The 60,948-nt window shown below is 43.3% G+C and overlaps 2 protein-coding genes across 3 annotated transcripts; both read right to left on the bottom strand.

Annotated features, from left to right (window-relative positions):
* Positions 1-6,488: 6,488 nt before the first annotated feature.
* nrd1b (nardilysin b (N-arginine dibasic convertase)) lies at positions 6,489-24,650 on the bottom strand. Of its 2 annotated transcripts, none has more exons than XM_039607215.1 (31): positions 24,510-24,650; positions 23,531-23,734; positions 22,854-23,109; positions 22,646-22,727; positions 21,515-21,668; positions 20,413-20,486; positions 20,188-20,283; positions 19,340-19,462; positions 19,023-19,080; positions 18,634-18,707; positions 18,123-18,192; positions 17,517-17,594; positions 17,282-17,402; positions 17,103-17,161; positions 16,250-16,310; positions 15,865-15,969; positions 15,645-15,768; positions 14,617-14,703; positions 14,154-14,273; positions 13,521-13,572; positions 12,994-13,144; positions 12,210-12,337; positions 11,687-11,849; positions 9,771-9,802; positions 9,504-9,642; positions 8,985-9,032; positions 8,440-8,492; positions 8,001-8,084; positions 7,718-7,925; positions 7,201-7,290; positions 6,489-7,078 (listed from the first exon to the last, which is right to left on the bottom strand). In XM_039607215.1, exons 2-31 carry the CDS (start codon positions 23,719-23,721, stop codon positions 6,872-6,874), a joined length of 3,288 nt encoding a protein of 1,095 aa, XP_039463149.1. In that variant the 5' UTR covers positions 23,722-23,734; positions 24,510-24,650; the 3' UTR covers positions 6,489-6,871. The 2 variants fall into 2 exon arrangements, with proteins under 2 accessions (XP_039463149.1, XP_039463150.1); XM_039607216.1 differs by having other exon boundaries at positions 16,256-16,310.
* A 1,143-nt stretch (positions 24,651-25,793) lies between these two features.
* Positions 25,794-41,717, bottom strand: rab3b (RAB3B, member RAS oncogene family). The gene is made up of 5 exons (XM_031743565.2): positions 41,490-41,717; positions 38,671-38,895; positions 33,214-33,332; positions 33,013-33,137; positions 25,794-30,083 (listed from the first exon to the last, which is right to left on the bottom strand). Exons 2-5 carry the CDS (start codon positions 38,893-38,895, stop codon positions 29,899-29,901), a joined length of 654 nt encoding a protein of 217 aa, XP_031599425.1. The 5' UTR covers positions 41,490-41,717; the 3' UTR covers positions 25,794-29,898.
* Between the last annotated feature and the right edge of the window lie 19,231 nt (positions 41,718-60,948).

The following is a 60,948-nucleotide window of genomic DNA, read 5'->3' as shown; positions in this document are numbered from 1 at the left end:
GTAAGAACAAATGATCCATCAATAAAGGATAATGTTGGATCGGTGTTTCAATATTTATATCTTTTATTAGATGTTCATGTGGTTTGGTTATTTGCCTTTTGGTTGAAAGTACACTGAGAGAGGACTTTTTGTTAGTGATCTTAATAGTATTTTTTTCATATTAATGTAATTTTTCATCTAATTGAATACAATCTATTTGTGTATGATTGTCAGTCCAAAGAGGGAGAGAGGAAAGAGGGGAACGTGAGGAGAAAGTACAAGGTCAGGAAGAACCAGGTAAGAAAACAGACAGGGAATAGTGACAGGCAAAACAGAAACTGTTAAACTGCTTGAGAGAGTTGACCACCAAAAAGTGATAGACAGATTTACCAACCATCAGGTGAGGCGAAATAGGTTAAAATAAAAGAAAAAATCTGCAGAGCCATAGTAGTATCTGCAGTAAAGATCTTTTCATACATTGTATACATTGTACCATAGGGAAAGTTGCCTCCATTTTTATATATTTTTTATCAATATTTTGTACATTTGTACATTTCAAGGACTCTATTTTTGGAGTGTATTTTTTATGTATCTGTATTGTATTATACATACACATTAAAAGTGTGCTCAGCACCCCCAAAGCTCTGATCCTAGAATCGCCCCTGCTCTAGATCAAACAACACATTTGTTTTGCGTTCAAACACAGAAGCTTGGTATGTTGTAATATTTTAAGGATTGCTTGGTTCCACTCCAGGCATTACTGCCTGAATGACTGTCATGGATTTAGGTGTTCCAAATGCAAGTGCAGAAGAAAGTCTTTAACATTGTCCCGACTACCCTTAAATGCATTGGCAGTGGATGTGGATTAGAGATGTAATGGCCTTAAAAGTGCAGGCGACCATCCTCACTGGCACAATCTGTGACAGAGGACTCATCTCTCCTGGTGGTCCACAAGCAAACAATCATATTCTTTAGAAAACCAACTTATTTGCTTTCTTAAAACATTTTCTCTGCATTTGCTATAGAACAGACCTCAATTTAGACAATCTCAGGCTCCCTCCCCACTGGAAAGGTGACACTCAATGTCCCACTTATCAGTCTGGATAGCCCTGACCACCGACACACAATAATGTCATGAAAACATATTTTTTTTAAAAGGCCTATGCAAACATGGCCAATAATTTTTCATTCTGATGATCTGCAAATTTCCCTGTTCAAAAACTTGCAGACTTCACTATATACAGTGTAGACAGTGTGGACCCTCTAAACTAAGTTTGTGGGATATAATCTTTTAAGAAATGCAGACCAATCTGTTGTTGTATTTACTTACACAGCATGTTTTATAGAATTGACTGGCGTGAACAGCAACAACATAGAGCAGTCATATCTCAAGTCTAATAACAGAAGAGAGGAAAAGATCAGTAAAGAAACAACTTCCCAAACCAAAACACAAATGAAACAATAAGTAAAACAGGCTGATCTAAAGTATGATTAAAGTTCAGCCTGATTAATATAAATGTCACTGACAATTACTTATATATTGGAAAACCAAAATACTATAATCAATAACATGTTATACTCATACGACCAAACATTTTAGTGCATAATCACCTGTGATAACTGCCATTTAAAATCCTAATTGAAGTAGCTCATATGCATGTGTGTTAATTACCTCGGCCATGGTAACGAACTGAAAACAATGACTGCACTTCAAGCTGTCCTACTTACATTCAGATGTATTTGGTGTTTAATCTCTGCCCCTGTGTTTTCTATTTGTGCATGTGTATCTATGCCTGTGGTGCTTACATCACTGCTGCAATACCTGTGCACAGGATTTAGTGAGCTCCATTGTCAGAAACAGAGAAAATCTGTCATAGCGTACCCATCCTTCAGCCCTGTTTAAAACATCTGTCTCTCTTACCGTTTACTACCAAAAGCAGATCACCCACAGAACTTTACCATAGCACTGGTGTACTATTGTGATTATGAAATCATGCTATTTTAACTACTTGGTTATCTGACCCTTAAAATAAGGTAAAAAAAAATTTAAAAGTATAGTTTTTGTTTTTCTTCCTAAAGATGCTTTTATTTCTTATTATTGCAATTCCTTATTCGCTTGTCTACAACATCACTGGTCATGTAGAATTGAACTCATTTTTCTTTAAAGAATTTTTAACTGCTGTCTTGCAAACTTCAAAGGAAAGACGAAATACTTGTGGAACAGTCACTCAGGGATCATTGTGTTGTGTTCATCCATGTGTCCAGTTTTTCTATTGCTTTTTATTTTTTGGTTCATGCATAAGGTGTGTTGTTCAGTTTTGTTTTACTAAATGTTTGAGCTCATACACGTGTTTTAAACAGGTCGTATGTACATTTAACTCAGTGCTTGAACTCACTGGGTATTTATGTATTATCATCTGTCTTTTCTTCATCCAACCTAAATACACGGCTCGCCTTTTTCCTATGACCAGTCCTGTATTTCCATTTGGGTCCTTTTTTCTGAAACGCCATCTACGCTTGCTGATCTTTTGACTTTGTAGTGAAGTACATTCTGGGGTAGGATTTTACGTGATGTCCACGAATGCACCACTAACATCCACACCTTCCCAGCGGGCTTATAAGAAACAGCTGCGCTTCACTACCAGACGGAGGCATTTGGCAGTCTTATCCATCCAAGGTGGCTGAGAGCATTAGGCAGCTAAGCACTGCAGATCTCTCGAAAGCTACTCATTTTAGTATTGCCCTTTAGAGAGTGGTAAGTGAGACTCTTGCGTTTATCATAATGTAGCATATAGTAGGGTGGACCTTGACGACTGTTTCCCTCTTTTGTTGCAGGATTGTGCTATACTGCTGCTGTCTTGTCTTATGCTGTTTTGTTTGTTATGTGATGCTTTTATAATGAACAGTAATTTGGGGTGTATTTGTTTTATGTAGATCTCCTTTACTAACGTGTTTAATGTTTTATTGCTTTAGTGGAGGTGCGGCCGGTTGTTGAGGGGCTAGGCACGTGAGGTGGAATCCCCTCCCCCGATGCATGCGAGTGTACACACCGGGCATAGGTAGATCGCACCATTTAGAGTTCAGTGTGAGTGACAGTGAGGTCTGCAGTGAAATTACACGGGTGAGTAATTGGTGGCACCCTTGGGCACTGCTCTCTGTAGGTTGCCTCAAGTGGCCGGTCTCCACGGTAGGTAGGTAGGTAGGTCGATCGATCGATCTCTCTCTAGGATAGCATTGTGGTAGGGAGTCCGGTCATTTTAATCATCGGTTGTTAATAAAGTGTTTTAATGAACTATCTTGCCGTCTCAACCCTGCTACCTTAGGTGCCTTTCTGATTTTACAATTCTATGCTTTTTAATAAATTTTGATTTGTAAAATTCATCTGTCTCACCTCTGCTGTTAATGAGTCTGTGGGCTTTGGTAGCCAGTGTTACACTTACAATCTTTCCTGGGGTGTAACTGCCTCCCCCAGGTGGCGTTGTCAACATCTTAGTTACCGTCCCCGGTTATCCCTCATTCGCGCCACCACAACTTCAAGTAGCTGTATTCCTCAAAGTATACTTAGTAATCTAACTTACACTACTCTCAAACACGATGTCAGTCTTAGTTTTTCTTTTTGTGTGACTTTTTTTCAAATGTAATTTTCTCATAAAATCAATTAAACAAACACAAATATATACACGCAAGTAGCGTGCCAGCACAGCAGTTAAACATACTGCATTCAGACATTCTCAGAGATGCTAATATGAAAGTGCTGGTAAACCTGCACTGGTCAGCTTGCCTGTTTATTAGACCAGACATGTTCAGAGCTGCCGTCCCTTCTCCATCATTGCCAGCTTTCCTGCTAATGTACTAAATGAGTTATATAACAACTTTTCCACCCCCCCATGTTGTCTACATCACACATGTTGGTCGAGGTAATAAGCAAGCAGAAACTCATTTGCAGTGTTGCCAACTCCTCAGTAAGGAAAATCGCTATTGGCTGTCCTAAAAGTCGCTAGAAGTCGCTAAATGACGTCATCACCTAATTTGCATAATTGGTCATGCTAATATAATTGTAACCTATGTTGTTGGAGAGAGAAATAACATTGTGGAAGAGACATAAAGTGAGTAAAAAACGTCCTAAATGCATTTAGAGTTTATTTAGAACTACAAATTAAATTTTTTTTAGCAATTATTGGTTTTTTTAATGTCACAATTCCAACCCTGCTCCTTTACCCGGGCTTGGACCGGCAAAAGTGATCCGAAATAGGCACTCTGGTGGAGTTACTTTGTGTGTGTGTGTTTATAAGTAGTTTTAAACCTTGTGATCCACAAAACAGCATAAGAGTAAAAGAGTAAAAGAAGAACTGACTGTGTTACAGCACCCGCTGCTTGTTGAGAGTAAAAGCGATACGCGCTTTCACGTCTTTTTTTAGCGACTTTTTTAAGAAAAAAAGTCGCTAGGGGGTCTGAAAACTCGCTAAATATAGCGACAAAGTCGCTAAGTTGGCAACACTGCTCATTTGTTACAATTAAAAATCACTGAAGCTTGTTTATATGCTAGTGCTAGCTGTCTCCACACAAAGGGCAAATCATAACTGATCTCAGAGCAGTGAAAGCAGAGCCAGCAGCTGACATGCTGATTTCCCATCAGTAGTTTATCCACAATGAGCATGTGCAAATCACCACAAAAAACAAACAAACAAAAAACTGCTGGTCTGTCAGCTTGCTCAGTTTTAGCAAACTGTCTAAAATGCTTTTAGTAGTTCAGTTAAGGCTCTCTGTTGTTTCACAGATAGTTGATTCTGTTCATCTGGACGTAGCGTTTTCAGTGGGAGAAACGTTTCGTCATCATCCAAGTGACCTCTTCACTCTCAGCTGACTGCAGGTTTCCCCAACCTTATAAACAGTACAAAATGAGCACATTGATCATTTGATCTCTTCTACAGTCATTGGTGTAGATCAACAATGGATAATATGGAGTGCAGGAGAGAGTACGACCATGTAGCGTTTAAAGCGTGGAAGTGCTTATATTACTTTAAGTTTTTGTCCTTTAAAAGTGACAGAAACATTAGCGTCCGCTGTACACTCTGCTTGGGAAGAAAACTTCTTGTTACAACGAAAAATTAAACTTCAAATCTGAGCAAGCACTGAGGAACCTTGCCACGGGAATGTGAAATTGACAGAGAAACCCTCAGATCCTCCCATTGACATGACCGCTGCGGCAACGGGCAAACCTCCGCCTGCTCCACTCCTGCTAAACAGGTGAAAACAGATTTAAGAGCGACAGGACTCAGTGCCGCTGAATCTTTGATTTTATTTATTTTGCAAGTGTTTTACTTGCATCTATTTGAAAGAGTGAGTGTAAACACAAAACATTATTTTAATTTATGCTGGAATACGCAGAAAATAAGTTTAAATGTTAAAGAATTTCTTCAAGTCAAAGACAGCTGCAGCTAATTTAATTTTTGCTTAATGCAATGTGCATAAAATTAAAAGATCATAAAACAAAACACTCATAAAACAATTTTTAAAAAGAGACTTTCCATTTGATTCGATTATATATAATGGATTTTGCATAAATATTTGCTTATACGTATTCAGGTTGTTTATCATGTTTTTAAAAAGTAATAAACACGCAAAAAAAATATAACTAGTAATGAATACTTCAAATCAAAAAGATGGAGGATTTACAGGAAAAACATGAAACTCAATAAAACATAATCTTAAAACATACTTTTAAATTTAAAATGAAAACAAAAACAGCTTTTCAAAATGTTTTTATTAAATTTTTAAAGAGAGATAAATAATCGGCTAAGAAAATCAAATTAAGAATAGGATTAATAATCTTTTCAGACATTGAAAATGGTGATTCCACCCCTCGTTTTAAATTCTATTACTTTTCCCAGGCTGGATGAGCTATTGAGAATGCATCAAGACGAAGCTATTGAATTAGCTTCTCATTTAGTTTCTGTGATTCTTTTGGTCCTTGGAAAAAACGCAATGCAAATTCGTGTCTGACTGGTTAGAAAAGTGTTTGTGCTGCTCAAGGACATTTAGTCCACTGCATTGGAATGGAGCTGTGACCCTCTGAGGTGGTTAGGCTGAGTCCATTGTCTAATTATATTAATAGTAAACTTAAGTAATGAGATTGTTGCATATGTGTGCCTTTTTAAAAAGGTTATCAGACTAACTAAATAACTAATACTAATAACAAGTATAACAACTAATAATAAAAAGGCGAGAAAGAAGAAACAGTTCTCCTGTGTGTCCTTTCATGTTATCCAGGCATGTGTTAAGCTTAACACTGCATGTACTCCCACTCATTTAAGCTCATATTCTAGCTAAGAGTTATTTTTATTAGTGGTTATTCCAATTTCTAAACTGCAGGATTCCAAAAATCTGAGGATTTATTATAGTTTTTAATAGTCAGTGATATTAATGGAGGTCAATGATTGCCTTTTTTGTCTGCTTTATTTCTGATTTTTTTCCAAATGAAAACAAGAAGTTGGAGATGAAATATGAAATGTCTTTAAATGTTTTATTACTGAAGGACAAACTGAAGCATGGAGTGAGCATAACAGGAAGAACACGTGTGTGTTTACAAGTAAAATAATGACTTTATTGATACCACAGCCCTGAGTCATCACGCTGCATTCATGTCTTGTGGGAAAAATCATTATTTCACAGTTGAAAGCTACAAGGAGGGGAATTTCATCGGACCCATGAAGGTGCCATGATTGTAGTTTTTCTGGACTCTTTGTCCAAAACTGACCTGAAATCTGATTCTCAGAGCATATTAGTTCCCACAAGAAGTGAATGTAGCACTGTTGTAACCAATCACAGAGAGGAAGAGGACACAGCAGAAACATGACCAATCAGTAGGTGTTTCACTTGTAGGGGGTGGAGCCTAGTTGATGATTTTGTGGTAGGGGTGGAGGGGGAGGGAGGAGGTGAAAGCTCTGATGTCGGTGATGAGCGTGGCGTCTTGAAGAGATGGCGACGAGGTCGGCACAAATGTCAGCTCGCTCACTTCACCATAGGCCGAGGACGAGGTAGCAGAATCTGGGCTGCAGGCGGCGCTCTGATCACCTTCCTCCCCACCGAAGCCGACCACCTGAGTGCAGACAGGAACAGGAAGGAAAATAAAGAGTGTGACTTTAACAACTCAACTTTACTGAAACAGCTCGTTCCTTACAAACGCAGCTCAGAGAGAAATACTGCTTCCTGTTTACTCACATGCACGCTGAGCTTCCTGCTGCTGCTGTTTCTGTGCTCCAGGAACCAGGAGACCAGCTCCTGTTGGGTGAACGTCTTCAGAACCTCAATCTGCAACGCAAACCACAGTCGGTCATCAACTGGGACCAGGACCAGCAACACAGCCTCTTAGCATCAAATTCCCGGGACAAACTCGCAATAGATCCATCCATCCATTTTCTTTACCACTTATCCAGTTCAGAATTTCAGGGAAGGAGGAGCCCATCCCAGCTGTAAGAGTGAGTGGTCGGTAGACCATTCACCAGCACTGGCATGGTCACTGGCTGGTTTGGTTAAACCTGAGCCTGCCTGTAGAACATGCTGAGAGAACACTTCATAGCATGACTTCTGGTAAGATTCACATTCATCCATCTCAACTTAGCTGGGATAGGCTCCACCTCCACTGCAACCCTGAATTACATAAACAGAAAAGAGACTAGGTGGATGGATGGGTGGATGTTGGTAAAGTAACATGCAAATGTAGTAACATGAGTGTCACCTCCTTGTTGAGCCGGTCAAAGACGTACTGCTGTGTGACCACCTCGAACCAGTTGCGGTCCACCTCCTCCCCCAGGTGTGCGTCCTCGCACTCCTTCAGCTTGATGAGCGCCGTCACCTGAGTCCCAAAGGCCTCGTCGCTCAGACCCGACAAACGCTCACCAAAACTCACCAGGAACTCCTCGATCTTTGCCTCGACGAACTCGGAGCTGTGAGGAAGACGAAAAGAAGCTTTAAACTGGCTCACCTGAAAACCTCAGCTAAATTCACACAGGTATCCTCACCTGAATTTTGTGGCTTGAGTTTCCACGGTGACGGAGAATCCAAGCACACCCGACGTGTTCCTGCAGGTGGGGTACACCTGGTACCTGGAAGTCAGAAAGTCAGAGGTCAGCAAGTTAAAAACTCAGTGATGATGTGGTGAGTTTGGTGTTTTAGCGCCCCCTGCTGTTTCTTTGAATGTAAAAGCAGCTCAGACTCCAGTCTGTGTGACACAGATATGAACAAGTGATCGTTTGTTATTAAAGGTTTCTGATTTTATTCAGCTGACATTAAGGTGGGATCTCCTTTCAAGTTGGCTCAGGGTGGAGAGTTGTTCACTGATGGAGATTCTCATTATCAGTGACTGTGTTGCTATGGAAACCTGTTTTATGAAACCTGCTTTTTCAACATGATGATGCTGTGGGTTGAATCAGCGTGACAGTTAACCAGAGGAACACTCACCCCAGTGTCTCCTTCGTCCTCAGGAAGTCGAAGCAGGGCTCCTCCATGTGCATCTGTGAACACACACACATAAACTTCAAACAGGAAGCTGTAACAAGGTCACTTCCTGTAGTTTCAGTCAGAATACGTACCAGTGAACAGGCTTTAGCTTGATAAAATGAATGTGTATGAGGTGTGATCTATAAGCTTCATGACTTCACCCAGATTTAAAAACCCCACTTGTTTAAACCTGGACGATCTTTCCTTGAAGGCAGTCTCCTCTGAACCTTTTAAATATCTTCCTGTTAGTCCTGTGCTGACTGCCCCTTCCTCACCAGAGCAGAGGCTCGTGTTTGCTCTGTGAACGTGTTTGAGGTCAAATCACAGGGTGAGTGGTCAGAGCAGGTGCACAGGGAGACGACCTTAGAGGGGTGATCGTCCATCTTTACATCGGGTACAGGTTCTCATGGGCGGAGTCACAGAACTTTGTGAACCTGAACGATCTGGATTTATTCAGTTTGCTTCTAAATGTTAAACTTGTGTTCAGTGTTTGAGGCGACACTCACCACCATCAGCTCCATGAGAGCGTGCTCTCTGAGCTTCTTCAGCCCGGACTGCAACACACACACACACACACACACACACACACACACACACACACACACACACACACACACACACACACACACACACACACACACACACACACACACACACACACACACACACACACACACACACACACACAGAATTAAAGCCCAGCAGGAAGCAGCTGGTTGTGATTGAAGGTGATACTATCAGGAAACCGCTGCTGGCTTCATGCCCCAAATTAAAATAGAGGATGCTGTAAAGCAACTCGTGGCGCTGTGATGTCCCCGATACTCGCACTAAGGCATTTTACTGAAATAGAAACCACAAAAATATAAAAAGTAGAATTATATCTGTTGTCTTGAGCTCTTCTATCAAAACCAGGATGAACATCATGAAATTTACAGTTTTGTTCATTCTGGACGAGCTTGAGAGTGCCCCCTATTGGACAAAGCAGGAATCAGCAGTTCTGTGGTGTTGTGTTTTTTGTTTTTTACCTGGTAGTAGACGGTGACCTCAGAGTTGGCGTCTCCTTTGTTGAGAGATTTCACTTTGCAGAGATGATGTTTCAGCGGCAGCTCCACCACCCGGAACAGCACGGGGACCTCTGCAGGCAGCGGCCGGAACTGCAGCTTCCTGCACACAGGTTGGTGTGACATCAGAGCAGAAAGCTGAACTCTTCCCTGAATCTGTAAAACCTCGCTGACGTCCTTCAGAGGACTGAAGATGTCTCTGTGAGCTGATGAACAGCAGCAGATACTCACTCAGTGAAGTAGCGCAGAAACTCTTTGGACTCCTGTGGGAGGAAATTACATCATCAGTGAGATCAGACCTTCAGCCTGGACTAAATATTCTTCTACTTGATTCTGATTTCCACATCGGTGTCATTTCAAAACACCTCGATCTTTGTAACCTGTTGCGGTTGAAGACACAATCAGGACTTAGAGAAGCAGAGAATCTAGAGTTTAAAAAAATTAAACTTCCTAGAGAAAACAGCATTTTCTGTACTTCCTGTTTCTTCTTCTTGTATAGCAGCGCTGCTGTGGAGGTTTTATCTGTTATGATGCATATTGTTCAGGAGGAACTCGGTCCCAGGATACACACTGACAGACTTTACCTTTAACCTCTGCTCTGTGTGCATGTGTGTCTATGTGAACCATGTTTATACATACTTGTGAGGACCAAAAATTGGAATGCTACTATACTTGTGGGGACCAACAGCCCTTTTGAGGACAAAATGCCCTTCCCCATGAGTTTGAAGGCATTTTTGAGACTCCAAATGTGGTTTTAGTGTCAGAGTTACAGTTAGATTATGGTTAAATTTAGGTTTAGGCTGAGGATTAGTCATTCATTTTTCATGGTTAGGGTAAGCGGCTAGTAGGGGTGCAACGGATCACGGTTTATCCGAAATCCGAACCGATCCCACTCCACGGTTCGGTACGCACGTGATCCGAAGATTCGAAAAAGAAAAAAAAGTATGTGTATGGTGCGCGTCGTCAGTCTGTCAAGCGGTAGCGCTAGCGGTCCAAGTAGCGGAGCAGAGGAGTTTGCGGCATTTAAGCAGCCCTTTGCTGCCCAGTCCGACCGGGCTAAAGCTAAAAGCTAATGGGGTGTTTAGCTGCAGACGGGAGGCCGTCGTCTGTTGTGCAAAACAAGGTTTAAACTGTGATGAACGTGCTTGAGCCACGCTATGATATGTCGTTGCGCGTCCACTTCAGTGACAAGATCGTTCCAAGCATGTATGAGCAGGAGAAGTTTAAAGTTATGGCTGAACTGTCCCAGGCATCTTCTGTTGCTCCAACTACAAATGGGTGGAGCTCCAGGGCAACGGAAAGCCACGTGACCGTGACCGCCCGTTATATCACAGCGGAGAGGTAGATACAAAGCCCTGCACTGCCCTATAGATTACATTAGATTAGATGAAACTTTATTTATTTCTCGGGTGGGTTCCTCCGGGAAATTCAGTTTCCAGTAGCACAGCACCCACAGAAGTTGCAGAATGTGAGCAGAAATATACAATGTTTACACATATATAAATACAGAGTATACAAAAGGGATAAATAGAATAAATAGGAATAAGGATACAAGGGAACGGCACATTTCAAGTATTGTGAGTCTATTGCACCGTTGGATATTAACAAAAACTATTGCACAGTGAAAAGGCACTACAGCTTACTTGTTCCCCCTCCTCTGTCCCGTTTCCCTCCAGCGAGTAGTTAAACAGTTTGATGGCATGTGGGACAAAGGACTTTTTAAGTCTGCTGGTCCTTGACTTTGGGAGAAGCAACCTGTCACTGAACAGACTCCTCTGGTTGTTTATGGCCATGTGCAGATGATGCAGAGGCTGCCCAGCATGGTCCATAATGTCCATATTGCACCTTAATTTGTTTTTATATAGGTGCGTGGAATGAGTCTTCAGTTGAATGTTTTTAATAGGCAAAAATACTTAAATAAGTAAAGCGGCGAGTAGAATTTTTGTCTTTTTTTTTCTATTTTTGCTGATCCGAAAATTGATCCGATCCGTGACTTTAAAACCGTGATCCGATCCGAACCGTGAGATTTTTGATCCGTTGCACCCCTAGCGGCTAGGGAAAGTATTATGTCAATTAGATGTCCTCACTATATGAAAACAAGTCTGTGTGTGTGTGTGTGTGTGTGTGTGTGTGTGTGTGTGTCTTACCGCACTAGTGAAGTTTCCCTGCACCAGCCCCTCAGCATAAAGCTCCGCCTTCAGCCCTCTGACGAAGGTCATGAGGTCGTCGACAGTGAGACCTTTTGAGACTGCGCGATACTTCTGGATGACGGACCAGCGGCAGTGCTCAAGGATCAGCAGACGGATGTCTCTGCAGAGGAAACACCACACTGATCACATCCACCTACAGCTCCGCTGTAGACAGAGTCTCTCTCCTCAGAGGAAACGCTCAGTTTGGGAGCCAATACTGATCAAACCCTCAGAAATGTAGCCCGCATACTGACATCAGTGAGCATGCTCAGACTGAGCACGAGGCAGAGAACATGAACACAGCTTGACGGAAATCATTGGGAATCGTTTATTTGATGGTAAAGTTTCTGATTAGCTTATTAAAATGTGACACGATTTACTGTTAAAACAGAACAGAACTGGTTCAGGAGCAGCTGTGCCTCAGAAGGTTCAACCCCCGGCTCCTCTAGATACTGAACTGAAAAGGCCTGCGTGGACGTACTTGCCCAGCCTGTCCGGCTTGATGAGGATATTGAAATAGGTCTTCTTCAGCTGCTCTGAGAACATGGTGAAGACGCTCGGCTCGGTGCTGAAGTCTGCCAGCTGATCCACGATCAGCTGCAGCAGCAGCTGGAAGGCAAACAAAGCAGCTGAAATGATGTTTAACACTCCGACTCGCAGATATCAAACCAACTTCATTATTGTGTGCTTTCATCTTTTAACTAACAGTCAAGTAACATCGAACTACTCTCAGCAAAATTCAAACCTTCACAACAAAAAAGCTGATGAGACCTGCATAGAGCACTCACCCATGTGTTTTGTAGAGACTTTTATCTTTTGGAGATTATTTTTTCTCCGTGTTATTGTAGGTCTCTATACTACAATATAGAACGTGTTGAGGCGACTGTTGTTGTGATTAGGCGCTGTATAAATAAAATTGAGTTGAATTATCAGAGAGACCAGCACTCACAGTTCCTGAAGTTTGTGAGAATTCAGTGACACAAAGGATTTATTTTATGGGGCAACCCTTCAGTAGTTTATCACATGTGACTGGTGATGATTGAAGTTTAAGTTAATTTAGATAATGATTTAGTATAAATGCCTAAATAAGTACCTGCTCATCTGCAGGACACTTCCTGCAATCTTTGGTTTTCAGAATAAAGAAGATAAAAGCAGAGACGGAGACTGTCAGAGCTGCAAGTGCTGACTCTGCAGCTTCATGCAGAGCAGGAATAACCTTCATACCAAATGTGTGTGTGTGTCTGAGTGTCTGTGTGTGTCCTCACAGGCAGTTTGTGGTTGAAGCCTTTCAGCCGGATCATCAGTCCGTGCTCTCCGGCCACCAGTTTGTACTCCAGCTGAGCCACGTCGGCCTCGTAGGCCGGCTCTGCCAGGTTATGAGCCAGGATGTTCACAAAGAGGTCAAAGAGAACCAGGCTGAGGAGGAGGAGAGAGAGTTACCTTCATCATCGTGATCATCGTTGTGATCATCTCTCAGAATGTGAATGAACTGCTAGTTTAATATCTGAATTCTTTACGTGTCCATTTGAACCACGTCAGACCGAGCACAACTCTCACTCTGAGCTGTGATCGCCACGCTCTGCTAACCTCTTCGTTCATAACTCAGTGACTGCATCGACAGATTTAGAGACTTTAGTGAGGCTCAGCCCACTCGCCTTCTGTGCCGCTCAAATTTAACAAATGCTGACTATGTAGCACAGGAAGTTATGTTTGTTTCAGTCACTGATTCCAGGTAACACTGTGCTGCACTGCAGGCGGGGCTAATATGTTCAGGTGTGTCGGTGGCTCTTACTTCTCCGGGCTCTTCTGGATCATCGGGGAGATCAGGTGGAAGCGAATGTAGGCTGAAATAAAAACACATCAGTGATTTTTTTATACAAACAGATTCTGATTCAGCTGACTGTTTCCAGCTGTTATCGTCTTGCTGATTCGTGTTCTGTGTAGCTGTAGGTATAAATACAGTTTTTAATTGAGTTGACATCACACCACATCACTCTTATTTGGATAAAGTGTAATGTCATCAAGTGTCCACAAGATGCAGCTGTTCCACCTGCTTCCCATCAGGCACATCCTGATAAAACCGAGCTTTAATGCCTGAGCTGGTTTCAGGTGGATAGTTTAAACTGGTCTGTCTGATTAAACCAGTATAAATCTTATTTATGGATTAAAATTGGACTGAAACACTGACTGAACGTTTTTACTCTGCAGGTCGTCATCTTTGTGCTCAGTGCCTGAAGATGCTGCAGACTCAGCAGAGGTCAGACTAGCACATTAACTCTCCTCTAACTCTGCTGCACTCGCTCACTGTCAGACACAGACTGTAAATAAAGTTGGAAGCATTTGGTTCTGAATTGTTGGTTGGTCCAAACTTTGGTCTCCCTTTTCTGGTTCAGCTCCATCAGCAGACCTGGCCGGCCCAGCTCACCTTTGGGGATCTTGAACTTGTTGTCCTTCTTGTACCACAGACAGCCGCGCTCGCTGTTCACAATCCTCACAGGATACTCTGTGTCCGGACAGTCTGACGTTTTCAAGGTGAAATCCGTTGCTGCAGAAATGACAAAAAACCCAGAAGATCGAGTTTATTGGTTGTCAGTAATGTTGCTGTGATGACCGAAACACTGAAACGTACTGAAGTACAGCTGAAAGCATCAAACAGAAGTCACAGCGTGATGTTACAGGATGTAGAAATGCTTTTTTTTGTTATTTAAATTCTTAAATCCTGACTGATTTCAGATCTAAACTCCTGACTCCTTCAGCCGAAGGCTGGAAACTTGTTCCCGGCTCTGCTGTAAGAGTCTGAGAAGAAGAACCTTTCAGCCTTCAGCTGATCCTGAATCAGCTTGACGTGCTCTTCATCATCTGAAGCTGCCAAATGTGTTCACACTGACCAATGAATTTGTTCTCAGCAGGCAGGTGGAGTTCAGGGTTGAGTTCGAAGTCTCCGGCCCATCGCTCCGCCCACTCCTCTGGGATATCTGATGAGACAAAACAAACACACCCACATTTAGCGACAGACAGGAAGCAGTCACATGGTCAGACCGTCACCGCTGAGGACACCCTGAAACTTTAAACTCTGCGCTAACTTCACACCACTTAATTCTGATTGGCTTGTCCGGTCACTTCCTGTTTTGCCACCTTGTGAAGAGTTTGCAGTAACTGCGATGATGAAGAAATTTGTGAACAAAGAAGCAGGTTTGACGGCAGATTTGTCCTGTCATCTTTATTATGATGAAGAAACAGGAGTGCTGGATGCAGTTTGCATGTTCCTCCTCTCACAGCCCAAAAAACAAGCATGTTTGGTTCAGCTGTACATGAAAACATGAACAGCTGATTTGCATTTAGTCTAAATTACAATGGATCTGGCTTTTTTTAAACTTTCATTATTTTAAAAGCTATCAGGATGCTGTACATTTATTATTATTATTATCATTATTATTGAAAGCAGACATTTTAAATTTGAGACATTCACACAAACAGGTAGGACTCAAAGTTGCCTCCACAGCTTTACTGTGTTTCAAAGCAGACAATTACTCCATAAATGATTTCAAATCGCACCTATCAGTAATGCCGACAGAATACATTTTGCAGCTTCATGCACACAAACGTTTGTTGTTATTTTGTTGGACTGTTTGCTGACAAACTAAACAGTAGTTTTACCCCAGACCTGCAGGTTTACGGCTGTCAGTGTTTTCATTCTGAGTCGCACGGTAACCTCCATGTTCTCCAAGGTGAAGTTTGATGTTACTATAGTAATGTATCAAAATGGTCTGTGTGAGTTAAGTGATGAAAATAATAAGAGCTTCATGCCCTGCCACCATGATGACCTGCCCCTGCCTCAGGGTCAGGGTTAGCTTTTAGCTACGCGCTGCTTGGCGCAGACTAACAGAGTAACTGTGCTGTGGTTAAAGCGTCGTACCCTCCATGCTGTAGCAGGTACCGAACCATTTCTCTTTGAGGGGGCAGCATCCTTCGTTTTCAGGCGACAGCAGCAGCAGGTTCGCTCTGTCAGGTGTCAGCAGGGACAGAGCGGCGTTGATCACCTGACAACACAAACAGTTCACTGAGAGCGTAAACTCTGCACAGGACAGATTACTGCACTGATTCTGGATCAAGATCTGGATCACGATGGTGCTCACCTGGGGGTCATATTCGAACATGAGCTGGTCTCCGGTCAGGAAGTCCTGTTTGGGAAACAGCTGCATGTTCTCGCAGATGTTCTCCACAAACTCGATGGGATCCGTCTGCCCGACACAATCAGAAGTTAGCATTTCACAGAGAAAGACAGTAAAGAGTGAAGCTCTGCTCTGTGTTTGGAACATATCAAATTCAACGTTCTCACAGAAAAACACAGGAAACATCATGAGGAGCTACACAATGCTTGACTCTATTGTTTCTGTCCTACTCTGTCTCTGCTGTCCCTCATGAAGGTTCTCCTCCTCCTCTGAGTGTCTACCTTCAGCATCTGCTCTCCTCCCTGAGCTCACATCACTTCAGCCTGACTGTGTGTCTGTGGTGCAATACCTCTACCTGTTCCTGGTAGTGGAACTCGTTGGCTTCGATCTTCTGAATTTCCTCATAGATCCTGAAAAATAAAGAAAGCAAAAACAGAGGATTTCATTCAGACAAGGAACAAGAAATAAAAGCAGATAAAATAAAATAATCTCAAAGCTCAGTGACTTTGTCCCAGATTAATGCTTAAAAAGATTTTTTTCTTGGACGTCATTCTTGGCTCAACAAGTGTCTGGCTCCTCCCACCAGAACACCAAACAAACACAATGTTTTAATCAATAATTGTCTGAGTCCCATATCTCCTCCTTACATAACGTCTGACTTCAATGTGTGATAAGAACTCGTCCCTTTACTGATGTTCTGTTTAAGCATCTTTTACAGAAGAAAACTAACAATAAATCGATCCTATTATGCCGCTCTTCATTACAGATGGGATGTTCTGATTGGATGTAGCGCTGGATGTAACGCTGAACGTGCCTGAGTGGACGGTGTGTGGTGGCGTGATCACACAGAAATCCATTGTCAACAAAGACACATCTGCTTTTCAGCAGGATGGTGTGATGGAGACATCTGCTGAACCTTCACTTTTCAACCAAATGTGACTGATTTTAGCTTCTACGTCTCAGCCAATCAGATGTCAGTTAGAGCTCTAATCAACAGGAAGCTGCTCAGAGGGAAAACAGGAAGTCACAGCTGGAATTGGGCTAAATTCACACCTTTGGAACAGCTTGCAAAGATTATGATCTTTCAACCACATATGGACCTAAATGGATTTGTTTTTAAACGGTGACGACCAGATTTGACCTAGAAAACATCGTTTATGGACATCTGCAGCTCAGATGGGAATTAAGTTTGTAAGCCTGACCTCTGCTGGGGGCCCAGAGTCTGCAGCATCTTCAGATACTGGAACACAAAGTGGACGACCTGCAGAGAGAACAGCAGCACAGTGAGGCCCCAAACCTAAAGCTTCAACATCAGCAAACACTATGATATATTCAGATATGAATACCCGACATGTATGTATGTGTGTGTGTGTGTGTGTACCTGGTAGAAGTTCTGGTAGCCCTGATCAGTGAGAGTAATGGAGATGGAGAAGATGGAGTAGGTGGTGTTCTGGTCGAAGCCAGTCTCGCTATTTCCTCCAAACAGAGCCAGAGCCCAGCATCTGCACACATGCACACACACACACACACACACACACACACACACACTTGTAAACACACAACACACAAACAGGGCAGTGTCTTCCTGTGTTCACACATCTGTTTTCATGACTCACTTCTTCCTGAGCAGTGACAGGATGCTGCCGGTCCCTTCATGTCCGATGAGCCAGGAAATGTAATGAAGAGGCTTCACTCTGACACGGGAACACAAACAAACATGTTCACACACTCAGCTGTGAACGAATTGCCTGACCGAGCCGCATGTCACACACACAACATCAGACCGGACGTTCAATACTCTTCAACCCGCAGCTCCATCATGCAAGCTTTGCGTGATGGTGGTGTGAGGATAAAGCAGTTAACAGTTCAGTGATGTCAAAGTGAGTGAGTGGTCATCGTGTTTTCTGCTACACGCTGAATATTTCCCGATTAAGAACACGTCTGAATTGGTCTATTTCCTGCTGCACAAGGAAAACTTTCAGATTCCTTCAGGAGAGTAAACAGCTTCAAACTGAGGATTTGTCTGACTGATGGTGACTGTGACATTAGACTACAGCCGCGTGCAATAGCCAGGCTGCGCGTTACGATCAAAACAGTGATCAGTGATTGCTGCGCAATGAAATCTGAGTGCGAGCTGACTGAGACTCCTGCTCTTCATCCTGTGATACATCCCAGCCAGCTACGCTGAACGGTCAAGGGTTAAAGGTCAGAAAGTTACTCACCTGTAATGCTTCCCCTGCGGTGGGACGGCCCAGCTGATGGTCAGAGCGTGAACCTTCCTCACAGGCACCACTGCAACACACAAGCAGTCTTCATCAATCTCGATTTCTCACTGAACATCATCAACATCAGTTTCAGGATGTCTCCATGGCTTCACTTCCTGTAACTCTGCTGTCAGGTGATGGAAGACTGGCCAGTCAGAGAGGGGAAGTGTTGTTATTGGCCCGAGAAATTGACATTACTGTTACAGGTTGATTCTGATAAACTGTATTGATCAGGCAGTGGGTCTCCTCCTGACTGTGAGGTATTTAGGACAATTTTCAGATTTCTGCCTCTTTCAGCTTTACTAAAGACGACCTGTCGCTGAGCCACAGGTGATAAACCAGGTGCTACAGCAGGGACAGGAAACACACCTGGAAGCAGCAGGTGCTCATACTCCATATTCATAACCAAAGGATTGCTGCTAATAATAACAACAACATGACATAATAATCAATAATCAGTATGAGTCACCTCTGTAGAGTCTGTTAAAGGCCGGCGTGTCAAACGGCTGCTGCAGGCGAGAGAAGTCAGGTCGAGGTTCACCGCTGGAAACAAACACAGGCACGTTGACGTCATTTTCATTACTGATTGATCTGATCAGCACTCTCTCCACTAATCAATATCAATAAATATCAAACCTCTTCACTTTGAACAGATCAGGTAAGAAGCTGAACAACAGGTGTCACTGATGAAAGAATTTATTCATTTAAAGATTCTGATGATCACTGTTTATTAATTCTACACAGAACAAAGTTCAGGGTTTCTACGGCAACATGTAATTGGATGCAGACATGTGACATCACTTTAATGTGTGTGTGTGTGTGTGTGTGTGTGTGTGTGTGTGTGTGTGTGTGTCTTACTTGTTGGGCACCCTGATGAAGATCTCCCTCACCCACTCCTCCAGTGTGTCCAGAGTCTCTGAAGAACACAAACACTGTGATCCACCTGTTACAGAGCTCGTTTCTATCCACAGTTTCAGTTTAAAGCTGAACTTTACTCTATAAATAAACAGCGTTCAGTCCAGTCTGTTGGCACTTTGTGTTTTTGCTGCTTTCTGTGACACATTAGGAATAAACAGGTGCAAGGCTGAACACAGCTCATCAGCATGACAAGTCCTGCCCACAGACTCGGAGTAAAAACACGTGACAGACCGGCATGGCGGCGGTTCTACTGTTACCTTTGGACTGAACGGCGAGCGTCATGTACTGAGCTGAGTAATATCTCCTCCAGAAGTCCCTGAGCCGCTCGTAGGTGTTGATCTGCTTCTCTCGAGGCTCGTGCTTTAATGTCTGAGCATTACCTGACGGGAACAAAACGACACCTGCTAAACACAAAAATCTGTCCACAACCAACAAGTGTGTAGGTCTGCCTGGGCAGGAAACACAATACAGCAAGAGGTGCAGCGAAAGAACTGAAAACAGACCTCGCAGATTACAGGCTATGAGCCCAAGCCCACTGATTTAGACATCTGTTAAATACGTGTTACTGATTCACTAACACAAGAAGCTTGGAACAAAACTGGGAGGCATGTTTGATAAATCAGATGGTAATTCTGTGTCCACTTATTTTTTCACAGAATTTCACACAACTTTGTGAATGACATGCAGGGTTTTGCAAAATAAAAAAAAACAAAACAAACAAAAACAACAAAATCAAAGAGAGAGAAAAGTCTGCAAAATTTGGCTCCTAAAACATTTTTGCAAAAGGAACATTGTAATCTCTGAGATCTTCTTTGGGAACATGTCAAAGAAAACAGAGCAGGCATCATTCAGCAGAAGCACTGATCAGCTCAAATCAATACAAAACAACCTGAAGTTCAGAAAACTTGAGAAATTCAACTGAAAAATGCATCAAACTCATCAGTCAGAGAGAAAACCTCGTCGAGGACAAGATGAATCACTAATCGTCACGGCACCTTCATGAAAAGATCGGATTGAACCATCAAACAAAGCCAGTGGAGTCAGCCTGTGTGTGTGTGTGTGTGTGTGTGTGTGTGTGTGTGTGTGTGTGTGTGTGTGTTCTCACCCCAGCAGAACTTGCCCATCGGGTGTCCCGGTTTGGCCAGACTCCCAAACAGCATCTCCTTCCGGTGGGAGTCGGATGGCCTCGCCAGCTGAAACTCTGAGTATCAGGGGACAGGAAGTGACATCACAGAAGGAGATATAGATAGAGGGAGCAGAAGACGGCGAGAGCCTCTGGCCGCGCCGTAACGTGCGGCAGATTTTAATATTTAAACATGTTTGGACTCACCGCTGTCGACTGCCTCCACCTCTCTGTCGACGGCGTCCTCGATCATCAGAGGACAGATGAAGAACTGAGCCCACCTGAAACGCAGACAGAACATCAGGGCTACAGCTGGTGTGTCAGGTGTGCTGAGACTGAGAAAGGCAACAATATGTGTAGTTTAAATATTGTGTCCAACAGTTTGTCTGGCAGGAGAGATCAATGTGTTATAGGACAGTTTAAGCTCATGACACTAACTGTGTGTGATTTTTAAAACGACCAGGCGGCCGGAGAGTAACAGTTAAGCTGCTTTTCCCCCTTTTTTGTAAACGGCGACCCTCTTCCTTATTTTAAATGTTAACATTTGTCCCTGAATGTTGAGGAAATGTCTTCCAAACAGAGGACATGGGTCGATTCTTCACTGTCCCTATCAATAAAGGCCAAAAATAAAATATTTTAAAAAAGGTAATGTTTTTTTGTTTATGTGAAAATCTAAATTAAGGCGTAAAATCTTAAAGTAAGCAAATAATTCTTGAAAACAGCTTGATCGAGAAAGCATAATGCTCATTTTAGGTAAAGATTTTCCTTCCTTGTAACAAGTCCAATTTTCTTAAGCATAAATTTTAGATAGTTTCGTCTTGTTAAAGGCATACAACAGTTAAATTCATTTGCTAGTTTTAAGGATTCTAACCAAGCAACTGCTGCTGGCAGATTTTTCTTCTGAAAACAATTCAATTTCGTCAGATTTAAAAGTATTTGGCTTATTTCAAGTAGAGCTGTTTTTGGCAGTGTACACACAGAGACAGAGGACTGTGGGAACTTTTTAACAGTTTCTGATATTTCTGAACCACAAATTCAAAAATCTACATGTCGGGAAACAGTGGGTATAACAGCCTCTCCATCCTCCAGAGGGCTCGTGTCCTCAGCCGTCCGTCTGTCCGCTGCTCTAAAAACAGCCTCAGAACAATGTGACCTCACAGCGTCTGCAGTGAACAGCTGACCTCCCATCAGAGGTCCAGATGGCCCAAACAGCTTCCGTCCGCTCGCAGCGAGGGCGCCGCCTTCACACGCCTGAAAGCTCACAGCGGATCCCACGAACAGCAGGTAACAGGAAACCCGAGGAGCTCACCTGTCGAGCGCGTCTCTGAAGTGCTTCCTCTGCACATCGAACTGGAAGATGGTCCGCTCGCAGTCTGTGGAGGCGTTGTCACTGCCGCCGTGCTTCTTCAGGAAGGCGTCGAAGCCGTTCTCCGCCGGGTATTTCTCACTGCCCATGAACACCACTAAGGGGGAGGAGGAAGAAGCACAGAGCGGTCAGATCATGTCTCTGCTGGCCAATCACAAGTTGCCAACATCTCGCAATCAAAGCTCCTGGGTTTAAACTAATCATCTGTAGGTCCAGCAGGTTAACGTGTTAACGTTCAGATGTTTGTGTGGTCACGTGAGGCTCCTCATTGTGACGTCTGGATTATTTCACGTGGGAAATACCACTCAAAAAGTCAGTGCCGCAGCAGGAAGTCTTTAGCTTTTTAAAAATTTCTCAAAGGGAAAATCATTTTCTTATAGTGAGGACTTCCTGATGAGTTTTTGGAGGCTCGGATCGAAGTCACACAGGCTGAGCTGACCACGTTTACAGCTTCTTTTTCCAGCAGTGCTCATACAAGTGAAAAAGGGGTGTTTCTAATATTTTGGCAGCATTTTAATATTAAAGTTTCTCCAGTGATTTCAGTAAATTCATGTTATTTACTCTTAACTTACAGCAGGCACTGCTAACAGAGGCGAGTTTGCATTTGCATTTGTTCAAATATTTCAGCGTCTGTAATAAAGTCTCTTCGTGCTGCGTCATCAGGATTCTCCTGAGGCAGTGAGGCGGGGTTTAGTGATGCTGTTTGAGGGCAGCTGGAGCTGCACGATTCAACAATGAAAACACGTGGAGGAAAGTGAGGACTTTGCGATCACTTCTGAAAACGATTCCAGCTGTCGGCTGGACTCCTCCTTGTCCCATTGGCTGTGAGGGCCAACGCAGCTGTATTCATGTGAGTGAGGCGAGGTGTAACATTGCTTCGTGTTTGGTGTGAGCGCATCGTGAAAGTGGGTAGATTTGGGTGGGTAGGTTTGATGCTGGAAACAGACACCTGATGATGACTGTTCATTGACTTTCACATCACATCTCATTAATAAAGCTTTATTCTAATTAAAACCATGGGTGATCTCTTGTAAGACAAGCACAGGTGATGTTTGCGATGACGTTCACACTCACTGTGCTCCAGGAAGTGTGCGAGGCCGGGCAGCTCATCAGGGTCACTGAAACTTCCCACGCCGATGCACAGAGCTGCTGCAGCCTGAAAACACACAAGGGTCACTGCTGGTGGATCTGTCACAGAGAGCTGACGCAGTTAAACTGTTTTTGTTCAGAGACACTCAGAGGAAGTGGATGAGCCTTCATCACCCATCCTCCACACACCCACCTGCTTCTCAGAGCTCTTCTTCTTCTGAACTGGGTTCTCCTCTTCCAGCTCTTCAAAGTCGCTGTCCTGCTCTTCCTCTGATCTGTCCCCTTCTTCCTCCTCTGAGCCCTCACCTGAGTCCCCTTCATCTTCTTCCCCACCCTCCTCTTCCTGCTCTTCCTCCTGCTCTGCGGACTCTCCGTCGCCTCCCTCCCCATCTGCCCCACTGAAGTCGGAAATGAGGAGTGCTCGGAGGCCGTTGCTCAGCTCGATGTATCTGCGGGAAAGCAGAGGAGTTCATACAGTGAAGGCTCAAGTAACGTCACACCTGGATTTCAGGTAACAACTTTAAACACTGGATGACCTTCCTGTCAGAGAGGCGTCAGACTAAACTGAGAGGAACAAAGTGCAAAGCCTGAAAGAAATGCAGAAACAAACACTAATTTTCTCAAACGAAAAATAAAATGAACCTTCAGGAGGACCTTAGACAAATAACAGCCTGGTGGGCCAGAACAAAGTATTTCTAACAGTTCACTGGCTGGAAAACTTTTGTTTCAACCAATCACAGGTAGGAGTTCACTTGTGAAGCAAACACCTGAAATGGAGGTCTGTGGGGTTAAACTGCCAGTTGGACTCAGCAGTTTTCTGGTTGCATTTGAACCCTCATCGTGGGTTGAATAAATGCTTGTGTCACTCACCTGTATCTCTTTGGGTCGCTGGGTGATTTGACGATCTCTGGGTCTCCCTGGTCATCTACAGTGGCTCCCTCCTCTCCGTCTCCAGCAGCCACCTGAGCCCTGGCGTCCTCTGGGGGCGGAGGCTCACCTTGGTCTGGCACAGATGCTGCAGCAGCACCAGCACCACTCATCGACTTGCTGGTCTGAGGCATTGTGGAGAGTCCTCTGCAGTGAGACACACACATTAACAAGTTATCAATGAGTAATTCACTGGAAATAAATGTATCAGCACTGACTGTGATAATCGGTATAAACTGGACACTTTTCTTTAGGACAGCGTGGGAGAAACATGAATCCAGACTGTGCAGATTTTATTTAATCAAAACTAAACTCCCAATTTACAGAAAGAATCAGCATCAAGTAGCCAATAATAAAATACTATATACAGATTAAATGAATGCCGAATTGAAGAACAACGTCTCCTGCTTTGAAAAGTACCTCGGGTTTTATTTCAGCAAGTAATGGTTTTCGGTAAAAGGTAAATATCAGATTTTACGAGGGGATTTTGGTGACTCTGCATCGTCTCTCGCGAGAACAACGTTAAACGTTAACAAGGATTTAAACTGAGCGGAAGCTCATGTGAAATCCAGTCTATTTAACTGCTAGCTTCCCCGTTAGGAAACTAACGGAGGCGCTAACGGGTTGACCGATGCAGCGAACTTCATATAACCGCCGACGGCAACTCCACAAACACACCGAGCTCCGTGAGCTTCAGGTGGAGGCTCCGCCGGCTCGTTTCACAGCTATTAAATTCAGCATACTTTAATCCCACTGGTTAGCGGACTGCTAGCTACTCCAGATACTCGGAAGTAGCGTCAGCCAACCGCCCCGGCCGGGCAGGTGGAGGCTGTGTGTCCGTCAGCTGGAAGCAGCTTCACCTGGACTCCGACATGTGACGATGTGAGCCGTTTTTACCTGCCAGGAGAAATAAAACACTCACCTTCGTCTCTGAAGCCGCCGAAGTTTAAGCAAAGTAGCCCGGTACTACCCAGCTGGTCAAAACAAGGCCTCTGATTGGCTGAGGTCACGTCAATCACAGAAGACTGGCTGTTTAATTGGTCGCCACTAATCGAGCTGTAAAGCTTGTGTGAGAAACATGCTGGGGAGGGGGGGCACAGGTAGTAATGTAATAATTAATAAATAAGACATAGAGGCCTCTTGTTTGTCACAGTCTCGGTTATTGTTGTCATTATAATAAAGAAACGTTCGTTTTCTTAAGTAAAAAGTTGCATCGTTTGGGCTGATTTTATTTTTATTTTATTGTATTTTTTAACCCTGTGAAAATCCACAGTTAAGCTGTTACAGCAGCCAAAATAACAAATAAGAAAAAACTTTGTGTTCAGTGTTATTTTATTTATATAGCACCAAATCACAACAACAGTTGCCTCAAGGTGCTTTATATTGCAAGGTAAAGATCCTACCTGTTTACATTTATAATAATAATAATAATAATAATAATAATAATAATAATAATAATAATAATGATGATAATAATAATGCAGATAATAACTACCACGTGTCTGTGCTTATTACTGCTGCTTCACAGCAAGAAGGTCATGGGTTCAAATCCATGATGTTTCTGAGGTTGTTCTGTGTGGAGGTTACATGTTTGTCCGGTGTTTAGTGTTTAGTTTCGTCCCCATAGTATGAAGTTGATGATTAATAATTAGGCTTGAATGGTTTTCTGTCTCTCTGTTAGCCCTGCCACAGGTTGGCGAGCTGTCCAGCGTATACCCTGCCTCTCCCCCTATGTCAGCTTGAATACACTGCTTCTCCAGCAGAACTCACTGACTGATAGAACATGTCCATCATTTTGCTGCACACAGTGAAGGATCTTGGCTTCTCTAGGAAACAGAGCCTGCTTGTCTCCTTCTTATGTCATCCCTCCAGTTCAGCCTGTTGTTGATGTGGACGCTCTCCAACACACCCACATCCTGATCTTCGTTCTGAAGTTGACCACCATGTTTCTGCTTTTATTCACATTCTGTACCGTCCTCCTGCACACCACTGATATCCAACCTCTGCAGAACCACCAGAGTTCTTCTGTAGGTGTTGTGACCCATCAGAGGACTATGAGGTGAACGGTACAGCAGACCCCTGTGGAGCAAATCGCACTGAGGTCCGACACAACTTTCAGAACTGTTTGCAGATTTATGTAATTTTTAAAAGATTCTCTGGTGACGACTGCGTACCTATGTATTCTACCAAGGAAAAGCGACACGCATTCTGATTAAAGATTGTGATTTTTATTATACTAAATCTGATCTATAATATACAAACATTCACAATATTTTGTACAATCACTTTGTGCTTCTCCCTGAACAGGAGCAAACCGTAAGACAACAAGTTTACAGGAACTCTCTAAGAATTAGTCCATGGTTACACTGCAGAAAAATAAACTCAACACCAGGATCAGATCTACCTCTATCATTTACAAAGTCACTTAGAAAATAATCATATGAAGACGATGTCCATGTTATTGTAAGTTCTTATCCATATGAAGACACACGGCAGGGAGTTACACACACCAACGTGCGCTGTGGTTGCTATACAACAGTTTGGCAGGATATAAGTTTATCAGAATATTTAAGAACAAATGTTTCTTCAAGTCTTCCATGAACACACGCACTGGAGCTCAAAATATCACAAGAACCCGTACAACTGAACACGCGATAAATATCATGATACTCAACACTAACACACACGCACACACACGCTCATGTAGGAAACACTGCAAACACGGCGGCTGTGCGACTACACCTGCTAAAGGGGGCGAGAGACGTGCTCTCCTCACTCATCAGTTCCACTCACGTGTGTGTGCGACTAAAAATCAGCCTCCGTGTGGCCTTGGCGGCACGGTCGCCGGTGCAAAAGCTGATTGCCACCATGAAGCAGGGCTGCAGCGCTCAGTGTGGCCCGGGCCAGGGTCTCTGATCCTGATCTCCTCTCCTGTCTTTGTTCTTCTGTGATTTCGGGAAAAAAGCAGACATGGAAGTCTGTTCACGCCATAGAAAGCAAAACTACAGCGAGCACGCACTCCAGCACTGGCCAGAGGCGAGACCCTGGATGCTTTTTACTCTTCTACGACTCGTGAACTCTGACTCAGCTTCCAGCAAAATGCAATTCAAACAGATTTACTTCACACCTGAAGGTTGATGATTAGTGTGAATGCACACATGACTCTTGTCTCACGCTCTCATTCTCCATCTCAGATTGTTTCATAATAACACCAAAAAGAGCTCCAAGCGTGTCTCCGTTTGTCTGGAACAGAATTTGTATGTGAACTGAGCCCTTATGAGGACGCTCACACCACCAAAGGGAGTGGATGATCATTCAGCAGTGACGGCTGTCAGTTAACCTCAGAAACAAACCTCCTGCATGTCGGTTACTTTGGAGTTCCTGTTGCTTTTTGCAGCTTCCATTAATTTGAGTCCGTTGGCTTGATCCTAAACCAGAAAAGCTGTGTGTTACTGGAAGGTTTGACTGCTGCAGCTCTGGGTTGTGTCGTCAGGTCTCAGTGGCTTTAAATAACTCCAGTCTTCATAACTCGTGCTCTGTTTCTCTGTAATTAAAGCTCAGAGGTCAGAGAGGTGAATCTAGAGCTTCGGTCCCACAGGAAGGACAGCGTTTCAGTTTAAAGCATCTCTCTTTCGGGGTCATCACTGATTCTCTGCTGTGTATTTAAAGAATCTCACGGCTCTGTGAAGGCAGAAACTCTGCATCTCACTTCTGAGCACAGCCTTACATTACAGCAAAAGGTACCTCAACTCAGGCTCCAGCAGCCACACCCACACTGGGCTTTAGAAATAAGCTTTAGATTCCTTGGAAGTCTTGGACCCCATAGGTCCATTCAGAAATCCTTCCACACCTTCACAACACAATGGCAACAGCTGACACAGCGGCAGACATTTTGGGGCTTCCTGTCAATGAGAAGAAACACTGACTGAAGGCTGGAACAGTGAAGATCTGAAGGACTGCTTCATCAGACAGAAACAGGAAGGTTGAATAAGCTATGAAGGACACGCAAAGAGAGCTGAAAGTCAAGCAGCATCACGTTAAGTCCTGCAGAACATCAGACTGAGAGCAGCTGCTGGAGGCTGCAGATTAGAGAGGACAGAGATAACAAACAGGGATTGTTTGTGCTCCTGCACACGCTCACATCAGACTTATATTGGTTCTGTTTGTTGTTAATAATCTTCCCGATGGAGACAATCTGAGTCAGAGTTCAGAGTTTGCTTTAGTGGATGGTTTGCACATGCTCAAAGAGCATCTGTGTATCTCAGTTTGGTTTCCACAGAGTGAACAGAGAAAATACCTTCACCTCTGGGATTTAGCATCACTGAAACCAAGACTGAAATCATCATACAAACATCCATAAAATCACAATGTAGTTTCATCTTCGTTTCACACCTGGTTACAGGTGTGATCAATACTCACTGCTGTTCATCCGATATGACTCTTGAAATGTATGAGTTGTTTCAGTTATACTTTGTTGTAACACCATTTTAAGTGTTTTCCTTCTCATTGAACTTTCTGTAATTATCTTAAGACCCCATTAAACCACCAGGGGGTGCTGTCACTTCACCTATGACCCGGCTCCTCTGACCCGAGCGACTGGACTGCAGCCCTGTCAGAGTTGTGCGTTGGTGGTGCAGCCTTAAAGCGTCTGTCTGAGTAAGGCCAGTAAGAGTTTGTGGGCTATAGGCATGTTATATCAGAGGAACTACCGCTAGCTGTAGAGAAGCAGCATGAGTGATGACTCAGAGGAGGACTGTAAACACATGAGCAGCTGTGGCGTTGTGCTACACTTTGAGAGGAGAGGCAGTGCTGTGCTGACCTGTGACCCTGCTGACATCACACTCCAACTAAATGTGCATTTGGCGTGTTTGAGACACTAAACTTCACCTGCAGTGTTACTCAGTTAGAGGCCTGCTGCCTCACTGCACATGTGTCATTACAGCATGGAGCAAGCAGGTGTCATTCATCGCGTCTAATCTCAGGCAGAGTAAGAAGATTCACCCTCTGTGTCCCGGTCAACATCACAGTGCTGCAATCAAAGAGAGCATCTTCAGAGTAACAAAGAGAAGTCGGACGGCGTCTTTGTGATGAATGAAAATGAAGCACACTTCTTAAGGGGTGGCCACACAGGAAGTGATTCACTCATCTTGCATCATTTTAATGGCAGCTAGATTATGGCTGTTCCTGGCTGTGGTTGCTTAGGTAACCCTCTAATGTATTTACCACCCCCTCATATGTCAGTCAGAGGTGTCCTTCTCTCTCACTGGTAGTTGCTTTAATCGCTCACCTTTAAGTTAAGGAAAGTTTAACTCAAGAGCCACCCACTTTGTATCACCAGTGGTTATTTCTCTGTGAAGAAGTCTGCACTACAGAGTGGCACGCAGCGGCTTACAGAAATAAGCCTTTTACTAGTGTTAACAGTCATCTGCAGTTTGGTCTCTGCAGCAGCTGGATCGGATTGGTCCTCATGTCCCTCTGACCTGCAGTGGTTTCCTCCTGGATGTTTCACATCTGTGCAGCATTCTGGATCAGCTTCTGTTGGATTTGGCTTTCATGTTTGCAAGAAGTTGAGTCTGTGGTTGCCAGCTGTGCAGCTTTTTAGACATTAATTGTTTCCACCTTGAAGTCACACCAGCACAGAAAATGCGCAGATCTAATCATCCTGTTGGAAACACCTTCAGTGCATTTGTTTCTTGGTTGAAACAGTCCACTCTCCACCCCTGACTCACAAATTCACCCCACTTACTAAAAGAAAGTCTTCCTCACAGTCCTGACCTCTGACTCCTCATTCCACAGTAAAAGGCTCTACCTCACACACACGAATGTCAGCATTTCAACGAACACAACTATGAAATAAACCGCGCACGCTCATCATCAGATGCTAAATATCCATGCGACAGCTAAGAGAACCAACCGGAAGTACCTGATGTCACTTTTTCAGCCTGTCTGTAACTGTGTCACTTTCTAGTGTAATCAAGCCTTTGTTCTTTTTTTGTTTCTGCATAAGAGAAAAATCCTTGAAAACAGTCACTAGTCACAGTGATATCACCACCAGCAGCACAATAACCTTTTCAAGCACGCCAAACCCGCATTAGCATGGAGTACGCTGACAGCTAAAGGGCCTCCCACGGACACTTGGGATGGTAAAAGTGGTTATATAGATGTTAGTTAGCAGGGCCTGGAGAAGGCGTAGTAATGGATGGCCGCTTACAAACATGAAGCAGAGCGAGTGTGCAGAGGAATGTTACAATAGATAATCTATATATTTTTTTTCTTTTTCTTATTTTGAGAGCTTGGGGGATGACGGACGATCAGCAGCACTTCTGAGGTAGCTGGGCAGGTTTGTCGGTCAGTCTGGTGGTCTTGGAACCAGGAGCTGCCGGCGCCTCTACGTCCACACGCTCCGACATCTTCACACAGATGATGTCCACCAAGCGCTCAAACACCTGCCGCACATTGATGTTCTCTTTGGCGCTTGCCTCGTAGTACTCGAAGCCTGCAGGAGGAGGTAGAAAAGTTTTACTTAAAAACCACTGCAGTAACAGCAACATTTAGAGACGTCGGACTCAGTGGATCACATTAGACTAGTGATAAAGAAAATGCTCCTTTATGCTGATGATGCCATGTTGTATAGCTCATAAACAAAGTGCTTTTAAACTCATTGGAAATGTCACGGTCCTGGTGCTTTACATTTCTGAATTCTCTGAATTTTCTGTTGGATTTTTTTAATATAGCATTTTGAAGTTAGTTTGTGGTAATGAAGATGTGTTTTCATGGATATTTGTTTTCATTTTTAGGTCGTACTCAGTTTCAGTTCACACTTTCAGTAGTGTTTCATTCCTTCAGGGTTTCTGGTCTGTTGGGCTTTACTTCCTGTCTGTTGATTGTCTTGAATATGTTTAACTGTGGCTTATTTCCCCCCGTCTAGTGTGTATAAACAGTCCTGTCTCCCTCTGTGTTCTTGTCAGATTAGGTTTTTATCTGTGCTTTGTGTTGTGCTGCCCTGCATCTCCATGGGCTTTCTTTGGATTGCAAAATTTGGGATATTCAAACAAATAAAGGCTTTCTTTTAACTACCTGCCTTGGTTTCCTGGATTTGGACCCTTTCCAACACCTCCACCTTCCAGTTTATGCAGGAAAACAACTTACTCGTGGGGTTCTTTCTTTAATTTAATGAATGAAACATAAAATGTCCTTTATGCTGATGACATTGTATTGTATTGCTCAGATGGGGTGGCTGTAGCTCAGCAGGTAAAGCAGGTCATCTACTAATCAGAAGGCTGGTGGCTTGATCGCTGACTGCTCCAGTCTGCATATTGGGCAAGAAACTAACCTCAACTTGCTCTCTGACGCATCAACCTGAGTTTGACTGTTCGATAGAGAGCATTTAAGCACATACAACATGTTGTATGAAAGGCTTTGAGTGCTCTGCAAGAGTAGAAAAGTGCTATATAAGAAAGATAATTTAGATATGTTTTTACTAGGTTCATTCTTGAATATTAATGGAAGAGGAAAGACAAAAAACCCTGAGAATGAGATGGAGGTGCTTACTGGAAAAGAACCAGAAGAGTTTTCTTCTTTTAAGTGGCTGAGTATTTTCACTTTTAGCTTTAGAACTTTCTGTTAGCTAAAACAAAACCTTGGTTTTCAATAGTAAGATAGATGCTGTTTATATTGAACTGTAAGGAAAAGTCAGTTTGCTTTATGAAAACTGTTGCCATTCAGCTACGTGTCAATGTCTGCTCTAGTTTTAAAAATGAAAGGGAATAAACTCCATATTTGATACCAGAGAGATCCTTAACATAATAAAGCTTAAAGTTTGGAGAGCAGACATTGGTTCATGTAAGAGCTGTCAGACAGACACTACTCATTTCTTTTCGAGTAGGTTTTGCCTGTGTCATGGAAATGATTTTCTGTTTTTTTATCAGACTGTGTGAGAAGCAGACACTTGAACAGATGCTCATTTAGCTGATGTGGAGAATCTGATTCACTCTCTTCCTCAGGCTACATGAAAGGTGAGTTAAACAGTTAATAGAGCTGCAGCAAGGCTCAGGCTCAGCTCTATTATCTGCATTAGGACAGAAAGCATGAGGAATGAAGCATCTCATCCCATATTTGTGTGTTTAATGTGTTTCAGGCTTTCGGCACAGCTCTCTGATGGACTGACCTCAGAGCAGCTTTGAATACACGTGACCTGAACAGCAGGCCCTGAATAACACCTGAGCTCGTCTAAAAACATTGGGAGTGAAGTCTGATGTCAGTAAAGTACAGATATGATAATGTTTATTTCTATTTTTCTGCATGTTCATTATTGATCATACGTAAAATTAGGCCGATCATGCATGTCGGGACTTAAGACACTGGAATAACAATGACAGCCTTGTATCACAAACTTAACTATAAATAAATAACACCATAAATTGTAACTTGATTTGCAACATAATGTAACAATGAAAAGATTCAAGGTATTTATATGAGTGTGCTTTGATTAATAATAATTTTCAGGCTAAACACCATCAAACAAACAAAAATCAATGCCGGCGCTCTGAATCACAGTTATTCATTTCTTTGTTCTGCAGTCGGCACACGGTGTGCGAAAATGAATTCACGTAGAGTGGTGCATTAATAAAATCTATCAACAATAAAGTGCAATGCTGCTTTTACTGGAATAAAAAACTACTTGCCCTTTCAGTGCTGAGAGCCGCAGCTTTTACCTGCATCATAATCTCGTTCTTCATGTTCTTGTGCATAAAGAGAAATTAAAGCTAAACTGAGTACTTTCTAAATGTTCTGACCAAGAAAAAGCAAAAATAAAATAAACTTATAATCAGATTTCCTCCAATAGGTACAATTTAAAGAAAGTTCTTTGGCTCACAGGGATCACCTGGTGAAAACACACCTGCCCTGTTAGTCTGAAGGCTCCTCCTGCACTGCCTTCATGCTCAGGTGTTTGCAGGTAAATGTTAGATCATATGAGGAGGGTGTAAACCTGCTGATGGATTGTGTGTATGTATTTTAATCACACTATGGGTTTTTCTACTTTTTTACTACATCACACATACTACATGTCCCATGAGCCTCAGCACAGAGCTGCTGAAGAAGAGATGAGTCATCCCTTTTTCTTTCAATAGTTAAACTAAACACAGCACACACACACACACACACACACACACACATATATATATATATATATATATATATATATATATATATATATATATATATATATATATATATATATATATATATATATATATATATATATATATATATATATATATATATATATATATATATTTTCTCTTTAGGTTCCTTTCTGGGGCCCTGAGGCAGTTTTTTCTCACTCCAACCATCTCAAGCTAAAGAAGAAGAAAGGTTTCTGCTGCTGTCTGTACCACCTGAGGTGAAAGAGAGCTGAGTCTCACCTAGCTGGTCAGCCAGGTGTTTTCCCTTCTCAGGGGGTACCACTCTCTCCTCGTCCATGTCGCACTTGTTGCCCACCATGATCACCTGGGCGTTATCCCATGAGTACGTCTTGATCTGCGTGGCCCTGCAAACACACAGCAACACGACCTGAGCTGAGTTTCTCTTTATGATGAATCACAAGCTTCCAGCCAATCACCTACCAGTCCTGGACGGCGTTGAAGGACTCCTCGTTGGTGATGTCATACATGAGAATGAAGCCCATGGCACCGCGGTAGTAGGCTGTGGTGATGGTGCGGTAACGCTCCTGACCGGCCGTGTCCTGAAAACAAACACACAGCTAGTCGCATGACTGTGTCAGCTGCAAACAGACTTTACCTAATCAGCAGCCTCCAAGTACTAAAATCTGCAGTTCCTCCAACATCCAGCAGAGGCTCCAGCAGTGAGTCAGTCCCCACAGACTCCGATGTTAAAGGTTTACAGCAAGAATAAACATATTTACAGCTCGATACACAAACTCGTCTGGTCTCTAATAATTAATAATTTCCCCCTTTATAACAACAGTATGGGAAGAGAGTGGTTTTAGAACTCCCTTGGAAAGTTTGCATCATTAGAGGCGTGGCCTCTTTGAGTGACACAAGTGCCTGTAGCTGCTTCCAGTCAATACCTCTGGACCCTGTTTGTGCTGTTGGAGCCTTTTTAATGACATTATGTGACCAGTAATATGGCTGCTGTGAGGTTACTGTACTAACAGACCATCTAGGAAGTGAAATTCTGCATCTCTGTGATGTACCCATACAGTCTGTAGATGGATTCTGATAACAAGAGCATTAGCTGATAACTTAGCATTCCAGCCTCTCGTCTGAATATGGTCACATCTGGAAACAAACAAACAAAAAAACCCCAGCACGGTGAAGGCCGAAAGTAAACCCCAAAACTTCCAGACTTTGTGGCTGCATCCATATTTAAGGTCCACTCTATGAATCTACCATGATGAAGCCATCAGTGCTGAAGCTCCAGAATTAAAGCTGTAAAAATGTCTGTAAATCTGCTGGAGAAGAAAAAGAGAGGAAGACGCTGGATTGAGACACAGCGGGGAAAAACTCCTGAAACAAACATCCTCACAAATACATGAATACATAAACTACACAGCAGGTTCATTATATATAATTTGTTTGGACCCTAAAATATAAGTGCGTTGATTCAGCTTAAGTGTTTCTTTGGACCCCTGCTGGGTTTCTGCAGAAGCTCAAAGGCTTGAAACTTCTGAAGAGTAAAGTGTGATGAATAAAAAGTTCATTTTTAATATTTAAGCAAAACAGTCATTCAGCTAACGGCATCAGCATCCCTCCCTGTGCTACTGTATATGTGCCAGTGCTGCTTTAATAACTCTGATGATGACGTGTGATATGACAGATTAAATAGACATCATATCTGTGGAAACTGAAGACGATCAGTAAAAATAATCTAAGAAAGCACCAGAGACTCTTTCAGCTAGTCTCAGGCCATTGATCTCTGCAACAAGCAGCCGGGCCACGGTGTGACTTTCACGCCGCCGTCCTCCACTGCTTCATCCTCCGTATCACTACAGCTGCCCCGAGTCACTCTGCTAATTTTAGCTCTGACTCAACACTCCCTGATTCTGCCTTTATCCGGAGAGACACAGCGAGAGCTCGCATACGATTAATTAATTCAGACTGTGGAGTGTGTGTGTGTGTTTATGATGGAGGATGATCAGCCTCAGACTGAGTCAACATGATCAAAAATATGCAGACAGCTGAAACACTCTCCTACTTCCTACTCCTGTATGACACTAACAGAGCCAAAACGTCCAAAATAAATATCACGTTTTATTCCATAAGACCTGAGACCATAAACTCATCAGAGGTTTGCACTGAGCTCAGCTGAGCGGAAGGATCAATCTCCTCTTAAACTTCTATCCAATCACAATTTTTTACAACCAGAGGTGTCGCCCCTAGTGACCACATTTATCTGTAAGCAGAGCCAGTGATCTAAAATCTGTGTTAATATGTTGAAGTTAACAGTCATAAACTACACCTCCCATGATGCTTTGGTCATAGCTCTCCATCCAACAGTTTGTGTTCAGTCTATTTTTATGCACAATGATGCTTTCAGTTTGAATCAGCTGGCTCTGATTGGCTCCAATTATGTCAACACACACACACACACACACACACACACACACACACACACACACACACACACACACACACACACGCGCACACAAACACCTTCTGGGCCCTCTGTCTCCCATCAGGTCTCAACCTCTCCACCCTGAGAGCTCCTTTTAATTGCCACTAAAGTCAACACAGTAATGGAGTATGTGTGTGTGTGCGCGCGTGTGTGAGCGTAAAGGGCCGCTGCCATGGCAACAACATCACCACTGATAAAAGGAGCTGTGAGTGTGTTTTTGCTGCAAGCAGAGCTCAGTCTGCTGATCCACTTTAAACACATGCAGCTGATCATTACTGCGCTTTATGAAGACGTGCGCTCTGTCACAGCACATTCAACATTACAGCTGACGTCACAGAATTATAACTTTTCGATGCAGTGTATTAAAGCAGCGAGAGCAGAGACATTACATTAGGAGGAGACACATCACTGAACCCTCTGAGACATTCAGCATCAACAGATATGGAGGCACAAGTTTAACTTGCAGGGAAAAGATGCTTTTTAAACTTTAATTTGAAGAAATAAACAGATAATTTTACAAAAACTGCCCGAATGGAACAAGTAAAGGCTCAAAATCCACATCAATCAAGCCAATTAAATAAAACACAGTGCAGGAAGCATCAGTGCGATCTGCAGCAGCTAAAGATTCGATCAAACCTTAGATCAGCGGTGGGCTGTCAGATGACCATCAGATGATGTGTGTGGTCAGTTTGTGGAAGGTTTTTGATTGTTTTGGTGTAACATGCATGAAAGCTGTGGTCTGATCTCGACTTAATGTGAGATCATTTGACCCGTCATTCTATTCATGCAGTTTTTATTTGTGGACATGAAAGCAAAAAATTGGAAAAGAAAATTAGTTAATTTCAGTAATTCTTCACAATAACTGCTCCAGTTCAATTCAGTTTTATTTGGACAGCACCAATTCACAACAATTGCCCCATGATGCTTTATAGTGTAGGATAAAGAGAAAACACCAACAATCAGACGATCCTCTGTGTGAGCACGACGTGGCAACAGCAGGAAGAAAGAATTCCCTTTGAACAGGAAGTTAAATCACATAAGATCCGATCAGACAAGTGCTTTAAGGTGTTTCCAAATTTCTGCTGAGGGGTGAAAAGTGCATCTTCAAGCACTTTGGCTCTGCAACTCAACATCTAAACCACATGGAGTATATCCAGAATTTAGAACGGGTCTGAAGTCGACTATTTCCTGCATCTGAGAAATTGCTGTGTCTGAAATCATCCGCTCAGTCGGCGTCCTCCTGACCCACCAGGACAGCGTGTTCTGCCATACCACAAAACCTCACCAGGAACAGGTTGAGGAACATGGAGCATCCATGGAGCTGGCCCAACCTCCAGACTTCCCCAATGGCTGCAGGTGAGCAGACATCCATTTCCCCAACAACATTTTCAGCTGAAGGATCTCTCTTAGAAAACCTTTCATCCTTGTTAACAGCTCACTTGATGCTGTGTCAGCTGAGATGCTCAGCATTGCAAGAAGAGCTGATTGGCTCACAAACTGTGACTTCCTCTATGGTTCAACTTCACTTTTGCACAGAGATGTATCTAAAAAAGGAGAGACCTTGGAGAAAATGTGTCACTGTTCCAGCGACTGTATCTGTTCGGGTAACCTGAGGTTAGCTTTGTATTTGGTGAGCTCAGACAACCTTCAGAGGAAGCTCATTTCTGCTGCCTGTATCCTCAGTCTCATTCTGCCATCACTGCCCACAGCTCTTGGTCATATGTGGGGTAGGAATGTGTAAGTTTGCTCACTTACAAATAAATGAACTGTCTCTATTTTTTATGATAGTTTCATTTTAATGGACAGAGACAGAATATCATTTGAAAATCCAGAAACTGACATTACATACACGTTATAAATACGTTTGTATGTTCATTGAGGGAAAAAAGTATAAGATGCTCTGCGAACAAGCCAGAACCTCCTACAGACTGGCAGTTTGCCATGTGGGAAACAGATTACAATCAATCAATCAATCAAAAACTCAGTGACCATCAATCAGTCCCAGTCTGGAGCTTCATGCGAGATCTTGCCTCATGCGATGAGGATAATCATGGGGAAAGTGGTGGATCAGCCCAGAACTCCTTGTTAATGGTATCGTGCTACGCTGTAATGGATTGGAATCTTCAAGGAGGCTCATGTTCAGGCCCGTCTTAAGTTTACCAGTGAACACCTAAATGAATCAGAGAAGGCTTGGGAGAAAGCCCTGTGGTCAGATGAAACCAAAATCGGGCTCCTGCTGAGGTTAAAGGAAGAGAAATGCTGAGTACGACTCAAAGAATAGCGTCCCCCACAGTCAGGCACTGAGGTGGAAACATTATGCTTTGGGCTGTTTTTCTGCTGAGGGTACATGATGATTTCACCGCACTGAGGGGCCAATGAATGAAGCCAAACTAGAACCAGAACCTCCTTCCCTCAGCCTGATCACTGAAGATGGGTCAAGGATGGGACTTCCAGCATTAAAATGACTCAAAACATATCGCCAAGGCAACAAAGGAGTGGCTAAAGAAGAAGCAAGTCCTGTGAAGGGACTAAGGCTTTGTGTTGGCAACTGATAGCCAAGAAAAGAGGAGTGGGCCAACTTCCCTCCTGAGAAGTGAGCAAACCTGATGACCAACAACAAGAAACATCGTACTGCTCTGCTCGCCAACAAGGCAACAAGACATGCAAGTCAGTTTATAATTTTTATGTAATGTGTTTGTTTTAAATTTTTGGTTGATATTCATCTCTCGGCATTAAAATGAAAATACCATAAAAAATGAGACTCTTCATTTCAACTGGGATCAAATCATTATTCCCCCTTTAAACCCTTCTGTAAACCAGCTCTGTCTTCAGCATTCATCGTCACCACGACACCGATACGAAGCTTGCATTGATTCCGAGGTCTGACTGACCCATTGGCCCATCTCATGCTTTTATCATCACTTTTAAACAACATCCTGAGATACTGAAGCAGCTGTGTGTTACGTCCCTGAATGACCATCAGTGTTGAGCCCTGGGCCTGTATGAGGGAAAGAGGTTATTGTTTGGTACCAACTTTTTAAAGGGCTGTTACAGAATCCAGGTAATGTTGCATCACCTTTCACCTTCTCAGCCTTACCTGCATGGACCCTACCACCTGCCCAGGTAAGGATGATGCAAATGAGACAAAATATAAACAAAGAGAAGTTCCTGCTGACTCTTCACTGCTAATTGACGCTACCATCGCATTTCCTGATTAACAAAAGAGCTAAAAAAACAAACAAAAAACAGACACACAAACACCGAGTTTAAATTGATTTGATGATAAATAATTAATGTTATCACGAACACATTTGGTGGTTGTGAAACCACTTCTCCCTAACAGAGGGGCTGGTTCTGAGGACTGACACCAATGCAGGTGTCCAAAGACACCATAGCAAACCAGGTTGAACAACTAACCACCAGCCTGACAAGCAAACCGTCCTCACCCAGATCTGCAGCTTGATCCTCTTGTCGTTGCGATACACCGTTTTCACTTTGAAGTCAATGCCCACGGTGCTGACGAAGGAGTTGCTGAAGGAGTCGTCGGCGTAGCGGAACAGGAAGGACGTCTTCCCCACGCTGCTGTTACCGATGATCAGCAGCTTGAACATGTAGTCAAAGTTCTGGTCAGAGCCATCCCGCTGGCCGAAACGCTGGTCTGCCTTTGCCATCTGAAGATTTGAAAAGGACAAAAACACAAGAATCAGCAACATGACTATCCAACCGGACTGAGAGCTTCTTTTAAATCTCACCTGAGATCGCAGGGTTTACATTTGCTTATGTCACAGTCTGAGCATGTCAGTGGTATAAAAGCTCTTTTACTTTGATGGGATCAGGTGGGATGGGAAGAATCTGTCCGCTTACAGCGTTTTCACTCTGTATTCCAAACTGTGTTGATTGTTGTATAGAAAAAGGGTAAAGAAAATCCTTTGAAGGTGATTAAACATTTAGTGAAGAGAACACCTAAACAGCAGACGTCTCTTGTCGCCTAACCTGAACCTCATACAGGTCTGATGCACTGATGGTTTCAGTGGTGTTTCTGAGGTGTGATGCAGAGTGTTACTAAGTGCACGCGTGGACTACAGGAGCAAATTTCATGGTGGCGTGAGCGTCGTTTTGACCTAGTGTAACCGGTCAGCTTCACCACCAACAACATCAAGCGACTCACTCACTGGTGAGTCAAAGGAAACATAGAATAACCAACACTGACTTCATGTTTTATTCAGTACAACCTAAAACAAGTGGCTGAGCACATAAAACACAAAGAGGTCAGAGATCTCATAGACTTCTATAGGACCGAAGTCTGATTGCAGCCACCGCTGTCGCCCCCTGGTGGCCATTAAAAAGAAGGCAGCTTTAAGACATTTTCCACGCTGGCTACATTTTTCACACCTGAAGCTGCGTTGGTCTTTTCTACAGCCTGTGGGTGTGTGCAAGCAGTGTTTTTTCTGCACAGCATCCAGTATCTGCCTGCTCCTCCACAGAGTGAGGCGGTGTAATGTATGGTCTGAGATCGGTGCACCTGCAGCTCTGATTTACATGTTAAAGGGTTTAACACTCAGAACCTGCAGTCTGCTAGTTTTACTGAGTGGATTTTAATGGAGTGGATTTCATGATCTGAATGAGTGTTTCAGTCCACTCAGGCTCACTGCTGATTGGTTAAACCTGAAAAGGTTCTTTAAATGTGACCTACTGCTGCTCTCCACAGACACTCTGCTTCCACACATGCGGATCAGGCTCAGTTATAAACAGACTTCTTTCTTATTCAGGCTTGATTTCCTCATAAATCGTCAAAGGTGTGCAGATGATTCCAGGTGCTTGATTTGAAGGTGTGGTTGAAGGAGCTGAATAAAAAAGGAAGTCCTTAGGGTGCAAACATCAAGCAGATCCACCAGGGCGACCATCAGGAGAGGACAGATCACAGCTTGGTCCATTCAGAGGTCAAAGGTCTGGAAGTTACATCACAACACGAGGAAGCACTATGTGTAGCATGAAGAGAAGAACTGCAGGTGCAGAGGGTTCAGCCCGAACTGGAAACATCCATCAGGTGAAGCTGAACCCGAGCCATCTCGTGCCGCTTCCATTAGTGCATGTCATAATACGATATGATTGCCCCCCCCTTCACAAGCACTGGTGGAGAGCATACTGTAGATAATGTAACTGAGTACATTTACTCAAGTACTTTACTTAAATACAGTCTTAATGTACTTATACTTTCTTGAAGTATTTCTCATCTCAGCTACTTTGATTATTTTGGATGTTGTACTTTGTTTCTTCTTCTTCTGCAGATTTAAAAAAATAAATAAATTGACACATCATATCATTAATATCTACAGGTGCATCATTAAAGTCATAAACACATTAAAGAAGCAACAATTGGTGGTTTAATGAATCAATGATCACCACAGTGATTTTATACTGGCTGTAGGTGTTAATGGTTATCCCTCTCTCTCTGTTAACCTTGTGATACCTGTGCAGGTGTGCCCCGCCTGTCACCCTATGACAGCTGGGACAGTCTCTTCAGCTGAATAAGAAAATGATTCAATTTTATTTTATTTCTATAGCACCAAATCACAACAACAGTCACCTCGTTGTATGGAGTGCAATGACTAACACCGATGCTGCAGAAGCCAATGGAATTAGTCTCGTTTTCGCTTCTTTGGATAAAAATGATTGAAAACTATGACAAACAAAAGAGGTTTAAACTTCATGAAGTATCATGTAAAACGTGTGTGAAGGCACGGGACCAGACAGGGACCACAGAATCACACCCAGCAGGTCTGAGCTCACGTGCTGCTCTCCTGATAAGAAGCATCATACCAGATCGGATTATCTGATCATCACCAGGTTAACATCAGCACGCTTATTATCGCTAAATGAAAGGTGAAGATGATGAAGGTGCTGTTTGATAATCAGAATGAGCAGCCGTCCCTCCAATAGGGCCTCCGCAGGGAGGAGAAGCCACGGAGCAGCCTGAATCCCCGCAGACCAGCTGCACCTCTGACTTCATCATCATCATCATCATCATCATCCCACATGGACGTCATCAAGCTTCATAAAATACAAAATACAAACCATCGATTAGAGAAAGATCGAAGCCATCGATCAACGACGATGATGTGAAGATAATGATGAGGCTGGAGGAAAATCACAGAGATGCACGAGCCCCGGTGTCGCACCGGTGCAGGTGTGACCGACGTTTCTGGATCAGTGTGAGTGTGTGTGTCCGTATGTATGTGTGTGTGTGTGTGTCCGTGTGTGTCACCTCTGCTGGGCGGATCGGACGCTCTCTCGGTGTCTCGGTGTGCAGATAAAATCCGTGTCTTCTCAGCAGTGGCTCCTGCGTTGGGGAGAGGAGGAGGCGCGTGCAGACCGGATGTTTGCTGTGAAACGAGCTGAAGAGTCTGAATCTGTCCGCGCGCAGCTGCTTCACGCACGGCGGCAGGCTGACATGCTGCACACAACTCCTGCTGCTCCTCACGCGCCAGCAGCGGCTCTTCCACGGTCAAAGAGCGGCTCCGTGCGCGCGCAGGCGGCTCCTCCTCAGCCAATCACAGCGCGCCGCTCCGCAGACGCTGCGCGCGATGACTCATAACAACGGAGGAGGCTGAAGGAGCGCGAGGACAGCAGCCTGTTGGAGCTACTGCACCATCATCATCTTCATCCTCTTCATCACCATCCTCTTCATCATCATCATTCTCATCATCTTCATCACATCATCATCTCATCATCATCAAATCATCTTCATCATCATCACCACGATCTTCATCATCATCACATCATTTTTCATAATCTTCATTACATCATCATCTTCATCATAACTTCTTCATCATCATCATCATCATCAACATCTTCAGCATCATCTTCAGCATCATCATCCTCAGCAGCAGCAGCAGGCAGACACTCACCTTTCACTTACAGATTCACACTGTGAGAAACATCAGCTGAGGGATCTGATCGGTTCATGCATGTGCAGGAACCACATGCAGATGGTGCAGTGCTGTAAGAACAGGTGGAGCAGCAGGGGGCGGGGCTGGCATTTAAAAAAATAGACCACCACCAGTCTGTACCTGACAGTGGTTCGGTAGGACGTGCGACCTGCTGATGTCTGTTTCTGTTACTCAGAAAAATGAAAGGTGTTTAACCAGACAGGTTTTATCAGCTCATCATTACAATCTTCTTGTTACAGGGCAGGTACCTCACCTCCTCACCACAGAGGCCCCTCAGCCTCCAGGGGCCACCGCCAGGGGGCGCCACACTCAGACTGACCACCTTTCTTCTTGCAACTCCACTCAGAGAAATCAGTAGAAAGAGATGTCTTGATGAATGCTCAATCATCCATGTAAGTAAATCCCAAAAGGTTGATTCTCTTCATCTGGACATAGCGTTTTCAGTGGAAGAAATGTTTCGTCAGTCATCCAAGTGACTTCTTCAGTCTCAGCTGACTGCAGGTTTCCCCAACCTTATAAACAGTAGTTTTACACAATGACTGAAACTAGCCCACTGAATAAACAAGTAGAACGAGTAGAAAGAGATGTGCTGCCCCAACACTCACAGAGCAGAGTTCCTGTTGCAGTCCGCCTGCAGGGCATCTGCCTTGTAGCGCAGCCTCTGCAGTTGAGACCACGCAGTTACAACAGACCTACAACCATGCAGACATCTGCACAGAACCCTATAAAACTGACCTCACACACCTCGCAGAAACTATATTTTTAAGCACTTTTGTTTCCTTCTACACATCATTGCCTCAGTCTTTATATGAATCTGTGCGTTCTTTAAACATTTACATTATGACACAAACTATAAGGAGCTGCAATAATCCGACATTTGAAACAGAACAGGTAAAAATGCTCACCTGCCTGATGTCTGCAAAGAAACCACTGTAGAACCTGACAGTGTACCTGATGGAAACTTTATTTCATTCAAAAGCTTTTCCCGTGATTTCAGCCTTGCTTAGAGTATATATCCAGTAGATGGTGCTGTGACTCAATTTATTCACTCAGTGTCTGGGAGCTGTGTTGAGACAAAAAGTGTTGTAAATGAATTGTTGGCATATAATCCCCCAAAGCTTTGCCAAACACATCTGTGATGAAAGATATAAAGTCACTTTGAGGCAGAAAGGACATTCGTGTCCTGTCTGTTTTGGCAAAAGTGACTTTTAGATATCCTTTGAATAAAAAAATATAAATTTTATGTCTTTTCATATAAAGGATCTGGCCAACAGGGCAGCAGAAATGGCAACAAACATAACATTGCTGTTTGATAAAGATATTTGAAGTGGCCGAATCAGGTTTTGGGACCACGCAAGTGAACTGCTGTTACTACACAGACACAATGAGCACAGAGCTCAATGAGCTCCCAACCTAGAAACTGCTTCTCAGCTTCTCATTGTGTGACCAGTATGTACGAGTCACTGTCGAGAACTCACCAAAACTCTGAAGGCAGGAATCAAACTAATGATCCAATCCAGACACAGCAGCCTGACAGAGGCCAATCACTGCACTCCACCTGTCACTGCATTACTCACACACACACACACACACACACACACACACTGTTAGGAGGAGCAGCGGATGTTGTCTCTTGTTGTGGTTCAGTCGATGCCAGATGTGTCATTCAGTGCCTGTCTCTAGAAATGTATCCAGGTCACTTGTTTTACTGAACAGTCTGTGAGAGAGCAGCTGCAGCACAGAGAAAAAGAAACCTGTTTGACGTTCAGCTCTTTATTTTTGACTCCAAACTTTACCTGTTTGATAATGAGCTGCATTGTTATTGATTTTTTTTTAATCATGTACAGCTCCTCAGGCTCTGCAGCCTCTCACTGCTGACCTTACCCGACCTTTTTATTCTAACTTCCATTATTTAAAGTGCGTGCCGCATACTCAACATTCGTGATGCCAATGTCACCACTTCCTGTTCATATCCAGTGTGATCACCTTTTTTTCCCGACTGAAGACATTTAAACACATGTGAAGAGGAAACTCATAAAACACTAAAGTTTTCATCACAGAGAAGAACAAACACCAGAGAGACACCAGGGAATCCTTTTCAAAGAGTTTATTTTATAGGCAAGCGCAGAGATAACCATAGAGCTATAATATGCTATAATCAATAACCCCCTCACCGATTTACAGATCAATACAATCATCTTTCATTAAAAATTAATTTTTGTAGCTCAGATGATCAGAATACAATTAGATTCTAAGCTTTACATGATAATAAATGCAGAAGAGAAACAGCATGATCATAAAAAAAACAATTTTCGAAAAGCAGACGAGTTTCTCTTCAGTCTTTAAATCTGCATTGATCACTCAAGCCTTTCAGCCTCTTTTAGCTCCTAGTTTCGGTTCTGCAGACATTCACTGCCCGATTTCCAATTTAAAGACCAATTTTGATGCTTTTCTTTATTAAACATGGGAGAAAATGAACATCAGACCGGACAAAACCTTTATCCACCAATCACATCGCAGAGGCTGATAAATTCAATCCTATTCTACTTATATAGCGCCAAATCACAACAACCGTCACCTCGAGGTTAAAGCAATCATTGCAGCTTTAAACGAGAGAAACCCTGCAGGTTCTCGCGGTTACTGTCAAAGAAGGGACAACATGACATACCTATGACACCAAACCACAGAAAAAGCAAAGAGCAGACGAATTCAAAAGAGGAAATCAAACCATGTTTACACCAGCTGGCCTGATTTTTACATCAATGTTTATACAATATAGGAATCTAAGTCCAGGAGCCCTGACACAGAAAACCAGACAAATTGCATGTCTGTGTGTGCAATATGAAAACCATCAGCTCATATATATATATATTTATTATATTATAGTAATATATGATTAAAATCTCCCAACTTCCACAGCGGAAGACCAGTCAGAGCAGCTGAAACACAGCTTGTGTCTCGCTGCTGACTTGAAAACTTTATGCTTTATACTTCTATTTATTTTCTGAAGTATCAGCTTCATCGCATTTCCTCGTTTATAAACCATGGCTCTGCGTCCTATGCGGCATTATGTAACAGACTGTCGGGTTTATAACGTTTAGTAGGATTCGGCATTCGAAGCCTGTTGTTGGCTCCAGGAGCCAAAAGCCCCGATGCACCAAGCCGAGCTCTGTTTCACCTGGATGTCCAGAGGATCGGATCTTAAAGGAAACTAAAGAGTGATTACATGAACATTGCAGAGCTCCTGCGACATTCATGTGAGATTTAAGCAGAGGCCAGATTCTCCATGAAGCTTTTTTCTCTGATGTGGGCAGTGTGGGTTTCAAGGTCATTTGAGGTCAGCTTGGTGTGTCGGGGCACTGAATGTGGTTACGAACGTCAGGTGAATAACACACGGAGGTCCATATACCAGGATGAGTAAGACAGGACGGAAAAAACGCCGGTCGTAACACCCGCTTCTTTTTTTGAAGCTTTTCTTGAAGCTTTTTTTTTTAACGTTCAGACGACGTCTCCGAACTTGAAGCTTTGTGAGGAGATGTCAGTCTGGATCATCAGGTGTGAGCTGTGCCGTGAACACAATCACGGGGCACCTGCACCTGCGGTGTGCATTAGCACAATCTTACTGTGAAGTTGGGAGGATGGTGATGGTTTGGACACAGTGGGGCTGACAGCGTGAGCATCCAAGTATAAATGAATTCATCACGAGTAACATGATGCTGCACATGGTGAGTAAACACGTCATGTACGGCCCACTGGTCTTCAGAGCTTACAGACACGCAGCTTTACGTTGTAACCTGAAGAGCCAGACCTGAAGCTGCTCCAGGATCTGTTTCACCAAGGAAACCATCTCTGTGCAGAACCTCAGACTGGATCTCCAGGCTTGTTTTAAACGTGAACATAAACTATTGGGACCTGAAGGTCACCTTTAAACCCAAACACTGGATAAACAAAGTAAGAGTCCACTGTCGTGCGTGTTTGGATCGGAAGAAAAACTGGTGCGGGCAGGATTTACAGAACTTTTCAGTGAGAAAACCGAGAAATTAATTTCTAACCTGATAGCAGTAAAATGAATTCATGGCCAGTTCCTGTAACGTTTCTATAAGAACTGCTCAAGGCGGGAACGTCTGCTGGTGCAGCAGGTGGGTGATTGAGGTGGGGGTGGGGTTTGGATGACCTGTGAGGAACTGAAGAAGCAGTTAACCCTGTAATGCCAAATGTATCACTTTGAGGCCTCTACATTTATCAGCGTGATTTTTTTCCTGTGTAACCGTAATAAACTGAACAATAAGTTTGTAACATTTGTGTGCAGTTTCTTATAAAGTAAAAGTCATAAACAAACTGATATTAAATAAAAACAAGTCTGTCAGGTTTAATTAAAGATTAAAAAATGTGAATGTTTGGGGTAATTATTTCATGATCCAGGCTTTACAGGGTTAACAACCTCTCTCTGATTAACACGGGGATGTCGACGCTGCTTTGATGGACAGGAAGTGAAGTCACAGCTGGCTGCTCGCTCAGATTCATCTGTGATCGTTCCCTGTTTAGAAGCTCTGTCTATCCTGAGGGTAGCTGTGTAGCCCTGACCTCTGGTCGGACTGAATCTACGAAATCTACGAACTTATTGCTAAAAAGCAAAAAAAAGTCTTTTTGTTTGTTTTGTTTGTTTTTTTTAAACAGCTGGATCTGTTTGGGGCTCCTGGACTAAAACAAAACGTTTATCTTTACATCTGGCTCCATCATCATTTTAAACATATATATATATTTAAAGAGAATATCTAATAATACACTGAATGTTTATTTAACAGTCAATTATTATCATTATTATTATTATTATTATTATTATTATTATTATTATTATTATTATCATTATTATTATTATTATTATTATTATTGTTATTGATGATGATGGAGCCGTGCAACGGGTTTGTTTGCAGTGTTTAAACAGTTTGAGCTGGAGTGTACAAAGCAGTTGGGGTCGTCACATGTTTTTTCTTATAGAAGCGCCAAAGCATGACAACGATGATGAAGACAAACAACAGAAGGCCGACAGCGACGATGGCTCCGGCTGTCCACTTCAGCTTGTCTGGGTGGGTGGAGTTTGCTGAGGAGACAAAAACATGAGGGCATTCTCAGTATCATTATTATTTTCACAGCTCGAACAGAAACATGCTGCTGGATGGTGATTGCGTGGTCCAGATGATGAGGCGCTGATCTGACTCCCTGACAGAAACAGGCTGTTTTTAAAGTCTTACTTCAGTTTCTACAGAGCGCCGCAGAGTCGATAGAGGCGAAAAATATTTCAAATGAGCGTGTGCTGAAAGTAGAGCGATCTGATGAGGCCGTAGGAAGGACAACAAGAATTTGTTTAATGTTTGTTAATGAGGCAAATTGTTTACCATCAAGAATGAGCGATCAAACAGAACGTAGAGAACAGTCTGGACCTGTTTTCATTCAGCTCTGCTGGGAGGAGCTTACGTATGAAATGACCCAGGGATGCTGAGATATTACCCTTGTTCTGCTGTTAGCTTTATACTAAGACTTAAACAGGCTGCCCAGGAAAGACGTGCTGTATGTGCGCCCTGCATGCGCCTGTGCTCCTAAACCAAAGTCATGTGGCACAGGTGAAGGTGAACGGGCGGCACAAACCTTCAGGAAAAAGTTTTTTATACCATCGATTTAATCTGAGTGAAGAAACGTGCAGAAGTTTGATATCTGTGGCTTCTCCTGTCTGCTCTCCTCAGATATGAACGGTTTAGTCTTCGATGTTTAACTGACACTCAGGTTATTAATGCAAAATAACCAGTTAGATTCTACAGAGAGTACATATTTCTACTTTAAAGAAACAGTCTCCAGGTGTTCCTCTGAGCTGAGGCGGTGTGGCGTTTACTGACACTCTGTGAAGCTGCAGTTCATGTCAGAGCAGAGTGAGGAGACTTGAACAACCATGTTCAGGAAACATGTGACTTACGGGAAAGTGAGGCAGGGTCCAGGTGAGAACTGCAGTTCACTAGAAGAGAAAAAGAAATGTTGTGAATGAAACAGTTGATGATAGAAAGCATTTCCTGTCTGCCGGAAAAACAAACAAACAAACAAAAACAAACACCTTTTAAGCTGAGTGTGGAAACGCCTGTATAAATTAATTATTAATTATTCTTTACAGCTCTCACCTGCGCAGTCGATGTCCTGCCGCATCTGAGGGAAAAAAAAAAAAAGTTGAGGTCAGAGCTAAAAATAGTTTTCTGAGAGCATACAAGCAACAGCAAACAATCGCTCTGTCAAACTGTGGAGATGAACTCTGCAGCTCTCGCTGAACATGCCCGGACATGTTTCAGACCTCTGTGGATGTTACTCTGCTGTAACTCTCACTAACAGGGTACACTACAAATTTAAAAAACAAAACAATCATTGGTAGATGTGACCCTGACAGGGGGCTGAAGGGGGTATGAAATCTGTAATGCCCGTCTGAGCTTCATCATTTGAAAAATGAAGCCTTGAGCTCAGGGTCTTCACTGTCACCACCATGAGAGGGGCACATGTTTCCTGTGTTTCAGTTTCCTGGTGTCCTGCTTGCCTTCTTTGAGGTCACTTCTCATGTTTCTCATATTTTTCACTTTTTGTCTCTCTTTTCAGCCCCTTTCGTGGTTTTTCTGCCACATCTTATTTATTCCCCCCATGTCTCATTTCCCATCAGCCTTCCTAGTCTTACCCTGATTCTTCACCCTCCTGTTTCATCGGCTTATTATCCTCGCATTCCCCCGTTATTCCAGCTGTTTTATCCTCGCATTCCACGTTATTCCAGCTGTTTGTTCCTTTCCTTTCCTGCTCTAACCCTGCTTGTGTGTGGTTGATGATCTGATTTTTCTGCTAATATCTCCTCTGACTCTGAAACTGAAGAAATCTGTATGCTCACATTTGCAACCTGTTAATCAATGTGTAACCCCGCCCTGTTTCCTCACGTTCCTCTGCTCCTTTTTGACTGTAACAGCTCCATAATCTAAAAAATGAACATCATGTTTAAATTTCCTGTCATAAAGTTAAACTAAAAAAAAACAAAACAGAGCAGATACAGAAATGGACAGTTTGCTTTTCAGTCAGTGACACAGAAGTGTTCAGGGAAATCAGCTGCACGCACTGAAATATAAATCTGTGTTTTGAAATGGATGAACTCTGTTTCTGTAAAATTAAAATATCACCGTTAAACTTTGCACACTGAGCTCAGCAGTGGAAGGTTTTAGTCTTTATGTAATAAAACCACAGAAGAAAGGTCTGAATCTGAGCAAGAAGCTTGTTTTTACCCCAGAGCACTCCAGGATGTAGGACAGGGGACGACAGTCAGCCAGGATGATCGAGTTGTCCGTCAGACTGTGGACAAAGCCTTTAAGAAAGCCTGAGTTGAGTGCCATGACAGTTTTCTGCGAAAGAAACAAAATACTTCATTATTACCATCCATCCTTTCACTGCTGCTTACGCAGGTGACGGAGGCAGCAGTCTAACAGAGACTCCCAGACCTCCCTCTCTCAGCAAGCCAGCAGACATAAACCCCAGCCAGGAGATGTCCTGGACAGACACTAAACCACCCTAGCTGGCTGACTCAGGTAACACCCATTGTTGACCTTTCCCTAACTGTCTCAGAATCGCTCTTCGTCTGGCCCCTCACCCAGGACCAATTTGCCTTGGGAGACCCTAACAGGGGCAAAATGCCCCCGACAACATAGCTCCTGGGATCACAAGGGCACACAAACCCCTCCACCACGATAAGGTGGCGATTCATGGAGGGGGTTATTGTAATTCTTCAGCAGCTAATCAAGGTTAAAATGATTGATCGCCAGAACACAGAGGAAGACTCTCTCAACTTTCATCTAGCACCAGCAACAGGTCAAATTTTGTTGCTCCAGAATTTAGATAGTGCATTTGGTTTGAACAGAGACACAGGCTGATTCTACAAACACAGTTAAAGGCAATAAGAAGATCTTCAGCTGGACTGCACTCAGTGTTAGGTCTTGAATGCAGCAGATCGATAATCTGATTATTAAACATCCCAAAACTGTTAGTGCGCCCCAGTTTGGTGTGTTTGAGTGAAGAGTTCACAGACTAAACATTACTGACTGGAGGTGAAAAATGATTCCAGATCTTTCACGGCGAGGTTTACTTTTTGTTTCATTTTTCACGCTGTTGCCACTAAATGTTGTTATTGTAACTGTGTTGTTTCCATAATCGAGTTTAAAAAGTGAAAACGTTACTTTACTCCTGTGTAACATTTGCCTGAACCATCCGAGTTTCAGTTTTCACAGAACGGCGAGAAACGAAAACAAAACGAAAAACAAAAGAGCAAAGACGCGCACACGCGCGCACACGCACGCACACACACACACACACACACTCTATGCGATGCCGTCAGCCACAACTTTACAACCACACGAAGCCGCCAGCTTTCACTGAGAGGTTAATAAAGCAAAGAATGTTAATAACTTTGTGACTGAGTTACATCAGAGCTGCAGATCAAGAAAAACAAACAAATTCTTCTGCTCTTCTTCTTCCGCTTCACCTCACGGGGAAAGTCCAGTGGAAATCTGGGGAAAGTCTTCCTGCTATTGTTCCCTTTTTAAAACTCTGTTCACCGACTTTATACTTAGATTCACCGAGTCCTAGCATGCAAGGGGAAGGTCAAGAAGTTTAAAAAAAATACAAAATAGATTTGTGGATGAAACACAAAATAGATGCCACAATAGAGAAAATAAGCAATAGATGAGAAATAAAAATAAAAAAAGGCTACAACTCTCTGTATATAAGGGCACCAAAAGTAAAGAGATTTGTGTTTGGTTGATTATTTTTGCTGTAACAATGCTTGTTGGCACCTGGCACCTCTTCCTCATGCAGGTCAGTGGCCTGGTCACACACTGCTGTGGGATGGATCCCATTCATCAACTAGCATTTGTCAGCCAGCGTGGTTGTGTTGGCCACTCTGGCACAAACAGCGTGCTCAGGCTGATCCCACAAGCGTTCAGTTAGGTTGAATGGATTCACACCTACAGCCAATTTATAATCACCAGTTAAACAAACCTATTAACCCGTCTTTTGACTGAGCCGGGGGACTCCTTTTTCCCTACAGCGCATTGCGCCACAGCTTGTGAAAGTCGCTCTGATGATTTATGTAATACAGCAGTCAAACCTCCTTCCTGTCCGATGGCTCCACTCTCAGCGTCTGTCAGAAATTCTCAAACATTCCTGATAATCTGCCTGGGAGCTTTGCAGGGCTCAGACCCACTGCTGTCTTATTTCAGTGTGCTCACAAACAGGCGTTTGGCATTCGATCAGCAATTGGAGAAAGTCCCAGACTCTGACTTCAGTCCTTCTGCCTACAGAGTATCTCTTACTTGTCTGCATCACACAAACACAGCATGAATCTGGTTTCCTGATCAGCTTTGGTCGTACTTAAATGACACAAACGTGACGGATTTACTACCATACCATACAACCTACCATACAACCATACAACCTCACAGCATAGACTGACTCATTTAACCAGGTTCAGATGAATGAAAACTGGTTTCAGTTTCAAAGACAGCTGATTCGGTGAAAACCACAAACCTCCACCTCAGAGCTTCCTGCTGGCTCACAGCATCACTGGCAGCAGCTACTGTTTCTCCTCTGATGTGAGGACCTGTTTCCTGATCAGTAAAATCAAGTTTTCACTCAGCCAGATGATTTTTGCTTTGTCTGAGAATCAAAAGAAACAGTTAAGTAACTGAGGAAGGCCACACCCAAAGCATGGCAGCCGAGGCATTAGGAAGTATAACTGGAAGGACTAGATTTGATACCCATTCAGGTATTTATGTATGGCAGGATTTGACATTGCACTGGACCGTATCTCTTTGAGACTTCCTCCCAATCATTGTCTGGAATTGACGCTATTCAATGTGTCTGCCATACAGTTTTAAGCACAGCAGAAGAGCCTGAATGCTTAAATATATTCAGGGATCGTCCAGCTCAAGCCTCAGAAACACCTCAAACTCAGTGAGCATTTTGAAAATGAGCTACAGACATAACATCGAGCCTGAATGTACCTGAAGATGTGCCCTCTAGGAGCAAACATGCTGTTCTTCTCTTAGCCTTTGTCAATTAATTTGTTTTTCACCTGTGCTGTGTGAGCCCTGCCCCTCACTGCTGCTAACAGCCGAGCCACTCTGAGTGCCAATGATCACTCAGATTTATGTTCCCTGTCTGTTTATGGATTTCTCTGAGGTGCTTGTCTGGCTTTGTGATCTGACTCAGACTCACAGCCAGTCCAATGACCCGCTCAATGTTTGAAGTGTAAAAGCCAGTGACATAGTTCTGTCATAAAAGTGTGTTTATGGCTTTCTCTGCTGACACACCAAAGGACCAGGAGAGCTCAGAGGTCTCCAAACAAGGAAGTTAAAAGAACAAAATCTATGATGTAATCGTGGTGTTGATCAATAGGAGCAAGTTGTGAAAGTGAAGTGTGTAATTGCTTGTGATTTGCTGATCTAACTCTGAGAGCATGTGTGCAGCAGTAACAGCGGTGGCATCATGTTGAGTGTGGTGGACTCACGTTCTGATCCTCCCAGCAGGTGCTGCAGCTGGATGAACTGGGCCTGTGTGACAGCTGGAACAGGACCGACCCATTAGAGAACAGTCTGGAGTTACAGGTTAGACTTGATGGAGACTCTGCTGCAGAAGGCTGAAGACCAGGCAGCAGCAGGAGGACGAAAACTGAAAGTAAACAAACAGCACAGTCACAGAACTTCAGAACTCTGAAACTGGACCAGTCTAACACCTAAAGATGGTCTCAGAGCTACGACGGCAGTTTGTTGTTGTATAAAGCAGCAGCAAAAGCGGAACGACTGGATCTGTTCCAGATGTTTACATCTAAAGCCAGCTGTCAAATTTATAGCAGTGCTCTGATACTATATTTTAAACTGTAGGGGTACACTAATAGAGCCCTGTGGGACTCCGTACTGTGTTTAGGGTCTTTGATTTGATTACCAGAACATTTCTAAAAGCTGAGCTTCAATTAAATTTTAGTACTATAGTACCAAATCACAACCTCAGTCGCCTCAAGGTGTTTAATATAGGTAAACACCCTACAATAATACAGAGAAACACCCCCTTATGAGCAAACACTTAGTGACAGTGGGAAGGAAAAACTCCCTTCATTTGCTCGGTAAGTTATAAAGATCATAAAGGTTCTAAAAGGTCTGATAGCTGAGGCACAAAGAAAAAAAATGCTGTTTATGATGCATTATTTCAGAGGGGTGGTTTACAGAGGTTTAACCTTATGTGAGGTTTCTTGACATCACAGCTGTATTTGAGAGTTAGGAATATTTATCTGAGCGTGATAAAACAGATGATCTAAAAACTGAAGAGAAGTGCTGCCGCTAACATCGGGGATACTCTCCAGTCTCTTCCTGTTGAGCTCGAGGGTTACATGTTAGTACGTCTGTAGGTTCTCGGTCATCCAGGTCATGGTAGGCTAAGGAGCTTAGCAAGAAAGTGACTGGATTTCTTTAAGTTTCCTGAAGTTTGAACTTTAAGCTGAAATAAATGAAATGAGTCGCTTTCTTGCAAAGCTCATTAGACAACGTGTTAGGTGCAGGGCCCACCACTGGCCCTGCCCCTGAAGCAGCAGGCTGTACTGTTGAGTTGGTATGTATGGGACTGTGATATTTGTCATTTTTCATCCATTTTCTTCTGCTTATTGAAGGGTCACAGACGCCCTGAAGCCTATCTTAGCGGTTACGGGATGAGAGGCAGGGTACACCTGGACAGGTTGGCATTTGATCGCAGGGTTAAAGACAACCATTCACACCTACAACTTATATTAAAATCACCAGTTACCCTAATAACCCATCTTTGGCCCGAGTCGGAGAGAATTCACAGACACGGGGAGAACACGTAAACGCTGCACAGCTGTGAGGCGAGAGTGCTAACCACTGTGTCACCTGTATTTGTCATTTTTACTTTACCGATTCAGTGCTTTTTCTCAGCAACATTTCAACTCAGTAAGTAACCGACTGCTAGCTGTCTGCTAGCTTCACCTGAACTGGACCTCCCGACCGTGTTTGTGCTGTTGGAGCATTTTAATGACATTATCTGACCATTAATATGTCTGCTGTGAGGTTACTGTATTACAGTTTTTTCTGAATGCTTAAACCCTAACTGTGATTCTTATAGCACAATTTCTAAAACTATTAATACTTATAGCAAAACCACTCACTGAGTTTGCAAAACTAAAAGCACAAACACTGCTTTGCACTCATTTTGCCATTTTGTAACACACACACACTTTGCAAAACTGTAGCTACAATCCATTGCACAGCACTCTTTTTGAGGAACTATAAACACAACTCACTGCTTTACACTCAATTTCCAAATGATCAACACACTACTAGCAAAACTATACACATTTATGGCTGTTATTTACACTATTTTGCCAACTGTCTGGCACACTGTCACATGTGAAAACTGTTTTAGATAATTAGTTCACTTTGCAATCAGCCTAAGCACTATAAATAAACTACAGGTAAGCTGTCTGTGTGGAGTACAATGGAGGGAGCAGGAAGAGTGAGAAGAGTGAGAATTAGAGGAGGCCGAGGAAGAGGACGTGGAGGTGAAGAAGTAGGACGAAGAGGACGACAAGGACAAGGAGGTGAAGTTAGAGGAAGAGGACAAGTACGAGCAAGAGGAGGATGAGGAGGGGGAAGAGGAAGGGTAAGAAGAGTAAGAAATAGAATTACTGATGACATCAGAGCTACAATAGTGGACCATGTAATCAACCGTGGAATGACCCTGAGGGAAGCTGGCCAACGGGTTCAGCCTAACTCGAGCCGCTACACTGTAGCAAGCATCATAAGGACATTTTGAAATGAGAATCGGTTAGTACAGTCACTTTGCACTAAGATTTGTAGCACTGCCATATGCTAATGACAAACACAACAATACCATAGATGTAAAAATACTGAAATTGTTACTTTACAGAATTGCTAGACGACCAGATGCTGGGGGCAGAGGAAGAATGTTCACTGCAGACCAAGAAACCCATATAGTCAATATGGCGATTGCAAATAATCCTATACTTGGGAATAAACACTTGTGTTTGTTTTGATGTGTGTGAATAAACACCAGTACTTGAAGTTTGGATCCCTCTATGCTTACGGATCTATGACAAAAGTATGAGCTCAAACTGACATAGCCTACCTTGTGCACAGAGAAGGCAAAAGCCAGATGTGTTGTTTATTCATACCATCAGTGTGTAGTTGGTGCATTGTGTGCTTATTAATGTGATGGCTTGTGTTAACTGTTGGATACGAAAATACAATTTTTACAAAGGTGTGGAGAGTTAAGCAAGGGTTATTCGCTTTTACAGGAAAACTACAATGTTTTGCTGATTGGGCGAAGGGTTTTCTTATTTGTGTGTAGAGTTTTGCAAAAATAGCTAATAGTTACAAAAAATGTGCTTAACCCATCAGAAAAAACTGTAACACACTGAGAAGTCTGAGCTCCAGCTTTGCTGAGTGAAATTCTGGGATTTATCCTGGATGTGACTGAACTCTAATCAGCAGGTATCTGTGTTTGTGTGATGCTCCCATAACGTCTGTAAGTGCAGACTGATAACCGGCCTAGGTAGTATTAACAAATAACTTAGCGTTCCACCCTCTCACCCAAATATGGTCACTTCTGGTCACTGACAAGCCAACAGGGTGGCGGCCAAAACACCGTCTTTGCTGTTCCTCCAAACGAGTTTAAAAGATGTTTTCATCACTGGGAAAGTTCAGTGAGAAATATCTGCAGAGTCCTTGTGCTGCTGTTGTAACAAACGTGAGCCTTCAATCATTCAGCTGTTTCTCTGCTGTGAGTGTGAGGACACTCCCACGGACATACTTTCACCTGTACACTGCAAGCCCCGCTGCCTTGCCACTGTTAGATTCTAACCATGAAGGCGAATGCCATTGGAAGAATTCCTCCTTTTTTTTTTTCTTTTTTTAAATTTTTTTCTTTTTTCTTTTTTTTTTTTTTATAAAAATTAAAAAAAAAAGAAAGAAAAGAAAAAAGGAAGAGTTCCTCCTCCTCTTCCTGACGTGTTCGTGTGTTACTATGAAACATACTCCAGCACGCTGCCTCATGTTAAAACTGTGTGAGAGTTTAAAGTGTGTCAGCCTCGGCGAGCCTTCTGTTTTTTATCACAGCGTGTCCTGACAGAAGGAAATGTACGGAGTGAAAATCCCCAAACAACAGCTCACAACAAACACGTTTCCATGGAGACATCCAGCTCTGATCAGCTGACTAACAGTCTGTGGTTCAAAGTTTTTCAGGCTGTGAAAGTCACTCTCATGTTTTATGATGCAAAAAACCATCAAACTTCCTTCCTCCGTCAGTGAAACCTCCGACCTCAGCCTGTTAGCCAGTCCTCATCCTGAAACATTCCAAGTCCAAGAGACTCTTATCTGAATCTGTGGTTTCCTGACCAGCTCCCGTCTGACGTAAGACACAAACACCAGGGATTTACTCACACAGATGCAACCTCAGAGCCAGGGTGGGGCTAACAAACTCAAACGAGGTTCAGTTAAAGGAAAACTCATCTGCTTTTAGCTTCAGAAACTCAGCTGATTCTGTGAATACACCACAAACCTCCACCTGTTATCCTCTTTACCAACAGAAACACTCAGGAAAGCAAACAGGTGAATCTGAAGCAGCTAACTCACCAATGACACATTAATACATCACAGCTCAGGTGACCTTGTGTTTCACTCTATGTGGGACTCCCAAAAGGTTGATTGTTTTCATCTGGACGTGATTTTTTCAGTGAGAGAAACATTTCGTCACTCATCCAGGTGACTTCCTCATTCTCAGCTGAATGAAACGTTTCTTCAGATGTAATTTACAAAGGTCAACGTGTGAATCTCGCAGGTAACGCAGTTAGAAAGACAACATCCGATGAGCTCATCCAGCATGAAGAAGTGGAAAGAGGAAGTTTGTCATGATGTGAACAAACTACCCTTAAACATGAAGAAAATACTCCGAAAGGACAAAGATGAAACCATTTCTCATCTAAATGTTCAGGCTACGTTCTGATTGGCTGTAATTTGCAAAGGTCAACATGTGACAGGAAACAAGGCTCACAAACGGCTTCTAACAAACTTTAGCTTCCATTCATGATCAGATTCACGCAATTAGTCCCAAATCAAATAACATCAAACATCAGAGATGATCAGTAAGCAACCAACGCGAAAACAACTGCCTCCAACCATCAACACACAAAGCAGGGTATGAAGAGACCTAAAGGAGGACTTTACTGAACCATGAAACCTTTGAGAGTAAAAAAGGCAGATGAATCACGCTCACTTTCTCCTGATGCTATATACAGAGAAGGCCTCGTTATTAGCAGCACACTGTGTCTGAGGAGGATGTGCGGAGGTACTTCAGGAGAGTGAACCCACGCAAAGCTACTGGTCCGGACGGGATTCCCGGCCGCGTCCTCAAGTCATGCGCGGCTCAGCTGGCTGGAGTGTTTACACATATCTTCAACCTTTCCCTCTCTCTGTCTGTAGTCCCAGCCTGCTTCAAAATGGCCACCATCGTCCCTGTACCCAAATCCTCCACCATCTCATCATTGAACGACTGGCGACCTGTAGCCCTGACCCCCATCGTGAGCAAATGCTTCGAGAAGCTGGTCAGGGACTTCATCTGCTCTGCACTACCCGACTCACTGGACCCTCTACAGTTCGCATACCGCCACAACAGGTCCACTGATGATGCCATAGCCCTGACACTCCATGCTGCCCTGTCACACCTGGAGAAGAGAGACACGTATGTGAGAATGCTGTTTGTAGATTACAGCTCAGCATTCAATACCATCGTTCCCTCGAAGCTGGACAGGAAACTGCAGGATCTAGGACTGAGCAGCTCCCTCTGCAGCTGGATCCTTAACTTCCTGTCTGACAGACGCCAAGTGGTCAGACTGGGCAGCACCACCTCATCCCCATCACACTGAACACTGGTGCTCCACAGGGGTGTGTACTGAGCCCTCTCCTGTACTCACTCTACACCCACGACTGCACGGCCACTAACAACTCCAACATCATTGTGAAGTTTGCGGACGACACTACAGTGGTGGGTCTTATCACCAACGGTGATGAGACAGCCTACAGGGAGGAGGTCAGCGCCTGACCCACTGGTGTCAAGACAACCATCTCACCCTCAACGTCGCAAAGACAAAGGAGCTGATAGTGGACTTCCGGAGGTGCAGAGGAGTACACACCCCATCACCATCAACGGCGCCGCTGTGGAGAGAGTGAGCAGCTTCCGCTTCCTTGGTGTACATCTGGCTGAGGATCTTACGTGGTCAGTACACATAAACAAGACAGTGAAGAAGGCGCAGCAGCGCCTCTTCTTTCTCAGGAGACTGAAAAGATTCGGCATGAGCCCCGCATCCTCAGGACCTTCTATCGCTGTGCCATTGAGAGCATCCTCACTGGATGCATCACCACCTGGTATGGCAACACCACCGCTTACAACCGCAAAGCTCTCCAGAGAGTAGTGCGGTGTGCTGAACGGATAATTGGAGGTGAGCTTCCCTCCTCCAAGACATCTACAGGAAGCGGTGCCTGAGGAAAGCGGGAGGATCATCAAGGACTCCAGTCACCCCAGCCATAAACTCTTCAGACTACTTCCATCAGGAAGGAGGTTCTGCAGCATCCGGTCCCGTACCAGCAGACTGAGAGACAGCTTTTTCCACCAGGCCATCAGACTGCTGAACACGTCATAGACACCTCACCCTCACTACTGGAACTTCAACATTATGCACTCCATACTGTACATTAATGCCACTGTTTTGCACATACCTACCTCTGTATATTTTATATTTTATATATCTTATTTTATTGTTTACTCTATTTCATTTGTAAAACATGTATATACACACTCACACACACACACACACACACACACACACACACGTGAAAAACATATTTAGTACACACATTCAGTAATGTATATACCTTTATATATGGTACATATATTTATTACTTTTTAGATTAACCATTTTTATATTTTGCTTGTTGCACGTTATTGTATTTTGCACAACTCTGTTGCTTGTGAAGCTTGCACACAAGAATTTCACTCGCATGTACTGTACCAGTGTACCTGCACATGTGACGTGACAATAAAGGTGATTTGATTTGATTTGATTTGATAACAATCTGAAAGAGTGAGCAAAGCAGAACCTCGTGTGACCGCAAAATCTTTCAGAACTCTTACTGATAAGAAGCTGTAACCACCTGAGAAAAAGTGGTTTTAAAAAAAAAGATATCTTAGTTGTGGTAAATTGAGAACATTTAAGGGTCAGTTAACCCAGATCACAAACAGACACACAGCAACACCCCAGCGTGTTTGGAGCTGCTCTCTCTGACACTCCTGCGCTCAGAGTGACGTCAGCTGCTCTGATGGCTGTTTGTCTTTTTTTCCTTCGTTTGAGCTGAGCTGGTTTCATTACTGCAGCGTGGATTTGAAACTCCACCCGACAAAAAGTCCCCCAACAGCCCAGCCGGATCTCTGACTTTCCCCTCACGTTCACTGTTTTTGTGCAGACCGATGATCTGTAGGTCAAAGGGCAAGCTGCTGTTTCCACGCTCCACCTGTTCTTACTTGCAGGTGAGACTCCATGAAAGGGAAATCAGCACTGCAGAGTGCTTTAAATATGTCCATTTCACAGATTTAAAGAAAGTTGTCACAGGTTCTTCTTGGTCATTCGCTTGTTTCAAACACATTCACCCTTCAGGCAGACTGACACACGGCTCAGGAAGGTAAAACGGTAACCAAAGGAATGTGTTGTTCATAATAATTTAGCGGGTTAAGATAAGAGGACAGGTCATCAGTGTCAAATTGTTCCATTATTCAGGCTGATTGATCAGTTTGGGGATTTAGTTGAAGGATGGAGACCGTCTCCCTCCCCCCACAGGAAGCCAACATGAAACACATCTGAGGGTCAAAGCAGGACAAACAGGATTGTTTGAGGACGAGCGAGAAACACCTCCTCTGAGCGCCGGACTTTCCAGGAAATCACTTCCCATTAACTAAATCACAGCTGCGTGTGCAGAAGGACTTAAAACACTGAAGCCATCATTAAAAATATGATGTCTGTTACTCTGTTTTTATTCACTGAGCGCAGCAGGCACTGTAATATGCTGTAACTACAAGAGCGACGTCATTATTTAATGAAACTTTAATTTTGATTCGCTCTCAGAGCAAATCTGAACATAAATTCTGATCTTTGCAAGTTTAATAAGGTTAACAGGTAACACGGTGAATGATAACAGGTTAGATGAGCGTCTCTGTGTGCCGTTGCCCTGCCCTGAAGTCCTCTGTTACACAGAGAGGAGGTGTTACAGTAACAGTGACTGATGATCGGAATTTATACTCGTGATCTTTTTGGCCCATTATAAAACAACAAGTTATTTATGATGGATTCAATCCCAGCAGTCATTTTTTGGTAAATACCAAAAATCCCTTTTTGGCTTTTGGGCACAGCACTGGCTATCGGAATGCGTCAAAGTGTGTCCGCTGTGTTCACCTGCTGCAGGTGAGACAGAAACCCTGACTGTGGCCGGCGGATAGTTCACAGAAGAAAGAAAGATCACAGACAGAGACCGTCAGAGGGACAGACAACTCACCGCACACGGAGACCATCGTGATGTTCGTGCTGGAAGAGATCATCTTGTTAGCAGCTACTTGGCGGGTAACGCACTGAGCACTGAGCCA

Source organism: Oreochromis aureus, linkage group 23 (genome assembly GCF_013358895.1).
Source record: "Oreochromis aureus strain Israel breed Guangdong linkage group 23, ZZ_aureus, whole genome shotgun sequence".
Taxonomy (NCBI): domain Eukaryota; kingdom Metazoa; phylum Chordata; class Actinopteri; order Cichliformes; family Cichlidae; genus Oreochromis; species Oreochromis aureus.
This window is presented reverse-complemented; position numbering and strand designations above follow the sequence as displayed.

Coding starts and splice junctions, on each gene's coding strand:
- nrd1b (XM_039607215.1), bottom strand. CDS start 23,721: ATGCCTCAGACCAGCAAGTCGATGAGTGGTGCTGGTGCTGCTGCAGCA. Junction 9,803..11,686: donor AGGGAAACTTCACTAGTGCG/GTAAGACACACA, acceptor TTCCTCCCACAG/GAGTCCAAAGAGTTTCTGCG. Junction 9,643..9,770: donor TTTCTGCGCTACTTCACTGA/GTGAGTATCTGC, acceptor ACCTGTGTGCAG/GAAGCTGCAGTTCCGGCCGC.
- rab3b (XM_031743565.2), bottom strand. CDS start 38,895: ATGGCAAAGGCAGACCAGCGTTTCGGCCAGCGGGATGGCTCTGACCAG. Junction 33,333..38,670: donor GGATCAAGCTGCAGATCTGG/GTGAGGACGGTT, acceptor GTTTGTTTTCAG/GACACGGCCGGTCAGGAGCG. Junction 30,084..33,012: donor ACACCTGGCTGACCAGCTAG/GTGAGACTCAGC, acceptor CTCCTCCTGCAG/GCTTCGAGTACTACGAGGCA.